The following is a 72,089-nucleotide window of genomic DNA, read 5'->3' on the forward strand; positions in this document are numbered from 1 at the left end:
CTAATATAATGACCACTAAAGATACCGAAAATAACAATTCAACCTGGGGGAATATTGGCCAGTCAGATTAACATGCAAGGGCAAGGAAATTAATCCCAAATCCTCCCTAGAGAGACCCAAAAATAATACATGCAAACCAATGCCACCAAGGCCAATGAAGCAGGCAAGATCACTCTGATGGCCTCAATGGGACCTCATGATTGGCCCTTGTGTGGGAAGGGATTCCCAATAAATGCACCACTCCAAGTCAAATTTCTCTCCCTAACTCAGGATACTAGGATTTTTTTCATGGTCTTGGAGAGTTCACTCCCTTAATCCAAGACCCTAACCTAAGATGTTGTGGGTTTGCTACCAAAAAAGTAAAAATATCGAATCTATTTTAATTAGGAATTAATTGTATTGCTTTTTTATTATGTCAAGAGTGTATTGATGAAACAAATATGGTGTTTTAGATTAGTCTTTCAGATAAAACCATGCAAAGAAGTGTGCATGTAAATATTGGTCTTTGATGAAACCAATGTAGAGAATGGTATGATATTTTATGTTTTAAATGCAATGATGAAAACCTACCTCACACGCTCTGATTAAACTCTTATATAAAAAAGTAAGAACAAAATCATTACTACTAATTAATATCAAAATAAACCAAAGGAAAAAATTCAAAAATACCCCCTCAAAATCAAAACCCTAGCCTACGAGCAAGTATGCACTAGTAGGAAATATCCAACAAGAAAACACACTCACAAGCAAGAAAGTAACATACTTGTCCAATCCAAAAGAGTAAAGCTTATTCAATAAAACTTTCTTGTTAAATATAGTTGTTGTTCCTCTAAGAAAACAATATAGATAGAACCCATACTTGTCCATCCAAAAGAGTAAATAAATCAGTTAGGTCCATATGAACAGAGGTTGAATCAATATGTTAGGTCCATATGAAGAGAGGTTGCACTCATATTTGTTAACATGAGGATGATTAATAAGAACATTTTAAGACATGTGATGAAGAAATAATTATGGACCAAGTCACATTTGTTTGAATGAATGTTGGGGACAAGTGATGATCACACTAACTCAAGCAACAAAACATAATAGGAGTAATTTTTAGTAAATGATGCAATAACATTAGATTAATCGTATGTCATTAATTTGTACTAAATGATCCAATTACATTAATTTAATCCTAATTCATCCTTAAGTGGATGAAGAATCATTGTTAAGGAAATTTATCATTGATATAATGGTAAATGCAAAGGGAAAGAATGTTTGTCTAACCTTAATCAAATTGTAGTTTGAGGTCATTGGAAGACTCAACCACAAAGTCAACAATTACATTTATGGTTGGGCCAATCAACGAGCCAAATCTACAATCAGGTTAGGCTTAGGTAAAAAGTTTCGACTCTATGCTTCAAACTCTATAATATGAAAAAAAAATTCTACAAATATGACTGAGCTCTTCCACCTTTAAAATTGATTGAATGATGAAATTAAGGTGTGCCAAATACTTAAAATTAAGACTCATGAGCATGAGTGTTATGCCACTCATTGATTATCATTTATATGGGATTAAGTTTTTTCTAGGACAAACTTAGATCTCAATGAAAATGGAGTGTTTGAGCTTCATTAAAATAAAATAAAATAAAAACAATTGGTATGTGTATAGAGGCATGTTGTGGGCTTAACACTTTTATATTTATATTTAATCTAAACATGCTAATTAATTTTGAATAGAGTTCTTTTATTTATAAAAAATAATAATGGATTGGATTCCATGTCACTTGTTAATGATGAATCAATATTTAACTGTTGAAATTTAAATGGTAATGATCATGTTACTCCTTTGAATATAAAACTACCCCTTTTAATTAAATTGATATTTATGTTTACTATGACTAGCTAATTACCTACATTATTTATTTGTACCTAGTTTTTAGATTTAAATCCACATTCATTTTATATTTAAGTACTTAAGACATTGTTTACTATTAATTTTAATGTAAGTTATTAATAGATAGTTAATATTGTGAGATTTTTCTATATTCACACATATACGGACACATAAACTTTCACAAAAAGTTTAGTTGTTGTTTCTTTAAGTGGTAAAACTTATTATAATTTTTTTTGTATTAGGAAATGAAGATAAAATAATCATAATTAAATTGTATTATTAATGTGAATTATCACTTCACCCTTATTCAATAAACCTATGCCACTTAATAACATGTTGGTATTCCATAAGGGGGAAACATTTCACTTTCACAAAATACCTTTAGGTCTTAGGTGATTAGCTTACTTCCTTACATTCAAGGAAATTGAGCTCTTAGCCACTCATAAACACCTTTAGGTGTTACTACAAGATCAAAAGGCAATTTCATCCTACTTAATATTACTTGAGTTATTTCTGGAGATAAATTATGTGCATGGGTGTGAAATGTCCAATGTTTGTAGTGGAGATTTCACTCATCTTTAAGGACAAAAGAAGATTTAGAAAGATATCAAATGAGAGTGTTGGAGTTTTAATTTATAGAAACTTAATTTGATATATGTTTGAAAAAACAATATTTTTAAACTTTGATAATTAGGCATTGACTTAAAAAAAATGGCAGTGTGTGGGGGTGTTATGAAAATATTATAAAAAAAAAAAATTTAAAATCATTGTAAATAAAGAGTGTAAAAGGAGAATAACGATAATAAAAAGATATAAATTACTTCAAAGGAAACAGAGACAAACTATAGAGGATAATCATATGGACGAATGAAAAGATGAGAGGGAAAAAAAATTGAGCAATGGTTAAAGAAGAAGAAATTGCAAGCTAAAATGAAAAAAAAGAATAAAAAATGAGAGAACTCCTAAGCATAACAAATAAGGGAGGACTTATATTGACTAAGTCGATGAATTATAGGATTTGAACATTGGGTAAGTTTATATGAATCATATAAAATAGAATCGTTAGGATGCCTTTTAATTTCAACCACTTCCAAAACGATATTAGTAGAGTAATAAGGTTTGATTTGGTCAAAGTAGATAAGTTGTCTAGAGTTATAATCATGTTCAATGCTCGCTAATTTAGAAATATGATTATGACCAATATCATCAATATATTCTTTAATATGGTTTTGAAAAATATTCTAATTTGTCCAATATAAAATTTGTCACATAAACCAGAAATCTCACAAACATCTTGCCCTAGCAAATGAAAACTATAAATGACTAAAAAAAATTGAGTGAGTAAAGTTACTTACTGTTCTTAAAAAAATCCAATATCCCTTATGATCCTTAAGAATAGTGCATACTTTCTAATAACATTTAATTTAAAATATAAAACAAAATACTATATCAATTATAATTATACCCACTACTTTATTTAAATATAAATTTTTAACATTTTCTATTTTTAAAAAGTATAAAAAAAAAAAAATTAAAACATTATAATGTATATGGCGTCCCTTTTCATGGACCTAACTTATCAACTTTAAGATCATACATAAGTGGATTCACCACTTATCAAAGGTTTCTTCTTCGGAATGACTTTTTACAGACAAGGGTCCCACCATTATTTGATTGCGTTAATATTCATATCACCTCATGATGATGTTTTCTTATATGATGTTTTCTTGCATCATACTCAAAAGAGGGTTGAGAGCTGAACCATACCAAACTCAAAAATAATATTTAATAATAATATAATGTATTTTCAACCCCTTAACATTAGGGAAGTTCTTAAATCAGTAAGTTTATAAAGATCACTTTTCTGTATGTAGATGTTGAGAATAAAGTATCAAAATCATTATAGTATAATTCCATAAATAAATAAGTTTTGAAAATGGTTAAATTATAAAATTAGATAAATTTATGTTTTATTTTAGTGAAGGGCAATATATTTTTTAAAAGTAAAATATATTACAAAGGGTTTGTACCTCAAAGTTTAATTATTTTAATCCAATTATTTAGCTGGTTATTAGTATTTAATTCAATTATTTAGCTGGTTATTAATATCGATAATATGTTATTAATATTGATAATATATATGTTAATGTTATTTTATTTTTTAATATTATATATTCGAAAAATATTTATGGAAAATTTTAAAGACGGAAATTTATCTTCAAGTTTAGAAAATTTGGTGAATCTTACTCGTCTCTGATATGCAAATTATAAATTGCTTCGTGATATTCTCATAAAAGTATTGAATTTCCTAATGATTTCATATTATTTATGTAAAATGTTGGCATTTTTAATGTAAAATAATTTTATACTATTAACTTTGGGCAAACCTTTAAAAAAAAAAGAATTTGGTGAATTTTTTTTTTCAAAAAGTTTGGAAAATTAGCCCATCTATAAATATTAACTGTACCTAAATCCAAATCCTAAGCCAAAGTTTACCCTAGTGAGGATTCATGTTGCAATCTTTAAGAGTTGTTCATGGTGCTTGAACTTGAGAAGCTTCAATTAGGGCTTAACACTCCTTTCTGACCCTTTAACCATGTTTAAGCCCTAAGGCCCATTTCAAATATAAAAAGCTTATTCATGGTGCCTATAACTTATTGAAAGGCCTATAAATTTCCCCTGTAATGGATTCAAGTGTTGGTTTTAGGAATTTTCAATTCTCTTGAGCCTAAGAGGATTCAACAATATTTGAAGGCACTTGTTTCTTCTCTAATACCATGGATAAAGCCTTGAAACCCATCCTTGGTTTATAAAACCTTATAATTACATCCATACAAAATTATAGTACCAACTACCCCCTAAAGAGTGATTTTGTTATGGTTATAGATATTATTTATAGTGATTGGGCCTTGAAAGCTATCTTTAATGCCTAAGGACCAAGTGTTTTCCTTCCCTAGCCATGGTACTTAAGTGAAGAACCTAAGCTCCTCATTTGCTCCCTTGACCATGTTTAAGCCTAAAGACCCATTTCCACAACACAAAACTATTGAAAATGTAGCAAGGAATGGCTTCTTTGACTTGTGCCTTAGTCAAAGTTGCCAATTCGAACTCAATCTCATATTTGCTTGAGTTATCTTTTAGTTAACATGTGTTATGTGACCTATCACTGAGTTGTTGTCAGTTAATTCGATTTAGATGGCATATAGTGAGTTGTGGACTAGGTGATGGCTAAAATTAGTTATTTAGTGGAGTTAACTCTAGTGTCTGTCAGCAAATGATATCTAGTTCTAGAATAGATATATACTTGAGCTTAGTTGAGTAATTGACTTCATCTTAACTAAACTTACTCTCAATTTAGAACAAAAATTGTTATTTTTAGCCCTAGTAGGTCATGCAATTCAAATTACCTATCGAGATTAGATGAAGGAACCACTGTATTTATTTATTGGGCACAGGTTTTTGTGTGCAAGGCTTGAGGATCAAGCCTAATAATTTCTATTGGGAATTGTGCAAAGAAATAGGATAAATTCCTAATTTTTAGGGGAATATTTGCACTAGGATAAAGGAGCTCCTAACATGGCTTATTTACCTATATGTTGGGAAATTCTTGTGCAAAGTTGATCAATATTGCAAGGAGCTTCAGGATTGAAGCATATTCTCTATAATAGATCATATTTCTTAGTTGATTCAATACAAGCTATCAAAGGTTTTTCCGAGTTGGGTTCCCAAGAAATATTGTGTGTTCTATATGTGATTATGTTTCTATTCATTGTTTACTTTCCGCAAATCTTGGGTAGAGAAATCCAATGACTGTTTTTATCAGTTTGCCTCATTAGTAGTTGTAAGGTTTCAAGGATTTTCCACATGGTGTCAGAGCTAAATACAAGATAGATGTTGATTTCCTTGACCATATTCAAAGTGAGTTGGAGAGAATATGATTTAGTACAATAATTCTACAAGTGCATGAATCATGTCAGTATATGGTTTGAGGATAGAGCATGCCTAGAAGGGACTTCAAATTTACGTGCATGGAAGGAAAGAATGGAGGTTGTGTTAGATGATAATGGGGTTTTGGAATACGTCAATATTGATATTCCTAAACCTTCTACATCATATGCACAAGAACAGACTCAATGGATGAAGGACACTGCCAAAGCTAAGAGGATGATTTTAGAAGGAGTCAGAGACCATATTGTTCCAAATTTTCATAGGAATGAGACACCATTCCAGTTTTGGAAGGCCCTTGCTAATCTATTTGAAAGAAATAGTGATGCCAAAAAACATTCTTTGAAGTACAAATTGAGGAACATTCTAATGGGAAAGAATGAGCCCATTATTACATATCCATCCAGGTTTTCTTAACTGGGGGAATAAATTGGAGGTGTTGGATAAACAATTCCATCAATAGGGCTTGTGAGCCTTATTCTTCTTGGGTTTCACAAATCTTGGCATAGTTTCGAGGATGCATTATGGAAAATATAAGCCCCCTGATTGGGAGACACTGTGGTTGGATCTTGTGTTGGAGAAGATAAGGAGGAGCACAAGGGATGGAGTCTCATCTAGGAAAGAAGATGAGAGAACTTTGCTTCAGATGGAAAAGGGAAGAAATCCAAGGGAAAGGAGGCCCTATTCAATATCAAATCTACTCAGAATGGAGGCAACAAAAAGAAAGATCTTACAAAGATAAAGTGTTTTCATTGTCGTGATTTTGGACACTATGCTACAAAATGTCCAAACAAGAAATCAAACAAGCACAATGCAACAACAGTGGAAGGAGAAGCACTCTCTTCCCATTTCAAATTGTATTTCTCTTTGATATCTTGCATTGAAAGCTCAATTCAAGGCCGTGAGTGGTATATTAATTCAGGGGCTTCATTTCACATGACACAGAATAAATATTTCTTCAGTAGTTTGGAGGAGAAAGACATGGAATTCCATATCGATCTTGGATATGAGGACAGATATATGACCAAAATAATTGGTACAGTGAGCTTTAAGAGGGAGTCTAGTTCCCTTCTCCATCTCATGAATGTTATGTATCATCCAGGATTGAAGAAAAGCCTTGTCTCAGTAGCAGTCCTTGAAGGCAAATGGTATGGTGTTGTATTAAGCAAAGGGAAGGCCTACCTCAAGCATTATTCTTTAGGACAAGTCAAACAAATTGATGTCAAGATCAAGAACCTCTAAAAATTGGAGGTTGATTCATGTGCAACCTTGAGTAGCAAGGTAGAGAGTTCTCGAAGTAGATATGACATGGTTGAGAGAGAGCAAGATAGAAATATTAAGACGGAGTCTCATCCAGTATCTCAGTTTTTGTCTAATCTCATTGGTAGTTGGGATAACCAGCAGGATGATGATGAGGACCATAGCGCAAAGCTAGTGGAGACAAAAATCCAGTCAGAGGGAAAAGGAATTGTTTTGGGGAGTTCAGAAGAGAGTTGAATCTCCCAGCATCGAGAAGAAGACACCCAAGTACACGGGGTATATGTCACTTACGACTAAAGTGATGGACTCACAACGCATGGTGGGAAAGAACAGGTCTTCAAATCAAGTTCAACATAAGTAGATAATTCTTATATTTCAAAGGGAGTAGTTGGAGCAACAGAGAACTTGGTAGAGTTGAAGACTAATCCAGGTGGACAAGGTTCTTCCATGAATCCCTTCCTCGCTAAGAGGGAGCGTTGAAAATGTAGCAAGGAATGGCTTCTTTGAATTGTGCCTTAATAAAAGATGCAAATTCTAATTAAATCCCATAGTTTCTTGAGTTAGCTTACATTTAACATGTGTGATGTGGCCTATCATTGAGTTATTGTCAGTTTTTTTAAGTTATATGGCATACAATGATTTGTAGATTAGTTGATGGCTAAAATTAGCTATCTAGTGGAGTTAAATCTAGTGTTCTTAGGTTACCTAATCTCTAGTTATAGAATAGAGATAAACTTGATTTTAGTTTAGTAGTTCACTTTTTGTTAACTCAACGTACTCTCAATTAACAGCAACAACTTCTATTTTTAGCCCTAGTAGGTCATGCAATTCGAATTTCCTATTGAGATTGGACGGAGACACACTTGTATTTATTTCTTATACATAGGATCTTTTGTGCAAGGCTTGAGGATCAAGGAAGAGAATTTATCTTGGGAATTGCACAAGGAAATAGGATAAATTCCTATTTTTAGGGGTAAATTTGCGCTAGGAAATAGGAGCTCCTAACATGCCTTATTTGCTTAAGTGTTGGGCAAGTCTTGTGCAACGCTGATCAATATTGCATGGAGATTTAGGCTTGAAGCATATTTTATGTAATAGGTTATGTTTCCCAATTGATTCATATATACAAGAAAGAAGGGGTTTTTCCCAATTGATTTCCCAAAAAATATTGTGTGTTCTATGTGTGATTATGTTTCTATTCATTGTTTTCTTTCCACAATTTTTTGGTAGATAAATGTTGTGTATTCAGTGATTAATTTGCTCTCATCATTATTTGTAAGGTTTCAAGGAATTTATACAAAAATCTAATCAAGGCACCTATATCCAACTTAGATTCTAAATAACCTCAAGCGCGGTGTTGAGAACCATCCTGATTATGGGATATAAACAAATTCTTATTTAGGATATGTGTTTGGTTTAATCATGGCACTCATATCCCTCATGTAGGCCAATGATACCCTACAAGGGTCCCAAGTGGTGGTTTTAGGATGCATTCATAGTGTTATAACATAAGGTTCATGGGATTTGAGTGTTTGTTATGGAACTTGAGCTTGAGAGGCTTTGGTTAGGGAATAAGGTTCTTATTGTAATCCCTTGATTTTCATTAACCCTTGCATCCAATCCTTGGTTTAGAGCTAACCTATTTATGGTGCCCCATCCCAATTAGAGATGAATGATATGTAGAAAGGTCAGATGTGTTGGCTTGAATTATCTATCATGGTGAATGCATCCCACTTAGAGGCTTGTAAATATCCCCTACAAATGACTCTTATGTTGGTTCAAGGACTTGTTCAAATATCTTGTGCATTAGAGGACTCGAGGCAATTTTTTTCCTTTCTTACCCATGACTCATGCTTGATGCAAAAAACATCCTAATGACACCCATATCTAACTCTAATGAAAATTACCCCCAAGAGAGTGTCTATGTTTTAGTTTAAAGATTTTATTCATGGTAATTGAGAATGAAAATATATGTTTAGGGCCTAAGTTCCAACTTTACCCCTCCTCTAGTTTTGGTGTGTAAGCTTACGAAGTTCCAATTAATTTATAAGCCCCCTATTTCCCCCATCCACATTTAGGATTCAAGGCCCATTTCCACTGCACAAAACCCACTGATGTTGTTTGTATCCCACTTGGATGTTAATGAAACCATTAACCATGGCCCCAAGAATTGTTCTCATTATGGGCCCAAGGCACATTAATATTTAGCGCTTATGATATGGTTTATTAATACCACCGTTATTCCCTCAATAAGCCATAGATACCCAATAGGGTCCCATGTGGTTATTCAAGAATATGTTCATGAAAGTTTATTACTTAAAGGTTTTCAAGAAACTATAGGAGGTGTTAATGGAGCTTGGGCTCAAGAAGCTTTATTTACGGAAAATGGCTATTGCTGTCCTAACTCCTATCCTTAACTTAGTTGTACTTTGAGACCTATTATTGGTTTAAAACTAACCAACTAATGGTATATGTATCCCACTTGGAGGTGAATGATGCCCCAAATAAGTGTTGATATGTGGATTAGATCCTACATTAACTAAAGTTGATTACCTAATGGCAAGTTCCAATTAGAGTTTAGGTCATTTGATATGATAATTTCCAACTAATGTGTGGGCTATGTTTTCCAATTAAAATACATGAAAAAATAATTCCAATTCCTCCCTAGAGGAACCAATTGAATCCAAATTGTTATTTAAATAAGTATTCAAATATTCAAATAAATTAAATGAAAATGTAAAACTATCTAATTATATATCTATCCTAGCTAAGAGCATCAACTGAATTAACTGATCAACAGATTTAACCAAAAATTTAGTACCGAGGAAAAGAATAACAAATTCAAATTTTCCATCAATAATGGTTTAAACAAGTACAAATATCCACTAAGGGTGATGAATCACTTACAAAGTAAATTTGTCTGTACCTTCTACTAATACATTTATAAATTAATTCAAACTAATTTTATGGAAAGAAATTCTTCATAAACTATGGCAATAAAATAATATATATAACTTACAAAATTTTTAATTAATTGCAAATTGTATTTCAAAATTATAATGATATCTAACTCTTGGTACAAAATTTTCCAACACATAAGTTGGCTTGGTAAGTTCATTAAATAGAAAAATATTTCCAGAAAGAAGGGAAAGTTAAAGTTTCCACTTCTTACTGACTGGTATCTAAAAATACTATAAAAAAAATACAAGTGTATTAAGAATAAATATCCTCCATGGATGTGTAGGATTCTTGATTTATATTTTTTCCTTGTTGCTCAAGATAATATTTTCACCTTGCAACATTATCAAATAATTAAGTGATATGGGTTGGTCATGGAGCTTTCATGATGAGTTGACAGCTATATAATCAAATTAAATATTGAGATGATTTTTTTTTCATCTTAACTGTGTGAAGAAATAGAATTTGAACATTATTCTAGCTTACAAATTAAGCTCTAAACTAAATTATTGCACCAATAAGTGATTTCTTCAATTAAAGTATTTGATGTTTCTCAATTTTTTCTATATTGTTGGGCCTTATAATTGTTATAATTTCCTCACCTTATTTCTTATATTATTTTCTTATGCCTTAATTGCATTTAGGACATGATAATATATATAATATAGATTCTAGAAGAATTTAATGTATTTTTATTATTCTATTGCGTTTATGAACTGACTTATCACAAAAGCATTATTTACTCACGGTTGGATCTTTATTTTGAACAGAAATTTATCGATGAGCTGGCACTTGATGCTGTTCCTTGGATTGATTGTAGAAGATAAGATAGCTTGATGTTGTTGATCCTTATTTGGACCAAATCGGTTAAGGACAGGCTTCCAACTTGGTCATCCATAAATATTGGTCATCCATAAATATTAAGATTTCTTGTGACTTATAATGAGCATCTTGAGAATCTTTAGATTCTTAGGATTGCTTTTTATCAAAAATAGATTTACTACAATCACAATATAAAGACTAGGAATTGAGCCTGAAGAGAGGTTGTTCAGCTATAATATTTTTGAATTAAGTTGTGAACTTGAGAAGACATTGATTGTAATTGATCCTTTCTAATTCAATGAAAGATTTTATTATCTAGAGTTAATTTTTTGTGTTGATTCATTTTACAAGGTAATTTGATTCCAGTCATTTGAGCTTGATCCTGGAAGCAATGTTGTCTTCATTTGTATCAATAAATATGTGCTCTGTTCTTTCACTTCAGTTATTTATTTTCTTAATCATTTTCAATTTACAATTACATGTTAGTTAAGTAATTTTGAAATCACATGTTTTGTTTTAAATAGAAATTACAATTGGTTGTTGCAAAGTGGATTTTATGTAGCTAATTAATTTGGGATTATTGTTACTTTATTGTTTTTTCTTGTAAATTATCCTAGGATCATTATTTTTCATTGCTTAAATTCTTTTCTATAATATAATTCAGTAGTGTTTTTCTCTCATTTTATATTTGATTTTGCTTAGGTAACAGCTCAGTGTTTGATAGTTTTCCTTTGTTGTTTCATGCAGAAAGTATTTAGGATTTGATGCTTTGAGTGGTTTAGTTTAGTTATAATCAAAGTTCTTAATTATGTTATGGGTTGATTCCTTTGTCATTGCAGTTTTGCTTTCCATTAGGATAATAGTGATTAGTCATACCAGCATTTCTCTTGCATAAACTGTGTGAATAAGCTTAAAATAGAAAGACGAGACCTTGGGTTAACAATCTAATGTGCAGTAGTTATTTGGTCCTTTAGGAACAATTAATTGGCTCAACATTTTTGTGTCGTTTTCGGGGAGGTTGTCAAAGAGAGTGTTAGTTGTATCTCTGAGGATTGTATATTAAAGACGAAAGGTAAGAACCTGCATATGCACCCTAGTGAAAAATAAGGCTTGTGGTGGTGCCTACTCTCGACTGATACATTTACATTGTTTAGTTTGTATGACTAGAAAGAAACCTAGGACTAGGAATCAGGTAGAGATAGATCATAAATCTACCCCGAAAAATACCAAAAGCCAAGGTCAAGTTGGCCTTGGAAGAATGACCTTCATAGACAAAATAATTCAGAAGGAAGAGTCTCAAGTATCGGTAGGTCCCTAAACAATATCTGGGAAGGGCTCTACTATTATTTCTGCTCAAGCAGCAGAGTCATCTATTTTAGTTAACATTGAGATTCATGATAAAAAATTAGGATTTGAGAAGAGCTTCCAAGATACACCTAACATGAATCTCAATCCTTTTAGCAAGGGTGAGGGGCACTCTTGAAACCTAAGGGAAGGAAGAGGAAATACAAGTGAACCATATCCCCAAACTTCTGAGTAGGAATCTTCTGCGACACACATTGTGAGAAGAGAAATTGAAATTCCTAAATTGAGCAATGTTGTAAGACCTAGTCAAGGCCCATAACCTAGTCAATATACCAATATTTTTCAGTTATTACCTCTTGAATATGGGATTCCTAAATTTTATTCGCATATATTTGATAATATTACAAACCAGGTAATAAGGAAAAGAACCTCAACCATAGAATATCACATCATTGATCCAAAGGCTAATGCACCAATGAAGTTTATCCCACTTCAAAACCTCCCAAATTTTCATGTTATGGCCTCTGAAGGTCTTGATGCATTTTTGTTTGAAATTGATGTTTTCTGTCGAGGATATGATTAGACTAACAACCCCCAAAAATTAAATTTATTTCCCTCTAATTTAAAGGGACCAACATTATGATGGTTTATGGGATTGGGGCATAGTACTATCAATTCATGGGATCAAATTAAATAATATTTCTTTACTAAATACCTGGATTATTGTTAATCCCAATATTTAAGGGAGAAAATATTCAAGATGAAATCAAAAGAAGACAAAACCTTAGAAGAATATATTGAAATATTTCAATACAATTTACAAAGATTAGTATGTACCACTTTACCTAGGGATGCATTGAAAACTCCCTTAAGTAGAGGCATGAAAGGTGAATGGATAGAAACACTCAATTTAATGGGGCACGGTGATATTTCTAAAGAATAATATGATGATATTGTAAAATTGTGTATTAGATGTTCATGTGGGAGTACACGGATTAAGCTTGGAACTCACAATGCTCTCAACAAATCTAACAAAGTTGCAGGAGGAGTAGTTACACGAGCAGAAAATAGTAGTATTTTAGAAGATTTTAAAACTGATATCCTAAGTACACTAATGACATAGTTGGAAATTTTACAAGTAAAACAGAAGCAGTTTGAAGCAAAGTAGGAATTCGCCATTCTCTGTCCTCATTGTCAAAAAAGGCACAGTCGTAAAGAATTTCCACTAGACATAATCGAGATATGCGCTATCTGTACCAAAGATCACTCAACTGATCATTGTGTCTTACTTCTTGGATTTAAATTTGTATTAAAATAAGTTGAGGAAGAACCAAAACCAACATATTTCATTGAAAAAAGACAAAAATGGCATAATCGCCCACCAGGTACGATACAAGACCCTTCTACGCTTTTTTTCCTGGGCAATTTCCTCAACAATTGTTTCTGGATTAACTTGGCAGGGTCAAAAACATTATAGTATTGCCTGGTAGTCTCATCCATACACTTCATCACCCTAGAAAAACAATCATTTTCTGGTCCTTCTTGGCCAAATCAACAATATCTCGCACCCTCATGGTAGAATTTACCAAACAACCCATACTCTCCACAATGGGAAAAGAAACCAACCCAAGGGCCAATATGGTCTCAGAATTGGTAGTTCCCCACTAGACCAATCCATTAATTGATGGGAATGTTGCCTCAGTCACAACCACCACTACAACCCTCACTTCAACTACCTCCAAATTCTCCACCTCCATTATGTCCTCATCTACCTGCACAGCCAAATCCAAACCCAAACAAAATTCCTGTGAAATTTTTAGAAATCGTAGAAACCCAGAACTATTGTCCTCCCATTTTAAAATGTAATGAAACATCGAAGATCTAGGAGGACTATCTTTCTAGAATATTATCCAAAGAATCAAGAGAAACCAGAAAATGAAAATCCTACTAAGGAGCATCCTTTGACAGAACACTCTCCTCTTACTGTAATTATTACTGAAACAAAATCATCCAGTAAACCAATTAAAAAAAAAGAATATATTAATATTATAGACGTTGCTCCCATGTTCCCTAAGATATTAGCCATAGTAAAATTACCTATATATTCTGACTTTTATCTCATAGGGGAACTAAAAAAATTATGTATGAAAATCCTTCTCCTACAAGCTATCAGAGAAATACCCATCTATGCTAAAATGATTAAAGAGTTGTGTGTTAAGAATCCTAGAATGAAACTAAAATATTCCCCTGTGGTCCATGTTCTTGGGAAACTCTCTAATCTTATATTAGGAAAATAGATACCTATCAAATATGATGACCCCAAAAACCCTGTAGTCATTTTCCAGATTCAGGGGCATAACTTCCCAAAGACCATAGTGGAATTAGGAGCTATTATAGTTATTATAATACTAGAAACTTGTGGCCTCCTTGGAATAACCATATTTAAACTATATCCAACCATGATGGAACTAGCCAATAGATCTGTAGTGAAATAAAAAGGAACCTTAGATGATATCGTTGTTTTTGTAGTCTCCTGGGAATACCAAGTGGATTTTTTGGTCCTCAATCCTAAAAATAAGTTGGAGGGACACCAACTAATATTAGGCAGACCATGTCTTGCCACCACAAATGCATACATTGGGTGTCAAATTGGAACCATGACCATCGCCAAGGGACCTATTATCAAGGATCTCATTCTATATCCACCCGTTAGACCTGGCATGCCAGCTAACAATTCTAGATGGTTCCCTCCCGAATATAAAGAATTAAATTTATGTTATCCCCTCACTATTGATAAAGCTCTTATATTTAAAATACAATTTGAGGACGATGTAATTAATGGATTTATTAACCAACTTTCCACCGTAGGAAACTCAATGTGTCAGGTGCTAAAAGTTGTGCTTGACAATGAACCCCAAGGAGATCCACAACAGGATTTAAACAATGAGCATATACCGACGACTGTAGTTCATAATAACATCCCTGTAAAAATTGAACTTGGCAAGACCTTGAATATTAACGCCAATCTTGATGACCTTCATCGTGAAAAACTGGCCCAATTTCTTCTGAAATATAAACAAGCCTTTGCTTGGGAATATTCTTAGATAAAGGGAATTTATCCATAGTTGTGCACACACCATATCTATATTGAGAAATATGCTCAATCCGTTTTCCAACCCTAATGAAGATTAAATCGACACCTTAGGGGCATAGTGAAAGAGGAGCTTCAAACACTTCTTGATGTTAATTTTATATACCCATTTTCTAACAGTCGGTAGGTTCACCACTGGTGGTAGTCCCTAGAAAGAATGGAAAATGGAGAATTTGTGTAAATTATAGAGAACTAAATAAAGACATGTAAAAGGATAATTTTCCTCTTCCATTTGTAGACCATGTCCTTGATACACTTGTTGGAAAGAAATATTTTTGTTTCCTGGATGCTTATAGTGGGTATAATCAAGTCCAGATTACTCCTAAAGACCAAGATAAAACTATGTTCACCTGTCCATGGTAAACATTTGTATTTAGAGTCCTACCATTTGTGTTGTGCAATGCACCAACCACTTTTCAAAGAGAAATTTTGAGCATTTTCTTTTGTTTAATTAATGAAGGGCTTGAACTATATATGGATGATTTCACCGAGATAGGTCTGACTTCCATTAGAGATAAAATTTGGTTGAGTAGGAAACTGATGGCAACTCTGAAGATGAACCCTAGACGTAATACCACTGCCTCCTCTCTTTCTGCCACCGTCTGGCCCCTGTTCGGCTCTGTTGATGTTGGAGATGCGCGACTCAATCAGGGAATGTACGCCCATTCTTTCATTTCTGTTCCGCACATTTTCAAAAATCTTCTGAGAACTCCCCTCCCTCTAATTTTTTCCGATCTAAACTTTGGGGCAACCAGTTCTTGGCCCTCTGATGCTGCATCTAGTTATAGTTGCCCCCATCAGATTGCAGATGCATTGGCTAAGGACGAACTTGTAGAATATGCTCTCATTTTTCCCCAGGCGGCAGCTCTTGGGAAGAAACTCCTTGCCCTGGAAGGTTGCTCATTCCTATTAATGCCTTCTCTATCCCCCCAGAATAGCCAATACTCTGTATTTGACCTTCAAAACTCTTTAAGCTTCCTGGATCAGCCTGGACAGAGCATCTGGAAGCTCTTTTCGGCGTAATGCAATGACAAACTCAATGTCCTTAGGACTCTCTCCTCATCTCCTCACAAACCCTTGCGGCAAGTTCAGGAAAAGAAGGCCCTTCAAAGTTCCTGCCCTCTCTTGTCTCAGAGGAAATCAGAACTCTGATCTCTCTACCTCGTTCCAGATCCTGATCAGGCTCATCTCTGGCAAAACTTTGCTACAATGGGTGAGCGCATCTCTGGAACTCAAGTTGGGGATTCCCTCTACAGCTCAACAACTTCTCCACGAAGGTAAACAACTTGAGGATCTTTACCCCCTGTCTTTTTACAACATTAATAGAAATGCCTCCATTGCTTTTACCCTTCGTTTGAGAGGGGGAGCAGTTGGACAGTCATCCTCAGCTAAGGCATTCTCATACGAGGATGCTGTCCATGCACAGTTTCCTAAGAGAACGGCTCCACCAGTTCAGGCTCGCCTTTTTTGGTGGATAAATTGGAGGAAACCCCCTTCATTGAAATAAAGCATCCAATGTTGGATGAGCAAACCCAAAAGTTTGCAGATCATGGCACTATTTGTAGGTTCAATGGGCTATGGCCATGCACAGCAGACCTCTACCAATGGATTCACTCTAACTGGACCAACAATTGCAAGGTTCTGTTATGCTCAAAGAGCTTCTTCATTGTAGTGTTTGTTCTCGGTGAGGACTATCAAAAAGCCTTAACTGAAGGCCCATGGTTCTAGGGTGCAACTGGTTTATTCCTCACCCCTTGGTTCCCATATTTCGATCCCTCTACAACAGTCATCACCAAACTCCCCATCTAGGTCAGACTTCCAAACCTCCCAGTGCATCTATGGCACTTTGCTGTATTCCAAGGGATTGGCAATTCTCTAGGTCACTTTTTAGACACAGACATCTCTAGAGGGGAAAAGGGCTTATACACCTTTTCTAGAATCTGTGCAGAAATAGACATGAGCAAAGGTCTCTAGGACCAGATCAATCTCAAAATTGGAGACTTCCATTGGACTCAAACCTTGGATTACGAGAACATAGCCTTTCGATGTTGAAACTGCCATCATACAGGACACCTTCAGAACTTTTTTCCCACGATTCCGGCCCAAAAGAAGAAAGCCAATCCTAAGAAAAAATACAAAAGCTAGAAGCCTCATGATCCTCCCGCCATGGACGATTTTGATTTCAGCTCGGATGAAGAGGAAGAGAATGAGGAAGGATTGGCAGCAGAGCCGGCACAGGATCCGCCCTCGACTAGTCCTGTGGATTCGTCTGTCCTACCAGTCTCACAAAAAAGGAATCATGAATCCTCCACCTCGGATTCAGACAAGGATACCTCTCCGTCAGCACAACTCAGTTTGGAAATCATGCCAGCTCAGCAAAGTCCTCTTGATTGGGTCAAAGTTGGTAAAAATAAAGGGAAAAAATGTCAAATAGTTGATTCTACACATGTTGGGTAGAATCCTCTGTTCTGTTCTTGCTCCTCTGTTCCTCTTGTTTCTTCTTTCTCAGCACTGCTCTCTTCTCATCTTCTCTTAGGGACCGAGGTGGATAGCCTATCCTTTCTGGCTGCCTGTGTTCTTGCTTCTCTTGGTTGTAATCTCTTATTTTACCATACGTTCTCTTAATAGAATTAGTTTTTACTGAGAAAAAAAAAATATGGATCATTTCACCCCTTGTGATAATGATTTTGATCAAGCTTTACATAATCTCAAAAATATTCTTGCAAGATGTATAGCTACCATGTTATGCCGTAGTAATGAAAAATGCCACATGATGATGATAGAAGGTGTAGTCCTGGGAAATTTTATCTATGTTATAAGTATTTAGGTAGACCCATCTAAGATCGAGGTAATTCTTAAACTCCATACTCCTTGTATGCCAGCATAGATACATATTTTCCTTGGTTATGTTGGTTATTATCATCGTCTCATAACACATTTTTCAAAAATTGCAGCATCATTGTATGCATTAACTGGACATGTGGAATTTGAGTAGACTGATAAATGTGATACTTCTTTTGAAGATCTAAAAAAGTTGGTTTCAACAACTCCCATGTTGTGGGGACCAAATTGTTTCCATACATCATGAGATGCATCAAATACAATGATAGGATAATTTCTCGGACAAGAAGAGGATAAGAATCCCTACACAATTTTTATATTAGCAAAAACCTCACACCTGGAGAGTTAAAATATATTGTGACAGAAAAAAGAGTTTTTGGCCGTCGTTTACACTATAAATAAATTTCGTTATTATATAATAGGATATCTAGTTTTTCTATATATTGATCATTCTACTATTCGGTATTTAGCTAACAAAATTTTTAGCATTGGTAGAGTAACTTGTTGGTTACTATTATTAAAGGATTTTGACATTACTATAAAGGACCAGCCAGGAAAAGAGAACCTTGTCAAAGATTTCTTGTCAAGGATCCCATCTATAGTTGACCCTCTACCAATGGAAGACCAATTCCCGGATGAACATATGTTTGTTGTGACTGCCAAAAAGTCGTGGTATACTGATGTTGCAAATTACCTAGTAGCTAGAAAAATTCCATTTCACTTGTCATCCCGGGAAAAGAAGCTTATTATCCAACGCACTGCATGATTTTCATGGATGGATGGTTGCCTCTTCCACATAGGGGTTGATCTTCAATTTCGTAGATGTGTTAGAGAAGATGAAATTTATGATATCCTCAGGGCTTGTCATGATGAACATTGTGGAGGCTATTTTGTTGATTGAAGGACTAGACATAAGTTATTATAGATAGGTTATTTTTGGCCCAAGATATTTAAATACAAAAATAAATATGTCTAGAGTTGTGATAGTTTTCAAAGAATGGGTCATCCCATTTAGGTTGATGAAATTCCCCTTCAGCCATAAATTGTATTGGAACCATTTGAAAGATGGGTAATGGACTTTCTAGGTCCCTTTAATCCACCTTCAAATCAGAAGACATATATTTTAGTCTGTATAGAATATGTAACCAAATGGGTGGAAGTGGTAGCACTTTCAAGGGCCACAGAAGAAGTAGTTATCAATTTTTTATTCAAACTATTTGTTCAATATGGGTTACCTCAAGAGCTTATAAGTGATGGGGGATCACAGTTCACTACTCATAAAATTAAAGCCACTCTACAAAAATACCATATTAAACATAGAGTTAGCTTTCCTTACCACCCACAAGAAAAAGTGCAGGTGGAAAACACAAACAAAGTCTTATAGGTGATTTTAACTAAGAGAGTATCTGCAAACCGCTGAGACTCGGCCTCAGATCTTCCTAAATCCTTATGGGCCTATCGGACAACTTGGTGCAACACTATTGGTTATTCACCTTATTAGCTCATTTTTGGTAAGGAACCTATCTTTCTAATCAAGTTTGAAGTCAAGTCTCTAATAACTACTACGGAAGTCAGACTGGATCTTACAGAGGCATAAAAATAGCACCTACAACAACTCAAAAGAATGGATGAAATGTGTCTTCTTGCCTTACAACGCACAACCATAGTCCAACAATAGAGAGCTAAAAGACACGATTAGTTGATTAAAAGAAAAGCCTTTCAGAAAGGCGATTTGGAGTTGTTATATGATTCCAAATTCCAAGAATTTCTAGGTAAACTCCAAATGAGATGGTTGGTTCCTTACAAAGTTACTGATGTTTATGATAAAAAAATGGTGTGCCTCACTATGATTGATAATCCTGGCATTTCTTTCCTTTCTAATGGGCACCAAATTTGTATGTATCACTAGCTACTTACACGAGAATCTTTTCTTCATGAAATTAATAATGATGTGAATTTGCAAGTTGTCGTTGATCGGGGAAATGTCCCCAAACTCACAAATAGGTTAAAAAAAAATGAAATCTCTTTCATTATGTACATAATGTAAATATTTTTTTGTCTTTTTTATGGTACGTACGCTTTTTTACTTTGAGAAAACATCGCTAATACTTTTATGAAAACACCGCTATTATAATATAGTAACAGTTGTTGTTTCCTTATTCGGAATTAGTGTTTCCTTAATTATAATTGTTGTTCCCTTAATCATAGTTACGGTTTCCTTAGTCACACTTGTTGTTTCCTTACTCTCAATTTTTATTTCCTTAATTAGAGTTGTTGTTCCCTTAATCACAGTTGTTGTTTCCTTAGTCACAATTGTTGTTTCCTGAGTCACAAAACTAGTCATCATAATTTTTGTTTCTTTAGTCACTGTTGTTGTTTCCTGAGTCACAACACCAGTCATCATACTTGTTGTTTCCTTAACCACAGTTGTTGTTTCCTTAGACATGATTACTATTTCCCTAGCTTGTTAATATTTCTATTTATTTAGGGTAAGGAATATTTTAAGCCCTCTTTTGATATGATGGTTGGACAACTAATTTTCCTAATGATTATCATAGGAGAATGTTTTATAAGAAATCATTATCAGGATTTTGAACTTCCATAATTTTTTAACTCCCCTAATCTTGTAATAAATATATAAAAGTAGTCATGATGCATTCCATCTATTACCACTTAAGGAGCTTTCTGTCACTCCAAGTTTTATTGATTCTACGATATTTTTGAGAAGTAAATTTTGGAGACAAAATTAGTGAGCTAAAAATTAATTATTATAATACTTTTCACACCATACCTAACTCTTAAGGAGTTGATATGCCACCCCATTCACTAAGTAATCTTTTATGATTAAAAAAAATCATAACAAAGAAAATTGAAAATCAAACAGAGGATAGGAGGTCTCATCACGAGCTGACCTACCATGATCATAGGATCTAGCGGAGTGACATTACCACATTCAGTCACCAATTTAGGGTAATGGCCTTTGGTTTTTGGGTCAAAGGACAATAAGTCTCATCACGAGTCGGCTTGTTCACCTCATTAGCTCCAATAATGGAATTGCTATTAAATGGTTGCCACAGCAAAACAATGGCCTTTTGTGATGGTTTATAAAAATAAAACACAAGTTATGAATATTCCCTAGTTAGTGGGATATTGGCATCTCAATGGGTTAAAAGGAAACCCCGTCGAGGCTATGGATTCCTGCTGGCAATAGGGGATATGCCTATGGTATTAAATTAAGTTCAAATATTACAATTTAAGTTGGCTATTTTGTCTCCTCAAAATTAATAACGGAAGATCGTTAGATTTATTATGGAATTTTATAAAACCCTCCTAGAAAGTGGTGATGCTAGTTATCATGAGAAACTAATTATAATTCTACATATCAGGGATATAATATTTTTGGAAATTCTGTATTCCAATCAATATTTTTTTCTCTAAAGAAACTCCTTTGGAAAATATTTTTTCCACCCATAAACCATTCCTAAAAATCTTGGCATGCCTTTACTTCACTCTTATACTCCACGTATTATAATAATCAACCTTATCATTACACCTCTGAATTAATAAATGACTTAATGATATCTCGCATGCCACAGATATCCCTCATCCTCCATTTTTTTTTACGGTTACCCTACCACACCTAATTAACACCACCTTATCTCTTAATAATGCTAAAATCTTCCAACCTATTAAAAGACAGACTGACAGCCATGGTCAGCCTTCAAATTTATTAGGAGTGAGGAGGTACTGATACATGATTTGTTACTCGAATTTCCAAAAATATCATTGCATATAATGGTTGTTGAGTCCCTATATTTTTTGTAGTATTAATATATTTTGAATTCTATTGTTTCTAGCCACAAAAGTGCTTCATGTTGAACAACCGATAGTGGGAGGCCATTCAATATGTTATGAACCCATTCAATTATAGGCCATGGAACAAGCATACAACATTTTAAACCAAGCAGGATGGCTAGAATACTTTGGACGATTACAGGAATTTGATCATGAAATGGCATTGGAATTCACAAAGAATTCAGATAATGGTGTATCAATGCTAAAAAAAATATAGGTACAAGTGAGTGAAGGCACAAGATTAGAAGTCACAGGTCTTCCGAAAGAGGGAGAAAAACGGTATGAAATACATACTTCACTCCAGAATGAAACTTTCTTGTTTCTAAATCCTATTGAAGAGTTGGTCAGGAAAGGAAAGGGGTATAACCCCAATTCATTACTATAGCCATGTGAAGAAGTAGTAGGTGTCATTCAACAATATATTACTTGTGATGGAAGGTACAATGTCGTGAGGGGGTGTCATCTTAAAGTAATGGAATCTCTAAGGCGAAAGGTAACTCTAAACCTTCCTTATTTTCTCAATTCATTGTTGCATGAAACTATTGTTAGGCTAAGAAGATCCAAAGACCAAGTCTCGGTTGTTAGTCATCATGGGCTTATCAAATTATTAGTTGTAAGAACTTTGATTCAACCACAACAGAGATAGGAAGGGTTCCTAGGAAACCATGATGCTGGCCAAAGCATTTATTTGGAAAATGAAACTTTGATGACAGAAGATACCCCACAGGAAACTGCACGAACTTCAAATCCTCAAAAACTTAGTAAAGAAGAGAAAATAATGGCATATTTTCTAGCCTCACTACCTAAGAAAAGGAGAAGGTCAACTAGGTTAATAAAATTACAACAAGGTCATATTTCTTTAGATCCCCTTCAGAATTTACCAGAAGAAAATTTGACTCAAGAATTCTCCAATGCAGAGGGGACACAACAGGAAACCCTTGGAGAAAAGTCAACTCAAGACTCACTAACCCCGGAACAGACAGAATAGGAAATGGAAGTATATCAAGTATTATAAGGGTTAGAGAACTTATTAGAAACTATGAACTTAGGAGAATCAATGACTATTCCAATAGAATAATATGTAGCTCATCCAGAAAACCCTTTTGACCAGAAGACTTCACCTAATTTTCTATTTGCAACCTCCCCCATCAATTCTTCAGTTACTCTCATTCTGGAATAATTTGGTGACCCTGAAGTTGTTTTCTACTAGAGAATTCTCAATACTTTGTCGCTATTGTATTGGATCCCTCCTCTATGGAAGAGATGACTACACAATTTCCCCTTGAATATATGATTGGTTAAGGTCAAGATGGAAATACTGATTTTCTAGTTGGACCTCAGATTGATCCTCCTGTCAAGGAGTTCTTGAAATTTGTAGCTAATACAATACCAATGGAAGTTGACAATTCATTTATTGACCCTTTGATGATTGAATCTATTTAGGAGGTTACTGCTAGAAAGCCCAAGGTGATAATTGGTAATTCCTCTCCTTTTCCCCCAACAACTTTGGCTAAAAAATTTGTTCAAAGGACTGGAAGCACCAGAGTTGTGAGAGATAGAGAAAAATGTAAACTCCTTAATGAAGTTGAGATGTTAAGAAAATAAAACAAGAGATTGTAAAGGAAAGTACGACAACTGAAAAAATGGCTACAGAGAAAATAAAGGAAAGCTTCTCCATTTATTCAGATGCCTTGGCATAAAGGTCCCCAACCCATAATTATTCCTTTTTTTTACTTGAGCAATACTTGTTCAAAATCAAAGTTGTATAGTCTACGAAACCATATGAGTTCAAATATGTCCTAGATTTTATCACTGCTTTCCATAAATAGGACAAGCACACAAATTACCTTTTGTGTGAACTATATATGCACAATTTATTTTTGGAGGAACATGTGAATGAGAATCTTGTTCCATTTATTGGAGACATTTAGTTCCAAGCCTTCATATCATTTTCCTGAAACCAGGTGAAATGGGGAAAATATTACCACACCTTCCAGAGGAGAGAGCATGGTCTTGATCTTTGGGTCAGAGAAGAGCCTCAAAACCCTTTTCGCACACTTATTTGTCATGGTCTCTTCATAGAAAAACATGGTGTTCTTTATACTGTTGCACAGATTCATAATGTTGTCTTACATTCAGGTTTCGAATACTTGGGAGATATCAGAGACGAGGCTCTTCATGGAGACAAAGTGAGATGGCAAGCATCATCTAATGAAATAAAAAATAGAGAACCCTTTGGCTTCCATAATTTTCAGTATGACATGACTAGAGTACAGGACTATGTTCACCTGGTATTGGAAAAAGGTATCAATTGGATATGGTGTAGGTAGATGTCCCATGCTCTGGTGCCCTTACTATTATTATAAATCTAACTATGATTTATTAGAGGAAGGTACGTATGTGGCCTTTTAAGAACAAAGAAATAGGAATGGATTCAGACATAGAGGAGAAGAGTCTTATGAAGCTTACTTTTTAACTACCTTTCATGTTAATCATTTGTTTGCGTGAGGTCATGCGAAAAGGTCAGTTGAGGGGTGATGTTGGGCTTCATAATTGTTATAATTTTTGTACCTCATTTCTTAGTTCTTATATTATTTTCCTAAGTCTTTCTTGGATTTGGGACATGATAATCTATGTACTATGGATTCTAAAATCATTTAATTTATTTATGTTATTTTATTTCCTCTATGAACTAAATCGATCACGAAAGTGTTATTTACTCACAGTTGGATCCTTATTTTGAACAGGAATCTACTGATGATCTTGCCTTTGATGTTGTTCCTTCGATTGATCATAGAAGAACAGATAGCTTGATATTGTTGATCCTTTTTTGGATAAAATTGGTTAAGGATAGCATTCTGACTTGGTCATATGGAAATATTAAGATTTCTTATGACTTAAAATGAGCATCTTGAGAATCTTCCAATTCTCAGGATTTTTCTTTATCAAAAATAAATTTACTACAGTCATAGTATAAAGACTAGGAATTGAGCCTTGAGAGAGGTTGTTTAGCTATAATATTTTTGACATAAGTTGTGAACTTGAGAAGACATTGATTGTAATTGATCCTCTATAATTCAATGAAAGATTTTATTATCCATAGTTAATTTTCTGTGTTGATTCCTTTTACAAGGTAGTTCGATTCTGGTGATTTGGGCCCGATCCTGGAAGCAACGCTGTCTTCATTTGTATCATTACATCTGCATTTTTTATTTCACTTTGGTTATTTATTTTCTTAATCATTTTCAATTTACAATTGCCTGTTAGTTAAATAATTGTCAAATTTCATGTTATGTTTTAAATATAAATTACAGTTGGTTGTTGCAAAGTGGATTTACTTTAACTAATTAATTCGGGATTGTTCTTACTTTATTGTTGTTCTTGTATATTATTATAGGATCATTATTTTTCATTGCTTAAATTCCTTTCGATAATATAATTCTCTAGTGTTGTTCTCTCATTTTATAGTTGTTGTTCCTTAGGTAACAACTCAATGTTTGATAGTTTTCCTTTGTTGTTTCCTATAGAAATTTTTTAGGATTTGATGCTTTGAGTGGTTTGGTTTAGTTAGAAGAAGAGTTCTTAATTGTGTTATGGGTTGATTCCTTTATCATTGTAGTTTATCTTTCCATTAGGATAATAGTGATTAGTCATATTAGCATTTCTCTTGCATAATCTGTGCGGATAATCTTGAAATAGAAAGACAAGACCTCGGGTTGACAATCTATTGTAAAGTATTTAGTTGATACTTTAGGAAAAATTAATTGTCTCAACATGCATTAGTTAGGCAGTTTATGACTAGAATTAATTCCCCAAGGAATCTTAAAGTTGGCACTTCTGTTAGAGACCTAATACTCGGGGATTGGCTAAATAACTTATAAATATGTAAATAAAGGGAAATATGAACAATTACAATAGGAACCTACCTTGGAAGGTTAATCCCAATGGTCACTCCTTTATGATATATAATTTTATTCCCATTAATGCAATAAAAATCTAACTTTGGGAGTTACCATCCTAGCCTGACATGGTATCAAAGCAAAATTTAGGCACTTCCTCTAGACTCAGTAACTCCTCCGCCATCCCTTTCATATGCTCTATTTTTCCATCTCTATAATGCACTAAATTTTCCATCTCTCATGTCTACAACCATTCTTGACATATGCTCTTCCCATTAGATTGAAATTTTCCTCTCCTTCTAGGATGGATTCACTTACATTGAAACGACCCTCTCTAGATAATATCCCATGAGATTCAAGTACTGTTGTTGGAATGCATCCTCTAGTGTGGCTCATTGGTATCCCCAAACCACTTTCATGTCACAAAAAGGATGTCCATGACCTGGAATTCAATGATATCTATGTCCACCCTCACAGGTAGACAAACCACCTGGTTCCCAATGTCTACTACCTTTGAACTCACGTGCTAGTAATCTACCTTTGATTTGAGAGGATTGAAACATTATGGAATTTTATGTGAGATGATTTGGTCAGTGTGGATGATTGAAGAGTTTGATGTGATTTGAGTGGAATGCAAGAGACAATGCTACAAACCATATCCACAAACATTTCCATGGGGTGTCTAAAAAATAATGATTCCATGACAAGGGTTACCAAGCCTATGGATTGTTTATTTGAAACCTTTCTCTACATAATGTGATTCCTTTACCTTTATTTTCTTTTTTAATAAAGGAACTAGTAACTAAATGATTCCACAAAACTCTGCATAATGAAGTTACTTTTAATGTTGAGCTCTTCCAACAGAAATTCATGGGTTCGTTGAGGATATTGGATCGAGTTCTATCGATGGTGTTCCACATTTTCAGAGATATTGGTACCAATATATGAGTTGTATGTTTCTTTTTTAAAGTATTTTGTAGTACTAATGTGATATACTATGAAATTAATCCATGAATGTTTACTATAGAGAATTAGGGTATATTATTATTATTTTTTGAAGGGAAATGGGACTATTTAAGATTGTTTTTATTCATTGTATTATCTGAGTTGAAGCATAAATTATGAATACTTTAGCTCAAGGATCTATTTAAATATTCAATCTTGCATCTCTATTGTCAGTATAGTTCTAACTAGAAAAGAGCACTATAAAGAATGGTTAAGAAAGATCAATCATACCCTCATTTTTAATGACTTATCAAAGGGAATCTTTGAGGGCAAGGATGATAATGCACCTACCAAGCCCACATTAAATAGAGATATAGCCATTCGGTGGAACAAGGGAAATTAATACTATCCCCTTATTGTTGCTTCTATAAGTGAAGAAGTGAGTCACCATATAGTTTCAATTATAAGTTCTAATGGTGCACTGAAAAAATTGAAATATATATATGACTTAGACTCAGAATTAGAAATTTTTCAATTGATGGTCAAAATATTCAACCTTAAGTTGAAATATGATAACACCCTAGCCCTAGCCTTAGATATTAGAGCCAAAAATACATTATGTATATCCCATTAGAGTTAATATGGGCATCCCTCCCATAGCCTTATTCAATTCCATCTACCCTACATTCTATCACTAGCTTGAATCCCTAAATGCTAGCGAGAAACTTGAGGCCATTACTTTTGAAACCCTAGTAGAAAATTTTGTTGACTGAAATAAATCTTTTGGGAAGAGGAAGACAAAAAACCCATTCCATGGAGAAGTAGTGTTCTTCTCTCAAAAAGAGAAGAATTATTCATGTGATTCTCCTAAAAGAAGTGGAAGAAAAAGAGGACATGGAAGAAAGAACTTCAGAGGTAGGGGGGTAAACACCACCAAAGAGAAAAATCAAGTCTTCACTACACTCAGTACAACAAAGATGGACATGATGCAAGAACATGTAGAATCCCCTAGGAGAAAATAAAAAATAGTTGAAAATAGAAAGGAGATAAAGATAAAACATCATATACATCTAAAGTTAGAGCGCCTAAATCTACTCCTTATATTGTTTCTTGTTGCAATATTGGAGTAACGACAGATTTGATTCATACTTCATTTTCTTCGAGAGAGATGCATGAATACTTAATACATGTGCAGCTTTCCATATGAACTTTTTGAAAGACTTCTTTAAAGACCTTAGTGACAATGTAGATGGATCAGTGTAAGTTGAAAACAAGTCAAGTATCAACCCATCCGAACTTAGCACCATCGGGCTTAAACTATTGATACTTGCTAATTTCATTTTGCATGATGTACTCTACCTTCTAGAACTATAAAGAAACCTATTTTCCCTTATTCAAATTCATGAACAAGGTCATTATATTCAAATGTTTGGTGGGAATTTATATATAAGGAAAGCATATGATAACACATTATTTTCATGACTTGAGTAGAGGAGGAAATATTATTGAAGTTGCAAGGACCATCGTAAAGCATCTTAATTATGATACTCCTTGTTTACTGAAAAATAATCACAAGGGTCACACTTTTATGTTATACAAATCTATTCCTATTAATTCAATAGCAATACAAGTTCAAGAGTTACCATCCTAGCCTCACAATTTTAAATTCTTCAATATTTTCCATTTCTTCATCACAAACATTTTAGCATTTCCTATTGGTTTAAGTTATAATTTCCTGCATAAAATGGCATTTTCAAAACTAAGCATCCAAATAAAACTACAAATAAAGATGCACTTCTTCTGTTAACCTAGAAAGTTGTTTAAGAGTATCAATGAACTTTTCATGCCATAAATTTAAATTGTCCAAATACACCTATGCACCTTTTTATTTGATGCTATGAGCTTTAACTATGTAAGATTATTCAGTAATATTATCATGAAACGAATCAATCTCATTTAATGTTTTATAAAATTTATTTTTAAACTGAAAAATTTCCCGTTGATTAATGGTTCTTCTATCTTTAAAAATATAATACTTCCTTGTTTATTTTTCAATTCTTCAAGTTGGACTTCAAGAAAAAAACGTGTTTCTAACACTTGAGATTTATATGAATTGGTTGCCTGGTATATACCTCAACTCAATGACATGTTGAGAGTGTTGTTCTCTTAAATAATGTACTTATTTCTCATGACATTCCTTCATTATATAAAAATCATTATTGAATTTATCAGTTAATTAACCAATTTGTTTTTTGTAATTTTCTTCACTTTCCTTTTTATTCTTAATCTGTTGTTGTGACAACATAGCTTATTATTTTTATTCTTTCAATTGTGACCTCAATTTATTGATATATCATTTGTTTGCATAAACAAATGCTCTCAAAACATTTAGTATCTCTTCTACAAACTCATTATCATCTAGATGAAATGCATTCCATATCGAAATTGATTCTTGTTATACACTTTCAAGATACTCCATTTTTCTATTCTTCCCTTTTTCCTTAACAATAATTTTCTTTTAATTTTGTAAGGCATTGATACTTAAGGTGATAATTGTGTCTTACATAGGTGCAAATATATCTAAATCCATCAATGTTGAAAAAAATATGTCAAGAATTGAACTAGTGGGCATACCACCTAAAGTTATAGACATTTTAGAAGGATTTTGTGGTTCAATATCCTTCTCAGCTCCAATTTTAGTAATTTTTATTTACTCTACTTCCTTCTAGCTCTAGTCTTCCTCTCTTGGCATCTATTGCCTAGATTCTTTCTAATTTAGTTCTTCCTCTTTCTGCATTTGCTTCTTCGCCTCTTTCTATTTTTCTTTTTTCATTCCTTCTTATTTTTACAATAGCTCATCCTTTTAAAATTGCTCTTTTCTTGCTAATTCTCCTTATTTTCATTTCATCTCTTCATCTATTTTCATGTATTTTTAATTATTTTTACTTCTTATTATTTCCTTACCTACTCTACTTTCACAAATTTTTCTCTTTCCTTATCTTTTGTACTTCATTTCCATGTTCCCCTATTTCTTCATATTCTAAATCCTTAATGTTGATAATTATTGTCTAGTTACATTATGAAATAGTATCCTTGGTTGATTTTGAGTCTATTTGACTAGTGGTAGAACTTATAACCATTTCAAGTAATTTTTCTTTCTCTCTCAAATATGCATCTCTTCTTGTTTTCCCAAAGCAAATCAATTTAATCATTGTTTCATGTTATGATCCTTGAACCTTAACAATGATAAGAAAGCAATAACTAAACTCCACTTCAAGGGGGGAATCTCCTTGGAAAATAAGTACATTGAACAAGATTATGTTTGATGATCCTAAGACCAGGTATCCTAAGTATATATGTGGGAGACAAAAGATAAATTATAATAAAATGGGACCATGACAGGTTCTAGCCTACATAAAAATATAACAGTAGAAATCTAATCATTTAATATATAGGAATTAATAAAGGGGTTTTTTTATAAGGATTATATAGGGCATAACATGCCCCTCCCATTCAAAGAAGTGTTTTGCTCAACACTTAACTATCTATGGGTGTTTCTTCATGAAAAACGCATCTTCCCCTGTCACTTCTTCCACTACTAGGTTCTTCCATTTGATGAGGTACTCAGTAATTGCTTGATTTCTCAGTTGCTTAATCCTTTTTTCCAAAAATTTCTTTGGTTCTAGTATTATTTTCCCTTCTTAATTAATCTCTACTCTACAACAAAATAGGCAATTTGCGCTAGATTTAGCACCAAATTTTAGTGCATTTTTTTCCTATTAAGGTGAGAAGCTTGTTGCTAAACCTGGCTCTATTGTAAACATTTTAAAGTGTCCTTTTTTGTGCTAGATTTTTCATCCTTTTTTACACCATATTTTGCATCTTTTTTTACATCATATTTTTCATCTCATTCTATGACAGGTTTTCCTTCTAGTTTTGTAGTATTTTTTGAATTTTCTTTTTCATCATTTTTTTCTTCTTATTTTGTGCCATTCTTTGCTTCCAGTTTTATGCCATCATTTACATCAATTTTAAACCATCTTTTGCATGCAATTTAATGCATTTTTTTGCATCTAGTTTGTGCCATTTTTTGCATCTAGTCTTATGTCGATGTTTGCTTCTACTTTTGTATTTATTTTTGCATCTAGTTTTGCTCCAATTTTTGTGCCTATTTTTGCACCATTTTTGGCATCCAAATTTGCATCCTATTAGGTGTCTATTTTTTCAAACTTTTCAACATCCAAATTTTCATATTTTTTTCTTCCTCATTTTGTGTCCACATTTTCATATCATTTTGTGCCTAGATTTGAGTCTAAATTTGCATCTAGTTATGCATCATTTTTGGCATCCAATATGGTGTCTTTGGTTTCACCCTTTTTTAGCCCAATTCTGCATCCCAATTTTACATCAAGGCTTTGGATCCTCATTTGGCATCTAAATTTGCATCCCTTTTTATTTGTTTTTAGCACCCAACTTGGCATCCCCTTTTTCATTCAATTTTATGTCTAGTTCTTTTTCCATTTTTGCATCTACTTTCACTGTATCCTTGTTTCTACCCGATCTAGTATCCTTTTTTATGCCCTATTTTTTTCCCTTATGTGTCTAGTGTTGCACCTTTTTTTACTTTTAGTTTCAAACCATTTTTTTCCTTATTTTCATCTTTTCTTAATGCATAGTTTAACATCCAATTATTCTTACAATTTTGCATCCATGATTACATCCACATTTGCCTTCTTGTTTAGAGTGTAATTTTTTTCTCCATTTATGAACCCCTTTATGGGTTCATGTTACTGATTTCAATTACATAGTGAAATATATTACAGTTTCTAAATATCATTAAATAAGATATCACAATTCGAATTGATAACATAATGTTTGTAAATAAATTTAAAGTAAATTGAAAACATCCATCAAAGAAATAGCAATATCATATAATAATTCTCCATCAAAAAATCATTTACAATTGTCAATATACATATATTACTACCAAATCAACTCCTATCGCAAATATCATTATTCTAAGGTAAATTAACAACATCCATCCAAAAATAGTAATGTCATCATACATAATAATTTTATAAAAAAAGCATTGACAATTTTCAAAACATATATAAAGTAACAAGATGATACTAATAATATCATCATCATCTTTAATCAAATCAACTAAAATTCAAATGTGTGATTACCATATAAAAATATTTTAAGAATGACATTATTCTAAGGTAAATTCAAAACACCCATCCGAAGCTAATGATATCACCATACATAATAATTCTGCATCAAAATAATGTTGATAATTTTTAAAATATGCATAAGACATATAAAATTTAATATTATAATGCAGTGATATGTGGTGAATAGAGCACCATAATGAGTAGTGAGGTTGTGAGCCTTGATCACACTATTATTCAACAAATGAAAGCTTTGACATACAAGTGGTAGTATCATATTCATAAATTTTGTAACCAAATTTTGGTGTTATCATATACATCATTTTTATAACCAAACATTGTAGGTATAATATACATACGTTTAGCAACCTCTTAAAATATGGAGAAAAATCCAAAGGTTTCCATATGCTTTAGATGATATCATATGCATAAGGTTAGAGGTATTTTAAAATAGCTATGATATGGATAAGGGTTCAAAGGTTTCCATCTGCTTTAGATGGTCTATACCTGATGCCTGACCTTTCAAAAGTAGAAATTGTCGACAAAAAGTGGTTGCAGGTGCTACGAATGTTTCTTCTATTTTTGGTGGTGATGAGGCCTCAAGTGTAGGATCTGAGGTTGCTTTTGCTATTGCTGGTGGTGTTGAAGCCTCAGGCACAGGATCCAAGGTTGTTTCTACTATTTTCATTGGTATTGAAGCCTCAAATACAAGAGCCAGAGGAGAACCAATGGAGGACCATAAACAAATGGTGTAGATGCGACACATGGCATATACTGTGGGAATGGATGCGGCATATACTAGAGATATGGAGGGGATGAGATCTGGAAAGCCCTCCACATGCACATATACTTGCATAGAAGAAGAGGCCACTCACAAATTCTAACGATGCAACCTTGAACAACAGAAATTTGCAAAAGCATAACATTAAAATTATGCATGCCTTTCTCCTATACTGTGAATTCATTTTTCTCATGTGTGAAACCATTGGATGGACTTGCATTATTAAATAACTTGTATTAGATGTTAGGCCAGATGATATGGATTACCATGTACTATGTTGACAGTTATAATAATATATATCTAACCATTCAATATAGTTGTGATGCTTCCATATTATCTAGTGAATGGGTTAAGCAGATTCATTAAAAGTAAAAAAACGACAATTTCAATATTAATTGAAATATCTCATGGTTGAAAAGGTTAATATTAAATCAAAATTCAATATAAATTAATAATTAATAAAAAATATGGATTACCATATACTATGCTGATAGTTAAAGTAACAAATCGCTAACCATTAAATATGGCTTCCATGATTCCATAATATCTAGTGAATGGGTTAACCAGATTCACTATAAATCAAAAACAATAAATTGAATATAAATCTAAATATCTTTTGATTGAAAATTCCATCAAGTGAATAAAATGGCCAAGGTAAATACCCCGCCATTCTCGTGAAGGAAGAATTTGGCGGAAAGGAGGCTATATGTTTAGAACATGGAAAAAACATCGATTAATTATTCAATGTGGCTACAACTCCACATATGCAAACCTTTTTTTTATTAAAACACTTGTATTAGGGAACTATAGCTACTATCAATGTATAAATTTAATAACAATAGAAATACTCTATTCTCTAAAGTAACTGAACTAAGTCGAGAAAAATTGGTGCTCAAACCTTAATGCTTCTTTAGCTTTTGAGTTATGGAGCTCTTATCATTGTTAGACCTGCATTATCAAAACCGATGCATCAGAGCAGTAGATCTAGCTATGGATATATGAATGTCGTGACAATAAAATATTTTTATCAAAACCCATGTATTATTGTTGGAAGGGAAATATATCTAACTATGGATATATGCATTCTAGAACAATAAAAATCTTTTATCTAAATTCCATGTATTAGCTATGGATATATGCATTCCAGAATAATAAAAATCCAATAAAAACCCTCTATCTAGAGCCCCTATATCAACGAACTAGAGATAGAAATCACTTGTATCAGTGAATTAGATCTAGCAAACCCCTGTATCAATAAACTGGATCTAGAAAACCCCTTGTATCAACAGACAAGATCTAGCAAACTCTTCTAGCAAAAACTTGTATATGTGAACTAGATCTAACAAACCCTTCTTACAAAATGTTTGTATTAGCAAATCAAATCTATCAAACCATGTATTAGAAAACTAAATGTAGCAATAAATATATGCATTCCACAATAATAAAACCTCTAATCTTAAAAGTATATTGAATGTGTAACATATTGGAAGCTTATATGCTTCTTGTTCTTCTTAGTTATGCAATTGTTATAAGGAAAAATAGATAGATATATTGACATAGTATATAGATAGATAAGGAGTGAAAAAAGAGAGTAGGAAGGAAATTTACCAATAAAAAATGAGGAAAAAACTATAATCTAAGGAAATTCAAAAATAAATAAATAAAATAGGGAAAAAAGGAGAAGCTAAAAAAAATTTATTAATTATTTAATTAAAAAAAAATATATTTCTTTCTATTTTTAATACATAATATCTAATTTAAAACCATTTTATTTCCAATTTAGTTATATTTTAGCTTTACGATTTAGCCTTATTTATAAGACTATTCATAACCTTATTTTCATTCAATTTAAAAAATGTTTTTTATTTTTAATAATGGTTTCTAATAGTATATCATATTTATATTAATAAAAAACATTATATTTATTCTTTTTATTTATTTAAATAATTTATTGTTTTATTAGTTTTTTTGACTAATTAAAGTTTTCTTTTACTTATTTATACATGATATCTAATTTAATACTATTAGCCCCACAATTTAGCCTTTTTTATAGGAATTTTCATAACAAATTAAAAAATGTTCTTGTTTCTTAAAATAACTTCTAATAATATATTTTTAATATATTCATATTTTTAAATACTTATATTTTTAAATACTTATATTTTTCTTATGTTGTATTTTATTATTTTTATGTTTTTATATATTTAAATACACTTTTTATTTTATTAGTTTTAGACTAATTAATGTTGATTTTCTTTTTTCTTTGATTTTTCTAAACATCTCCCCATTATTTATTTCTTGTTAGATTAGGTCCTCCATCTATGTCATGAGGATGAGTTCTAAATGTTGACCCTAAAATTATTGTTGTGATTAATCTGGAAGAAGTTAATCTCTTAAAAAATATTTGGATTATATTAATATTTAATTTTGATGTCCGCATGATGTTTCATGCATAAAGTTCATAAAAACTAAAATCTATATTAATTTAGGTTGAAGTTATATTTTATTTTTCTAAAATATAGGAGTAAGGTAAAATTAATATTAATTTAGGTTATTATAAATTTGTAAAATATAAAAGGAGATTGTATTGATTAAAATATTTATCTTTACTCTAAATCTACCAATCATAGAGGAGGATTGAATTTTTGGTTATGTAAACATTCTACTAATGTAAACCTCTTTTTGAGTGCAAAACGTAAGAAAATATTTGCACCTTTTTTTGAATGCAAAACGTAAGAAAATATTTGCACCTTGAGATATTTAATCCCTCTTGACACATCATAGATTTGTAATTAAGATAGATCTTTTTTGGCTTTATCAAATGCCGAGAGGGATCAAATCTCTCAAGATGCAAACTCATTTTGAGTGAAAAAATGTTAAAAGATGTAATCCCTCTTGACACTTAATAGATTCATAATTAAAATGTTTGTTCTTTATAATACTATTTATATTATCTATAAATTTCATATATCTCTCTATAAAAATTCTTATTATTAATTTTATTGTAATCCTCATAATACATATAACCACATACATGTAAAGGGAAATTTTTTAAACATGTGTTTTTATTATTATTTAATTTTTTAATGTAATATGCATAGAATAGAGTATATATAGAGAGGGAGTGTGCACATGCTTAGAAAAAGATTTTATTGTAAGTATTAGGTTATTATATATTTATTAACTAAATTTAAATATAAATTTTTGAAATCTCATACTTACAAATATCCCTAGATGGAATGACTAAGACATTCTAGGTGGGAGGGTGCATGGCCATCATCCCATCAAGCACTCACAGATGAGGATGTGGACATGCACCCTCTCCATTTTCATTAACAATCCATCATGAAGTTGCATGGAGGATCGTTTGACATCACTCCAATTTGGTGTCAAATCCCTCTGGAAATAGTATTGGTTTAATGGTTGCAACTGAGTTGAAATTAATAGTAGTTATGATATTGGGGTATGTATTTCTAGAGCCATAATTGGTTTCATTCTTAGCCTACATGCCTATGCGTAACACTCATAATTTGTAGGTGTGGCCATTTGCTCCAAGAATCAATCATAATTTGCATGAGGTAGATGTTAATTCAGGCTATGGGGCCTTGTAATGTGGTCAATTATTAGCATTCATGGGTTATTGTTCTTCAACTACAATAATTCCATAGGAGGTTTCCTCTAGGGATACTACTTTAACTCTATATAGTGGATAATTTTCTACCCTTTGTTGTTTCCTTTATTTCTAGTGTTATCTCCCAATGCATCCCCTGGGAATTGGTTACATTGTTTTCTCTTTTCTTTTTTGTCGTGTCAACTCTCAATCCCTCACTTAGACTGTTATAGTCAAGTTTAGCTGGGTTTATCCTTCATTCTGGATATATTTTTAAATTTAGGAACAATATTTCTCTTTTAAGTTCTTCTCTGAATCCATCCTTGAGAAAATCCCTCATCTCCCAGGTTCCTCTCCTTCTTAACTTCCAATACCGTTCACTTCCATATCTTGAGAAAATGTTCATATTTAGGAATTTTATTTTATCATTGATTCAAGCTTACAATTCATCATCGATGCACTCAAATCCGACAAGGAATGGCCCACTACATAAAACAAGGAGGCTTTTGAGCCCAATATAAATCTTAAGCTTTAGCACCTTTGTATTGCAACCACACCCACTGAATATTCATGAAAAAATAATGGAAGTGAAACATGAAATTGTAGGAAAGGACATATGTTTGATAGATATCAAAGTTGTTGGAGAGGTAGCATTTTGGGTGCTTAACACAACACACACTAGAGGAAGATACAACTAATACATGTATATTGTTGATATCTACCATCATTTGAAAATTCTATTGGGTATTCTATTGCTGGATCACAATGAGGCCAAGGAGGGAGTCGTCCTTGTGTTGGATGAGTTACAAATTTCCATGAAGAACCTAGAGAAACACTTGAATCGAATTGAACATCGTTTGGGCCTTCCTCCATATCCAAGATATGTGTAGGGTAGTATCAAGGAGTTAATTGTAGTGAAAGCGCCAAACTCTTCTAAGTTTGAATAATGGGTTATATTCAATTGGCTAAGAGGATAAATGATCTAAAAATGGGGCACTTAGGCTTCTTGTCTAGCTTACAAGAACCTCTCCCACTTCCAAAGCTTGAATATTCCCAAGTCTTAATGATTAACTAGTGCAGAATTAAAAATGCTTGACAATATTGGGTATGCTTATGATTGTTTAAACTGATTATATGCTTTACAATCTGTTGTTTTAGCTAATATGTGAATGTGCTTAAACATATATATAATTGCATATAATAGTGAACAAGGCAGCAACAAACAATCACACAGAAATAGTGATTTAATTTGAAGTTCACCCATAACCCTTGGGCTACATCTCCATGAGCTCTAGTTAATTCAACTAGGCTCTCTAGGATTATGGTATTAGTCTTTTTTTTTAACTAGCTCTTGGCCCAACTCCTACTGTTTTACACAAAAACAGTGGGTTCAGACACCATTTAATCCCCTGGCTCTTGAAGCTCTGGATCTTGGCTCTGGCTCTTGGTTGTGGCTCTTGGCTTTGACTTTGACTCTTTGGCTCTTGGTTCTGGCTCTTAACTTTGACTCTGGCTCTTTGGCCCTGGCCCTCTGGCTCTTTTCTCTGGCTTCTTTCTTCCTTTTGCAACCTTCATCTCTTTAGCTTTTCACTTGAACTTCAAGTGACCCCAAAGGCTCCCTCAGTTGCTCTATATAGTAGCTCTCCAGATCTCTCTCTCTCTACTCTCTCAGTGCTCTGCTACTACTACTTTCATCATTCAGCAACAAACAACAACTTAGCCACCGTCAACAACTCAACATCCCTTGTTATCTGTCATTCTATGGCTTTTAAGCCAAATCAACGCTATTTGTTCATTGTCCCTCTTGGGCTCTTTGTCTTCATGTTTTGGTCCACTCGAATCGATTCTTTGAGCATTAGCAATCATTTCTAAATGCCCTAGGGGATGAATTCCACCTATTCCATAACGGAAGGAACCACCGGTGCTTAAAATTCCCCAGAAACAGGCATCTGTGTTAACACAAGAAAATGCTGCAATACACAGAAAAATCCACAGGAAACATTGTTCCCGGACTTCAAATTTTCATAAATGTGCTTTATTTCCCTATCAGGTCCGCCTGTGAATCGCTATCGCATGTCGCAATACCTGCTCCATAGGTTTCGCCTTTGTATTTTTAAAATACATTAAAACATGGAAAATAACGCAAATATGGCTTTGGGCAGATTTGAAATGTTATATATTTTCATTCTGGAACCCTTTCAGGTCCGGTTTACATCGCATCGATGCTCCCCTTTGTATTTCGCTTAATAAACGAAATACACGAAAATATGTTAAAAATTCCATCGAACAGACTTCAAAATATATTAAATCTGGCTTATCGCCCCATCGGGTCCAGCCATCGCATCGCATATATAACATATAACATATCAGCCCCGCTCCATGTATAGCTCTGATTGCAATCCGTTGATTTCAGCGATCGCATCGCATCACCCGGGGCCCCACCTCTACCTTGTGGTATCGTCGATTACAATCCGCCGATATCGGCGATCTTGGTATCACATCGTCCCAGTCCCATTCGCATGTTATGCTTCCGACTGCCTGCTGACTTCCACTGCCGATTGCAATTGCCAATTGGATCTGGACCGTTGATCGGCCAGATCCAACGGTTCTTGTTCACTGCCTCTTTGACCTCCGACAGGCTCATTTTTTTTTGTTTTCTCATGTTTTTAGCCTCTTTCCCAGAGAGCAAAAGGGGAAACTTATGTTTATGATAACTCCTTCATCTGAAGTCTGTTTTCGCCAATTCAAGTTGCGTTGGATTCAGAATGAGGAGATCTCTACAATGAGACTATTTCCCAGAGCAACTTGTGACTTTCATTTTCCTCTGATTTACAAAGGATTTGTGCCATTTGGCACCTTTTACCTCTTATATGAAGTCTTTTAGACTTAGAGGTTTATCCAAGGTCCATTTTTGGATCACACCTTCCCACTAAGAGAACTTTTGGTCTCCAAAAGACTGATATACTGATCTGAACAATAAATGAGAGTGACTCACCCTCTTCTTCTAGCCTCCCTACACTTGCCTTTGCATAGTGCCTCTGAACGAAGGTTTCTGACCACTTCCCTGCTTGGATGGGTTGGTCTTCCTCAGAATAACTATCTTCCTCCTTGCCTTCCTACAGAACATCTGCTGAAATTGTCATAGAAGGTAGTTTGAGCTTCCTTGCCTTGATCATTGATCCAAGGTGGCTCAAACAAATGTGAAGTACATTTGCTCCACAAAACTTTCATTTGTACCTATTTGACAAGCTGCCAACAACAACTATTAACAACAATAGGCATACAGACAACAACTGGATGGACTAACTTGTGCTTCAACATAAGAAGCAGATTTCACATCTTGTGAACACCTCCATGTCTCACATCTACATACAAATGATGGACTAGATAACAAGCCCACAAAACATGAATTTAAACAAATGACCCTTCAAGTCCAGCATGTAGAAAAATACCATTAGGACTCTTTTTCAAAATATGAAACACTTCACCATTATCTCCATTTGGAGACCAAGTTAACTTCTCCCAAGTCAACATGACATCACATGAATGTCAAAGCAATCAACCCTGCAAGTTAATTACACATACATGTTTAAAAACAAGGAAATCATCAACATCCGTGTATCCATGCATCTCATGCTCATGCATGCATTTCATCCTTCAACTTTCACTTAAGTACACTGTACTTTCGAAGCTGTAATGAAATATAATGTAGATGCATCAATAGACATGCAGTCTTAATTGAATAAGAACTCTAACCATTTCTTACCAATCCCTTTCAAAGGTACTACCTTTGTCTGCACATCAGCATCATCATGTGAATCGCTTTGAGACACATCATTCATGGAATATTCCTTTCCATTTCTTCCATCTTCCCTTTTCACTTTCTTCAACTTTAGTGGAAGCATTATTGGATTCAGTGTCCAACATTTTGTAGCAAGATGTCCTTGCTTAATGGAGTAAGTGCACTGCATGTGCATCCTCTTGACAGCATGATTTTCCTTGTCCAATGGACCTTTGGCTTCTTACTTCTTTTCCTTTTTCTGCTCCCTATATGTGGCCATTCTCTTCCAACATCTAGAAGCATCATGGTTATCCAAACCACAAAAGGAACATGTAACTCTTTTCCCATCCTTATGTGGAAATTTATCATGCTTTACAAAATCAAAAGGAATGTGTTTAGAACCAGATTTATACCTACCTCTTTCACCTTTATTGCCTTCATGAGGAGGTGAAGAAAATGAAGAAGTGGCTCCCTTTGGAACACCATCAATCTCTTCAAGGCTGTTAGAGTCTCCCCAACTCTCTGGTTCAAGTGTGTGATTCTAAACACCTGCATCCTGCAATTGATGTTTCAAGCTATTGTATTCCTCTTGAATACAACCTTCACACTTCTGAGGTAGAGGACATGAAATGAAACTCCTTCTTGGGATTGTTTCAATGTCATTCATGAAAGCTTTGGAACTATCTCCATAAGACTGTCCATAGCCAAGACCCAAATACTTAGGCCTTTCCTCAACTATTATTGGTTCTAAAATATCTTGTGCATGCTTTCCCAAGCCCTTTCCTTCATAGCCCATCTTGGACAATATCTTGGAACCTATGCCTTTAGTATGTTTTTCAAAAGAACCAATACAAGCAGTCTCAGAAGAATTTGAAGACAAACTGGAATGGATTACCTCTTCTTCAAGCTGGTACTTGACTAAGGCTTCTTGGGCAACAAAGGGATGTGACTCCAACTCATGTATCCTTTTCATGTTCATATTTGCAATATGAAGTTGCCTCTCCATTTCCCGCAATTTGTCAGAAATCATCTGCTTCTCTTCCTCCACGGAATTCAATTGCTTTCTAAGCATGATGCTCTTCCTTCCATCCTCATACATTTCTCTCACCATATTCATCATGATGAACAAGCCTTGCTTCATGTCTTCATCAAAGACTTTAATGAAGAAAGGAGAATTTGAGGACTCACTTGAAGAAGTTGTCATTATGCTAATGAACAAAGAACTTCAAACGAGATTAACAAAGAGCTTTATTCAAGCAACATTTTGCAACAAACCTCTTGTGCTCCAAGGACTAATTTGATGTCCTTTGGGATAGAATAATGCCTTCAGCCCTCCTTCCTTCTTATCCTTCCTGGACTGACCTACCAATATCTTTCCCTTCACCTCTGCAAACTCAGCAAATAGTCAGTCTGCAAACAAGCATATAATCAATAAGAAATTCCATCCTTGACTGCCCAAACACCTTTTAGACAAGCAATCTTTGCTCTGTCACCCAAGCATTCTAATATGACCTTCCTTAAAGGTGTGGTTAACCAAACTTGGCTCTGATACCACCTGATCTGAAAATGGGGCACTTAGGCTTCTTGTCTAGCTTACAAGAACCTTTCCCACTTCCAAAGCTTGAATATTCCCAAGTCTTAATGATTAACCAGTGCAGAATTAAAAATCCTTGACAATATAGGGCATGCTTATGCTTGTTTAAATTGATTATATGCTTTAGAAACTATTGTTTTAGCTGATATGTGAATGTGCTTAAACATATATATAAGTTCATATAACGGTGAATAAGGCAGCAACAAACAATCACACAAAAACAATGAATTAATTTGGAGTTCACCCACAACCCTTGGGCTACATCTCCATGAGCTCTAGTTAATTCAACTAGGCTCTCTGGGATTATGGTATTAGTATTTTTCTTTTACAAGCTCTTGCCCCAACTCCTGATGTTTTACACAAAAACAGTGGGTTCAGACACCATTTAATCCCCTGGCTCTTGAAGCTCTATCTCTTGGCTCTGGCTCTTGCTCTTGGCTCTTGGTTGTGGCTCTCGGCTTTGACTCTAGCTCTTTGGCTCTTGGTTCTGGCTCTTGGCTCTAACTCTGGTTCTTTGGCTCTGGCTCTCTGGCTCTTCGCTCTGGCTTCTTTCTGCTTTCTGCAACCTTCAACTTTCTGGCTTTTCACTTGAACTTCAAGTGACCCCAAAGGCTCCCTCAGCTGCTCTGCGTAGTAGCTCTCTACTTCTCTCTCTCTCTGCTCACTCAATGCTCTATTACTACTACTTTCAGCATTCAGCAACAAACAACAACTCGGCCACTGTCAACAACTCAGTAGCCATTGTTATCTGTTGTTTTGTGGCTTTTAAGCCAAATCAGTGCTATATGTTCATTGTCCCTCTCGTGCTCTTTGTCTTCCTATTTTTTCCGCTAAGTGTTAGAAATCATCGCTAAACGCGCTCGAGGATGAACACCACCTATTCCATAACGGAAGCAACCACTGGTGCTTAAAATTCCCTAGAAACATTCGTTCTGTGTTAACATAGGAAAATGTTGCAATACACGGAAAAATCCACAGGAAACACTATTCCTGGACTTCAAATTTTCATAAATGTACTTTATTTTCCTATCGGGTTCAACAGTGAGTCGCTATCGCATGTCGCAATGCCTGCTCCATAGGTTTCCCCTTTGTATTTTTAAAATACGTTAAAACATGGAAAATAATGCAAATATGGCCTTGGGCGGATTTGAAATGTTATATATTTTCATTTTGTAACCCTTTTGGGTCCGGTTTACATTGCATTGGTGCTCCTCTTTGTATTTCGCTTAATAAACAAAATACACGAAAATAAATTAAAAATAATGAACGGACTTCAAAATATATTAACTCTGGCTTATCACCCCATCAATTCCAACCATTGCATCGCTTATATAACATATAACATATCGGCCCTGCTCCATGTATAGCTTCGATTGTGATCCGCTAATTTCGGCGATCACACCATCGCATTGCCCGGGGTCCCACCTCTGCCTTTTGGTATCGCCGATATCGACGATCACGATATCACATCGACCTAGTCGCATTCGCATGTTATGCTTCCGACTGCCCGCTGACTGCCACCGCCAATTGCGATTGCCGATCGGATCTGGACCGTTGATCGGTCATATCCGACGGTTCTTGTTCACTGCCTCTTTGACCTCCGATAGGCTCATTTTTTGCTGTTTTCTCATGTTTTTAGCCTCTTTCCCAAAGAACAAAAGTGGAAACTTCTGTTTATGCTAACTCCTTCATCTGAAGTCTGTTTTTGCCCATTCAATTTGCATTGGATTCAGAATGAGAAGATCTCTACAATGAGACTATTTCTGAGAGTAGGCTACAACTTTCATTTTCCTTTGATTTACAAAGGATTTGTGCCGTTTGGCACCTTTTACCTCTTATATGAAGTCTTTTAGACTTAGAGGTTTATCCAGGATCCATTTTTGGATCATTAAACTAGCTATTTATTTCTCATATTCTTGCGTCGACTGCACTTAGAGCCAATACAACTAAAAATTATACCCAAACTACCACCATTATCTTGGTTTAGTCCACATTATTAGGTATACAATAAAAATTGGCTGGTAAAAAGAAGAAGAATAAGAAAACTAATTTGAATTAGTAGAAAGAACTACAAGCTCCAATTGCAAATGCTAGGGGAAATAAAGAGCGAAATATAAAGTTTCCATGCAATATTTGTGGTAGGGTCCATATGAAACATCATTGTCCACATTTGGATGAGGTCAATGAGAATGGTACTTAGTGAAATCCCACCACACAACCTGTTATGTTGAACAATTCTTTCCCACCTCAGCAATAATGCCAAATCATGATTGTTGCAAATATTTCACCTCCACAAGGGGGCAATGTAGGCGATCCTCCTAATGGGGATTCACTTGCAACCATTATGTTATGTGAAGAAATGGTAAACTTTACCATTAGATGAAATATAGATGCAATAGTCAATGTAAACTTGGATGTAAATACAGATTCAAAAGTGGAAGCAAACATAGGTGCAACAATAGGTGCAAAACTTTGCACAAATAGTGGTGAAACAAAGGATGAAACAATGAACACAAACTTGGAAGAAAAAAGGATGCAAACTTGGATGCATTATAATCATATGTAAAAATGAATGTAAATGTGGACTCAAACATGGGTGAAATAGTGGACACAAAATTAGATGTAAAAGTGAATGAAACAAAAGTAGATGCAAAAGTAGGTGCAAGATGAGATGCCAAACCTGACGTAAAAGTGGATGCAAAAGGGAATGCAAAAGGGAATGCAAAAACATACACAATATTTGAAGAAAAATTTGACACAAAAGAGGATTCAAATGGGGATGTAAAAGTGGAAGCAAATGTGTATGCAATGGTAGATGAAAAACATGGCACAAATTGTGTCTTAACAAATGTGGATGAAAAATTGGATACAACAAAATAAAATGAAAACTTGGATGCAAAACAAGATGCAAAAAAGGATGCAAAAGTAGCCACAAATGTGGGGGCAACAGTGGACACAAAATTGGATGCAACATAAGTAGATGTAAAAGTGGATTCAAAACAAGATATAAAACCCAATGCATAAACCCGACACAAAAGTGGATGAAAAAAGAGATGCAATATTTAATGCAAATTTGGATGCAAAAGAGGATATAAATGTGGATTAAAAAGTGGAAACAAACATGGGTTCAACAGTGGGTACAAAACATGGTACAAATTTTCGCGCAACAAAAGTGGGTGCAATGATAGATGCAAAAAAATAAACAAACTTTGATGAAAAATAAAATGAAAAAAGGGATACAAAATTAGATGTAAACATGGGTGAAATAGTGGATGAAACAAAAGTTGTTGCAAAAGTAGATGAAAATTGAGACTTGAAACCTTATGAAAAACTTGACACAAAAATGGATTAAAAAAGGGATGCAAAAGTAGATGCAAAATTTGATGCAAACATGGAGGCAAAATTAGAAGAAAAAGTGGGTGCAAAGGTAGGTTCCAAACTAGGCGCAAATTGTGGCACAACAAAAGTGGATGTAAAAGTGGACACAATAATGGATGCAAAAGAGGATGCAAATGTGGGTGAAAAATAAGATTCAAGATTGGATGCAACAAAAGTAGATTCAAAACTAGGCACATGCCTTGATGCAAAACTTGGTGCAAAAGGTGATGCAAAAAGGGATGCAAAAATGGATGAAAAAAATGTTGCAAAATGGTATGAAAAAAATGATGGAAAAGTTGATGCACTTTTAGGTGAAAAAAAAGTGAATGAAATAGGGCATGCAAAATTAGGTGAAAGAAAAATTAGGTTCCAAAATTGATGCAAAACCTGGCACAAAACCTAGTGAAAAGGGTAGTGCAAGACTTGGCGCAAAAGTTGGTGGAAAACCTCATGCAAAACTTGGTGCAACACCTAGTGCTAAACTTGGTGCAAAACCCGGTGCAAATTTTACATCAAATTTTGCACCATATTTGATAAATGGATTCAAATAGCACCAAAAATGGGCTCTAGATGCAAAAAAGGAAGCAAAAATGGATGTTAATCACACAGTTTTGTTGTAGTGCTAGTAGAATAGATTGTACACCAATCTTATCATCGATGAACTTATTTAAGCAAGAAACATGAAAAACTGGATGTACACATGAAGATGGAGGTAGCTCCAATTTTTAGGGCATACTTCCAATCCTCTGCAACACCTTATAGAGGCCATAATACCTTGGAGCTAATATTTTTTCCTTCTTTTGTTACTTGAGGTACATTTGTTTATATGGTTGTAGCCTCACAAAAATGCAATCCCCCACTTCAAATTCCCTTTCAATGTGATGTTTATTTGCTTATTGTTTCATCCTATTTTGTGCCATAACCAAGTTTCCCTTCAATAGTTTGAGAAACTCTTGTTGGTGCTTGAGAAACATGTAGTTTTTGGACTATTTCCATGACTTCTTTTTCCATGGTACTTTCTTTAAGAGGATGAGAAAGAGAACAAAATTGGGCATACTTTTAAACTCTTTCTTTTAAATTTGCATAAACAAATAATAAAATCCACTAAAAATTATTCCTAATGATGGCTTGTTATGGCTAATGGTTGAGGGATCCCTAGGGTCTTAATAGTCTCTCATTTATTTTGTTGGCACACCCCACATTCCACCACAAATTTTTGCACATTTTCTTTAAGACCATCCCAAAAAAAATATTTCTTGATCCTATGGTATGTCTTCAAGAACCCTAAATTTCCTCCTATAGGAGAAGTGTGTAATTACAATAGGACCTTCTATTTGAATTGAGAATTATTACATAAATATAATAAATCTCCATACCATAACATATCACTTTTCTAGGTAATTTTTTTTGTTTCATCGGGTTCCTTCTATAACTATTGAATGATCTTTCATATCTTCTCATCTTACTAGCATTCTATCCTTTCTTTTTCCACCCAGTTAGAATGTGGAATGGAAATCGCACATAGTAAACCATTTGTGTCTTCATCTTTCCTTGAGAGTGTATCTTCCATAATATTTTGTTTTCCCTTTTTTTAGATAATTTCAAAATCATAACCCAACATCTTTGTGATTCATTTTTGTTGCTCTTCTAAAAATATACTTTTCTCCAAGAAGTACTTCATAATATCATGATCTACTTTTAGTTTGAAGTTTCTTCCAATTAGGTATGAATGTCATTTCTTAACTACATGTAGTATGGCTAGCATTTCTTTTCCATAGTTGGGTTTGAGTAAGTTCTTTCCTTTAAGTTCACTACTTTCAAAGGCAAGGGGTCTTCCTTCCTTCATCAAAATGGCACAGACACCATGGCTTGAGGCATCACAGTCCACAATAAATATTTTTTGAAGTCAGACATTGCTAATATGGGAGTCGTACTCATAGCCTCTTTAAGTTATTTAAATGCTTTAGTTGCTTCTTCAATCAAAGAAAATGCTTCCTTCTTCAGTAGTTTTCTTAGAAGTTTTGCTATTTGACCATAATTATTGAGAAATATGTAGTAATATCCTATCAATCGTAAGAATCCCCTAATTTTCTTCATGGTATTTGAGATTGGTGATTCCCTCGTAGCTTTTATTTTCTTAGGATCCACCTTGACACCATTGTGTGATCCAATGTGACCCAAATATTCCACTTCTTGAAACATAGAGGAAAACTTGAAAGGATTTGCACATAATTTTGTTCTTCCAATATTTTCAAGACCTTGTCAACATGTCATATATGTTCTTCCCAAGATTTGTTGTAAATTATTATGTCATCAAAAAATACTAGCACAAATTTTCTAAGGAATGGTTTGAAAATAAAATTCAACAAACTTTGAAATGATGAAGGTGTGTTTACAAGTGAAAATGGCATTACCAAAAACTCAAAATGACCTTAATGTGTTCTAAAGGTTGTTTTGAGAATGTCTTCTTGCCTCATTCTAATTTAATGATATCCAGAACAAAGATCCAACCTAGTAAAGAAAGTTACTCCATGAAATTCATCTAACAATTCATTAATGAAAAGAATAGGAAACTTAACTTTGATTGTCATTCTTTTTAGTTTTCTATAGTTTTGACACATACACCATGAACCATCCTTTTTCATAACCATCACCACTGGTTAAGATAAAAAACTATGTTTAAGTTGAATGATATATTATTTAACTTTTCTTGAACCATATGCTCAATATCACTCTTGTGTGCATGTGGATATTTGTAAGGCTGAATGTTAGATGGCACACTTCTTGTTTGCAAATGAATAGCATGTTCATGTTCTTGGATAACTGGAAGACCCTTAGGAATTTCTTCATGTACCTTAACATGATTGTTGATAACTTTTTGAAGATTTGCTAGCGTAGAGGATAGAGATGTTTTAATATCTAATGAACATAATTGTGCAACTACACCTTGGTTTCCCCATCTTAGAAAATTTTTCATGCCATTAGAGCTAATAAATTTACTAGGTTTCCCTTGGAAACCTCTAACCTCAATTTCATTTCCTTCTATGAAAAATCTTATGAAAAGGTCTTGGAAATTAAGGGCCACTGGTCCCAATGATTGTAACCATTAGACCCCTAATACAACATTAGAAATGCTCTTTTGGATTGCAATCATAGGACTAACCAATAAATACTCCCCCTTATTCAGCTTAATCTTATGACACTTCATTGAATAATTTATGGTACCTCCATCTACAATCATCACTTGAAATTCTGGTGCTAGATATACAAAGCAATTAAGAGTTTTGGCCAATTTTTAATTGATGAAGTTATGAGTACTACCTAAATCAATCACTATTGTTACCCTTTGATTTTTAATATATCCTTCTATCTTGAGGGATTTTGGAGTATTGATGCCGTCTAATGCATGATAAGACATTGTCAGAGTAGTTTCTTCTAGATTTATATCTTGTGAAGTTTCCACTTCTTGATCTTCTTGATCTTCACCTCCTATTTAGAATAATTTCTTCTCACTGCATTTATGCCCTTTACTATACTTGTTTCCATAGTTGAAACATATTCCCTTTGCTCTTGATCTTTCATCTATTTATTGAGGATTCAACCTTATTGGTTTAGGAAATGCATCATGATTTTCACTATAATTATTAGTGAACAATTTTCTAGTGGTCATATTTTTACTTTCATCTTTCCTTTCAATATTGGAAGCATGCTCTAGATATTTAGGTTCAAAGATATGCACTCATGTTGGATTCTTTCCTTTAAGGTACCCATAAATAGGTTTAACAAGTTATCCTATGAAATGTTCTTTACTCTAAGACTCAACTTTTGGAACTATTGAATGTGCTCTGTAAAAAGACATTTATGTCAAATATTTACAAATTGACTAAATAATGTGTTTCTCTTAATATCCCCATAATGTGTTATCAATTCCTCTATAAAAATGGACCAAGATATAACAGAATCATTTTTTCTTTCACAAATCCATTGATACCATACATGTTGGTCTTGTTCTAAAAACATGGATGCAATATTTACCTTTTGTAAGGATGCCACTTATTGTAGATCAAAGTATTTCTCCATCTAAAATATCCATGTTATAGGATTATTACCATAAAATTTCCTCGTATTAATCTTCAAAATGTAGTAGTTCCTTGGTGTTGCCTTGAAGCCCTATTGATGCGGATCTTGGATTGAAATTTCATCATTATGGTTATGTGATTTATAATTTGTTCTTTCTAATTGTGTTTTGATGGTGCTAGACCCACCAACATTCAAGGGATTTCTCCGATAAGAAGTCCCGACTAGACCTCAAACCATTTGGAGTAGGAGTCCTAGTAGTGGGTGGTAGTGTAATGCCTTGATTGCGATAGCGTGCAGAGGTAAGTAAGATAACTTTGGGTGAGAGCAAGTGTGTGACCCTGCGAGAGTCAAGTGTGATGCATGGGGGTTATAACACATAGGGGAAAAGGAAGTGTGCCCCTTAGAATCCTGTAATAGTATGCATCTTGAAAGGAACAAGCAAGCAGAATGACATCACAAGCTAAAATGCGGAATAGTCCACAAATTAAAGTGATGGGTTAATCCAACAACACACATTCAACAAGGTTCGTACAATTGCATACAAAGTAGTTCATAAGAAAATGCATAAGTTAGACAACATACATTGCTAAAGCAACCAGAATAGTCCAACTATAATAACAACATATGCATGAAAGCATGTTGGCTCTGATGTTATTATTATAAGTGAAATTTCCATCCATATATACACCATTGAGGACCACTAGCCCCAATAGTGGAACATTACAGTCAAGAACACTTGATCCTCAAAATAAATATACTCACTCTACGTTGTGGAGAAGCCAAGGCTCGTCACAATACTCCCAAGCCTTTTCTAAGACTAAGCCTAGCCAAAAGCTTAGCTCCCAAAAGCCAGTACTATGAGTTATGAGGTTATATTTATAAAAAAGGGTGGGGTGACCCTTGACATTCCCCTTTCTGACTCTTTGAATACCCTCATGACCCTTCAACTTCTTTACAAATAACTCATTACATCACATGATGAATTTTGACATTCCACTAATGACACTTGGAACTTCACTTACAACATATTTACAAATAATATTACAATTTCCACATGTACCCATTTAAGGAAAAATAAGCTAGAGATAGCCTAACAAGACAAAACATTATGACTTTGAAGTTTCGGGAAATACCAACTCAGAAACCTCCACTTGATGCTTCTTGGTCACATACTGATGCCAAGCTTGGTACTGCAAGATGATGTCCTCAAACTACTTGATGGCATCTTTCTAGTAGAAAACTCTTTCCTCCATAACATCCGGGTATATGGTCTTGGAACCTTTGTCCAACTCATTCTGAAGCATGAGCAGTGTGTTAACCTTAACCAAACCACCGATGTAGTTATGCATGTTGTGTGCGTTCAGCTCCAAGTATTCCCTCGTTGCCTCTCATCTTAGCTTCTCCACGTACTCATCGATCTCTAGCTAGACTTGGTTCTTGTGTTTATCATTGGCGAGGGAAGCTACATCTGCTCACTCTCTTCCTCAGTTGTTGGATTTTCTAGCTCATCAACCTGTATTGGAGTTGTTTTCTCTGTCATTATGCCTTGCCTTTGTTCTTCTTCCTGCTTTTTATTCTCTTCCTATTCTTTCCTCCTCAACTCCCTTCCTTCCCTCAGTTCTTGTTCTTCTTGCTGCGATCCTAATTATTCTACCTACAAGCTCTTCTTTTCTCTCTTCCTCTGCTCAGTTGTTTGTGTCCTCTGCTTCCTTTTGCTTCTACTCCCAAAGCTTCCTGCATGAAGATTGAATCCATTTTCACTTTTTAGCTTTGTTCTCCCTTTATTATGTTAACAACTTCCTCTTTCCATGATCTTGTACTAGATTTTTGCCTTCTGTTACTGTTGTTGGACTTTCTACCATGTTAGTGTTGACTCCTTTTCTATGAATAGTTGAGTGTCCACATATATTGGTGAGTAAATTGGTGCTTTCTCAATGGCATCCCCAATGTTGTCTTCAGTGGTTTCTCTTGAAGCAGCTCTCTTTGGTGCCATGGTACAATTACTGTTGGAGATAAGTGCTTCACAAGTGTGGTACATGTGGGATAGAAAGGAAACTCATGGAAAGCAAACATGAGCTCTTACAAATCTAACTTCACAACATGATCAAGTAGTAATCATGGCATTCGATGAGAGGGATTGTGCAATTTTTACTGACAGGGGTGATTAACTGTTTGTGGGAACAACGTACTACATAGTCCCAGTAGTCAATGTGGAATCTTGAAGAATGGAACTACGCAATGTTGCAGTTCAGTCTGGTCCATGGCCTAGGAGAGACTGCTCATTGCACAGTCTCAATGGCCAACCTAGGAGACTAGATACTGAAACTACGTAGTTGTGGCTAGGTTGGGTCAAGGCTCTATGAAATTCTAGAAGCCAAGGTAGAAGCCTTGATCTCCCAGATTGCACAGTGCATGTAGTGAGGTGTGAGATCCCAGCAAGGGTAGCCCAAATTTTCCCATAGTAAGTGTGAAAAAAATAAAATATGAAGGATGATGTGAGGTTGAGTGCAGATATGACTAATTTTAGATTCATGCATGTGAAACAAGTTCAAAAATTGATTAAACTGAAGGAAAATGAAGCATGTGAAGAGAGTCACCACAACGGCGACCGTTGGTGCAAAAACAGGAAAACTCATGCAACACTTAAGAAAGGAAATCTATAACTTGAAACAACACTTGTACAAGCTAAAAAAAAGTTTAAAATCTAGCATTCATTCAAATAAACAAGTGAAACAACACTCTCACAAGCTAAACAAACAAAAAAAATAGAAAAAGTGGCAAAATGTGATAAAAACAAAACTCACCTAGAAAAGTGACGACAATGCTCTGAAGTCTCCTTGATCTCCTCGGGAATGCTAGAGCTTAATGATAAAATGTATGAATGAGCTCTAGAGGCATCCATTATATAGAATTTAGCAAATTGGAATTTATGATGTGCATGCCTGAGATCAAGGACAAAAGCAACACTTGGCAGAAACTTCTAAAGATAACAATGTGCCACCTTTGGGAAACTAATAATATATCCCTACTTCATAGGAATGATGTTTTCCCTTTACTTTCCTTTTTTTGGGGGGGAGGGAACCTTCCATGCATTTCTCGGAAAGATTGCACAGTTCTGGGAAGGACTAGGAAACTCTTTAGCTCGTGCACTGGGCAATTTCTGAGCACCGTGAGGTCTGCACAATTTTTGGGCTTAGTGACTCTAGGCTGCCTCTCATGCTCTGCACAATTTCCTAACTCAATGTTGGCTATTATCTAATGTTGTGCAATTTTTGAGCTCAAATCTCACTATCAACTTGGACTAAGCAATTCCGGAGAGCAAGGTTGATTTCCCTCAAGGAATGTGCAGTTCTCTAAGGAAAGCCCGGAACTAGATGAAAACCAAGTCAAGAGATCATCTTGTGGGTTATATGGTAAACCAAGTAATCAAACACAAGACAAGATCTAAATAATGAGGCTCAATCAAAGCATAAGTACCTCGATTAGTGCAAGATGAGCTGTTATCGTTTAGAAGGGAGGCTCCAAAAGCAAGCATAGGAAAAATTTTGGAGGGTGGTTGTAGCCACTACAACATTGTGTTAGCATACTCCCCATATGAGATTGATTCTCAACAACATGCTTCTCCTTATGTTCACTATTCCTTGGATCTCCACAACCCTTTTAGGAAGCCTCTCCAACAGAATATTTTCTATGGAAATCATAGATTTTTTAATTTCTTCCTTATTTTCATTCTTCTTCCCTTCTATTCCTTCCTTATTTTCATTCATCTTCAATTATATTCTATCTATATTATTTTTTATTCCTTTCTTAGTTCCATTCATTTTATTTTACATTTTTCTTTTAAACTTTTCTTGAGAACCTGAGAAATCCACCCTTTTCAACATACTACCATCCATTTTAATAAATCTCTTCTCTATTTAACATAACCTAAATTCAAAGGCTTCACTTTATTCATGAGTTAAGGATGAGCCTTCAGTAGATTTAATTGGTTTAGTATATTTCTTTGGAGGCATGTTGGAAAATAATAATAGGGCCTCCTCTTTATTACAACCAAAAAACAAGATGGGATATTCTAATGAAAAATTATGTCAATAGTAAATTGCATACCTTAATTTTGAGAATATCATAAATGTTGAAGATTTATTGATATATCTCTGATATTCAGACCTTCCAGATCTTTTTTTGCGATACTCTCGTATGTATTTTCTACAATTCCAGAAGTGTGAACTGAATCTGATGTTCCAACTAAAGGTTATAGTAACTTTCCCAAAACTCGTTGATTTTTTTACCTCTTTCCACATGAAAATTTGCATGGTGTCCACATGTCCAATTATTGAAATATAATTTTGGAACCTATACTTGAGGTACTTCTATATGTCTCCCAAAATTCTTGAATATTTCTCACTCTAAAAATTTCTAGACAAGAAGATATAGCTAAAATACCAAGCTAACATGTTTAAAATTCATTTCATGATTGTTCACAAACCCTAACCTCCATAACATATAACTCCCAAAGTATTGTTGGAATAAGTAATTACTGAGCTGCGGGGGTGAATCATTGATTAATGTTAATTTAATTTTTTAATATCATCTAAGCATTCACCATTAATTACATAAATAGTATATTAAGATGTTCATATGAACACACATCATGAGCAACACATACACATGGACACAAGTATTTAACGTGAAAACCCAAATGGGAAGACCACCACTCTACTTTTTATTGTTGTTTGTGAGAACCCACTCAAAGGAGGCCCCAACCCCCTCCAAATAACCAGCAAGCCACAACTTACCCAGAGGCACCAAACTCATATTATAAATGCAGGCCACAAACTACTTTAGCCAACTATTCTACATTTCATACAATTTCAAACTGAGTACAATGGCATACTTCTAATACATAAAAATATAAAGAAATTGTTTCATTGTCACAAAAAGCTCCTTCCTCTCTGGTCTACAATACCCTCTTTACACTACACACTTCACTACTTCATCAACTCTACTCTCGGCCCTCCATTAGTTTGTAAAATTATCAACTTTCAACCACCATTATAGTTATGCATACACATAGCCTCTATGACTATTCACACTCTCACACTTAACATACAATAATGCTTCCCCTACTTGACTCAGTGTTTCTTGAGTTTTTTGTTCAGCAAGATCATAGAGAATGATGCAATATGTCACTCATCACCTACCACATTCCACATACAGTATGACACAATGGTCTTCAATTAAAATTGTGCATATAAGTTCAATTTACTCAGCCAAATAACATTGTTATGGCCTCCTTTTGTAGCTTCGTAAAGCTCTACAAGTCAGATTGCACGCTATCAAAGATTTAATTACTCAACAATTGTGGCTATGATATATTTGAGAGTGGACTCTGGTGGTTTTTCCATTGTTATGCAACCATCTCACAAAATAGAATAAGGGATAGATCAACGACTTCAAAATTAGCCTCTTCGAGGGAGAAACCTCCTTTACATTATACAAATGAAAAATTATTGTATGATACAAATGAAAAGCCTCATTTCTATATATAGGAGTATAAGGGGTCACAATATAATCAGATCCAACATAACAATAATAATGTAAGGGCACAAAACTAACAATAGTGGGCTTCTATGGGGCACAATAATAACAATATGGGGACAACAAGGGCATAACAATAACAATAAGGGGATACAATGAAAATAATAATGGGGGAATACACTAGTATAATAGGGACCTAACATGCCCCTCTCCTTCAAAAAAGTGTTGTCCTCGATGCTTGAGTAGTTATGGATGCTTCTGTATAAAATTCTCATCCTCCCATGTGGAATATTCAGCGGGTAAGTTCTTCCAATTGAAGAGATACTCTAAAATTGATCGATTTTGTAGTTGTCAAGTTCTTGTTTTTGTGACTGCTTTAGGTTCCAATAAGATTTTTCCTTCCTCGTCAAGTTCTGGCAATATTGTTTGAATTGTGAGCTTGTCATCTATAACCTTCTTTAAGTATGAAACATGGAAAATTGGGTGCACTCAAGAAAATGTAGGAAGCTCCAATTTGTATGCCATAGTACCAATCTTTTGTAATGCCTTGTATGGACCATAACACTTTGGTGATAACTTATTATCCTTCTTAGCTTTCTTAGGGACAATTACTTGTAAGGTTGTAGTCCTAGAAATACCAAGTCACCTACATCAAAACTTCTTTCATTGTGATGTTGATATGCCTATTGTTTCATTCTATTATGCGTGAAAGTGAGGTTATCCTTTAAGAGTTGGAGAACTTGTTGTTGATGCTCGATGTGATCTTCCACTGCTTGAACCTTAGAATTTCCTCTTAAAGATGATGTGACGAATGGTGGATGAAATCCATAAAGAGCCATAAATGGGGTCATTTTTGCTGCAGTATGGAAGGAAGTGTTATACCACCATTCAGCCAGAGTCAACCACTTGACCCATTGTGTATGTTTATCATATACAAAGAAACAAAGATATCCTTCTAAACATTTGTTCACTATCTCAGTTTTCCCACCTGATTGAGGATGATAAGATGAGTTATGAGCTAACTGAGTACCCAGACAAGAAAATAATTCGGTCCAAAAATTTCCAGTGAAATTGGGATCTTTGTCACTTACAATAATCTTTGGGTTTTGATGTAGCTCTTGAATTATTTCCATAAATGCAGTAGAAACTGTACAGGCTTTAAATGACTGAGATAATGCACAAAAGTGTGCAGACTTGGTAATTCTACCAACTACCACCATGATGAAACTCTTTCCTTCGGGCTTTGGTAAACCTATGATAAAATTCATTGAAACATCCTCCCAACATTGACCTAGAATGGATAAAGGTTGTAACAGACCTAGGATCTTAATTGTCTTAACTTTATTTTGTTGGAAAACCAAACATTCCTCCACAAACTTTTGAATATCAGATTTAATGCCATCCCAAAAAAAATACTTCTTAACCCTATGGTAAGTTTTTAAAAATCCCAAGTGCCCTCCTAAGGGAGAGGTGTGCAATTCCAGAAGAATCTTTTGTTTGTGTTGGGAATTCTTACAGATGTACAAGTGATCATTGTACCATAACGAATCATTTTTCCAACTAAATGTATCAGATGTATTGTGATCTTGCTGCAACTTTTGAATCAGTGCCCACACTTCTTTGTCATTCTTCCATTCATCCATTTATTCATTTATCCAATCTGGTTGGATGATAGAAATGGCACAAAGCAATGATTTCACATCCTCATCCTTTCTTGAGAGTTCATATGCAACAACATTTGCTTCCCTTTTTGTAGATAATTTCAAAATCATAACCCAACATCTTTGTGACACACTTTTGATACTCTTCTCAAGATAATCTTTGTTCTAAAAAGTATTTAATACTATCATTATCCATTTTTACATTGAACTGTATTCCCATTAGGTAAGCTTGTCATTTCTTAAGTGCATGTAGTATTGCTAACATTTCCTTCTCATAAATAGTTTTGTGTAAATACTTTGCTTTGATTAGACGGATTTCAAAAGCAATGAGTCTTCCTTCTCACATAAAAATGGTGTCAATTCCATTTCCTGAGGCATCACATTCCACAATAAAGGTTTTTGTGAAGTCTGGCACAGCTAAGACTAGTGCTTGGAACGTTGCCTCTTTAATATGTTCAAAGGCCTTTGTTGCTTTTGGAGTCCAAGAAAATCCATCTTTCTTGAGTAAAGTTGTTAGAGGTGCTGCTATTTTCCCATAATTCTTAATAAACTTGCGATAATACCCTGTCAACTCGAGAAATCGTCACAGATGCTTTATGGATGTGGGGATTTTCCATTCCTTGATGGCTTTAATTTTGCTAGGGTCTACCTTAACACCTTCATGAGATACAATATGTCCCATATATTCTTTGTCCTGTACTCCAAAGAAACATTTGGAGTTTTTTGCATATAATTGTTTCTCCTCCAATAATTTGAGCACCCTGTCAACATGTTGAACATGATCCTTCCCAGACTTGTTGTAGATTACTATATCATCAAAAAATACTAACACAAATTTTCTAAGGAAGGGTTTGAAAATGGAATTCATCAAACCTTGAAATGTATAAGGTGCATTGGTAAGGCCAAAAGGCATGACCAAAAATTCATAATGACCCTCATGAGTTATAAATGTTGTTTTTGAAATGTCTTCAATATTCATTCTGATTTGACGATATCGTGAACGGAGATCCAACTTGGTGAAGTAAATTTCTCCATGTAATTCATCCAATAATTCATCAATGACGGGAATGGGAAATTTATCTTTAATAGTGAGCTTGTTTAGCTCCCTATAATCTAGATGCATGTGCCATGATCCATCCTTCTTGTGCACCAATACTACAGGAGCAAAGAAATAACTTTAACTAGGTTGAATTATACCAACCTCTAGCACTTTTGCAACCATATGTTCAATTTCACTCTTTTGAGCATAGGGATATTTGTACAGCCTAATGTTTGGAGGAAACCTTCCTGGAATCAAATGAATAGCATGATCATGATCACAAATAGGTGGGAGGCCTTTGGGAGTCTTAAATACCTTGGAATGTTGTCCAAGACTTTTTGGATATTTGGAGAAATAGATAATTTCAATGTGGGAACCTCTAGTGAACATAATTTTGCAATTACAACTGGTTGTTATTTCCTTGGAAGCTTTGTCATGTCATTAGAGCTGATTACCTTTCCTGGTTTCCCTATGATACCCCTTAATTCAACTTCCTTTCCTTCTCAAGAAAATTTCAATAAAATTTCTTGAAAATTATAAGTTATCGTATCCAAAGATTGTAGCCATTGGACTCCTACTACAACATCAGCACCACCCATTGGAATAGATAGCATTGGGCTATTCAATAAATATTCTTGCATGGATAGCTTGATATTATGGTTGTTTCCAGAGAAATTTATGATTCCTCCATTTGCAACCATTACTTGATACTCTAATGTTGGATATAGGAAGAAATTCAATTCCTTAGCTATATTACAATGAATAAAATTATGGGTGTTACCTGAATTAGTCAACACTATTACATTTTTCTTCTTGATATGTCCTTCTATATTGAGAGTTTGAGGAAAGGTAATTCCTACAAATGCATTACAAGATATGGTCGGATTCATTTCTTATTTCTCTAGGGTTGGTTCCTGGTGTATATCCTCTTCTTTGACGTTTCTTGTTACTTTTCTTCCTCCTCTTTACAATCTATGTAAAATAATTTATTCTCAGTAGACTTATGACCTTTAGTGTATTTTCTATCACAACTGTAACAAATCCATTTTTCTCTTTTTTCTTCCAATTGTTGTGGTGTCAACCTTGTAGGTTGTGGAAGGCTAGGGGCAACAACACTTCCTTCTTTATAGTTGTGAGTGGTAGGCTTACTTGTTTCCATAATTTTGCTTTCATTTTCTCTTGCAAACCTGAATGCCTTCGCCAATGAATCAGGTTCCCAAAGGTGAAACTCAAGTTGGATGTTATCCTTTAAAGTCCTTATGAACACATCAATCCTATGCTCCTGTGGAATATCATTTAACCTTATATTCAATTTTTGGAATTCCTCAATGTGCTCCACCATTGAACCCTTTTGTTTGAGATTTATCAATTGGCTAATCAAGGTGTTTCACTTTGTATCATCATAATGTGATACTCTGTAAAAATTGACCAAGTGACAATTTTTTTACGAAAGAAAAGTCATCGATAACATACAAACTAATTGGCTTCCAAATAGAAAGTTGCAATGCATACCTTTTGTGTGTCTTTCACATTATGGAGATCAAAATATTTCTCCATCTATAGTATCCATGTTACGAGATCATTTCCATCAAACTTCCTCATATCGATCTTTGGAACGTGGTGGGTCTTCAATCCAACATTAGAGTCTATGAAATCATGATTAACATTTCTTTTGTTCTCATCATGAGTTTCCTCTACTACCTTTTCACCATTAGGAAGCCTTTATTGTAGCAACTTTTTCAAACCTTCCTTAAAACTTGTTGCATATTTCTTCAAATATTCATTGTTTTATTTCTTCAAATCATGATTAACATTTCTTTTTTTGTCATCATGATTTTCCTCTACTACATTTTCACCATTAGGAAGCCTTTCTTGTAGCAATTTTGTCAAACCTTCCTTCCAACCTTCCATGTCTTTCTTCAAATCTTCAATGTTTCCTTTCAGTTTTTCTTCTATACCATTGATTTCATTCTTCAAACCATCCATCTTAGCTTCTGTTACTTTTTGTGAGATCGGCATTTGTTGCACTTGGTCTCATAATTTTCATATATCATGTTGCATTTCTTCCTCTTCTTCATGTGTCATATTAGAGATTTTGGGTTGCTTACTAGGTGTTTCCATTTTCTTCATTCGAGTCATCAATTAATGATAATTATGCTTCACAATTCCATTTGAATCACTTCAAACTACTTTCTCAAACAAAACTTATGCAAATTCAAAAAAACTACACACATTTTTCTTTTTCTTTGTAGGCACTCGATATTAAATCTGATGTATCACTGTAATTTCAGATCTTCAAGGTCCAAAATTTCTTCCTATGGTAGCCCTCTAAGTCCTCTTTCCAAACCAAAAATTCTAATCGAGATTGGATTCTCCAAGAAAGAGTTATTCCCAATCTCCCACGATGACCTGATTATAGACTGGTTCAGTAGAGCAAAATTGTACAAAGTGCCACATGTCACTATTTCGATCTTCGGCCCTGAAAACTATACCCAACAAACTATATTCTGACATATTTCTATTACTTCTTATGAAATTGTAATATGATTCTCAGAGAGAAATTTATGACAATTTTCACAATGTCACTTGTTTGCAATCGAATTCTGGAGCCTGCAAAAACCCTAAATTCCTCACATCATATCTCCAAAAATGTAGTGAGACAAGATCAGAAATCCATACATGGAGTTCACCAACATTTTGTCTCAAATGGATTTTAATTTCAGCTCCTGAAGTTTCGTAGAAAAATAGTTATAAGTAAAATCCCATGATAGCATGTTTTAAGTGGCAAAACCCTAGAATCCAAAGTTCTGATACCAAATGTTATGGAACTAGCCCACAAAGTAGAATAATAGATAGATCAACGACTTCAAAATTAGCCTCTTCGAGGGAGAAACCTCCTTCACGTTACACAAATTCTTGGATGTTGAAAATGACAAAGCCTCCTTTCTATATATAGGAGTCTAAGGGGTCATAGTGTAATCAGCGCTGACATAACAATAATAATGTAAGGGCACAACAATAACAATAGTGGGCTTCTATGGGGCACAATAATAACAATATGGGGACAACAGGGGCACAACAATAACAATAAAGGGCTGCAATTAAAATAATAATGGGGGAATATACTAGTATAATAGGGACCTAACATCCATGCTTGGAATTCATTCTCACTCCTCTTGGACAATCAGAGTGCTCCGCCATTCAATTTTTATTTTTTAAATCACATTACTCTCCAACACTCAAGATGTACTTTGTGATGCAATACATAGATGTTGTTTTGATCTCCATTAATAAATTTAACATGTCCATTCACATCATGCAAATCACACAGTTGATGACTCGTTCATTACCTGCACAAACCAACTACAAAGAGCTCCATATATGGCATAGATTCCTATTATAGTGAGTAGGCTAAAATAGTTTTTGACATATTCATTGTTTTCACAAACCAACTACAGAGAGCTCTAGACATGGTGTAGATGCATATTACAGTGCTTAGGCTAAAATATTTGTTGACCCATTCAATATTGGATAAACCATATACGACGAATAACCAATTTTGGCATGACTACCAAATATAGAGGGACCCTTAACAAAGCATCTGACTTATCCATGTTCACAAGCATTAAGCCCCTTTATAAACTCCCCATGACATTTTTTGTTATAATAAACTCAATGACCCTCGATCACAAAACATACAAAATAATCACATAACTGAGAACTTGGCCGCGCCTTTCGATGATTGAAAAAACCATCAAATGTCAACAACATTTCCATCCCTCGAATCCATTTCCTTGACCCTTTTCATAATATTCCTCTTCGAGATTCATCCAGGAACAATTCTTTGGGATGATGTGTCATGTTGGACTGTTAGCTATGCACATGGACCAATTATGAGACAACTAGGATGGTGTGCAACATATGGACCCACTGTAAAACCTCTATGATCTTATATGATTGGGTCGTCATCTATACCACATTAGGTTGGTGCCAAGTCATTCTGGAGCTGCCTCCCATGCCCCTTTTATTTTATTTTTGTGAGGCTCCTCTTGGATGATGTGTCCCAGTGGGACTTTTGTCACGCATTTCAATATCCACTTAACAATGCATTTTTTTTCTACATTCCATCTCTGCCATGTCCTCTCAGGCATATATCACCCCGACTCTTCTGTCTACACACAAATTTGGTTCTTCTGGGAAAGGCCTCCTGCAATAAGTTGTAATTGGGGTCCCATGGCTTCTTTTTCACCACTCTAATTGGTTTATTTTTCTATTTTTCCTCCAACACATCCTGGATCCCCATCATCAAAACTCTTTTCTTTTGTGTCATCCTTTGAAGCATCTAGGTTCAATCTCCCAAGATTACGTGTCCCAGGAGGGACCTTGCATTGTACCTTTTGAGATACAATACAGCGAATGCCACTCTGCCACTTGTTCCTCTTGTGCCATTATATGCTAACTAGATTGGGGTCCATGGCCAGGTCACTAAGTTTGACTTTTGGCATTCATAACTTGGACTGCGCATAACTTTCTATCCTGGACGCATTTTTTTTGGACTTCAACATATCATTGGAAAGATCTTTCTGAGAATTTTCCAACTAAGATATTCATAGGAGCATATGACTTGATCTCCTAAGGTATAAATTCATTCAAATCATAGGACCCCAACCACCATAGTTATAATATTCTAGCTTCTCTAATCAACCTGTTACTATGATGGTTCTGTACTAAAGTGTTGCAACAACCATAGGATTCCCTCTAAACTTGACACACCATGCCTCTTCCTTCCTTTCCAAATTTAAAACAATACAAATTTTATGCTCAACAATCTCCCCCTTTGGAATTCATGGAAACATACCAAAATCCCCCTAAAACCAAGAAGGTTTCTCTCCATCTCTACACTTCCCTTGGCATCAATAAGCATTCCAATCAAGAGCATTTTTCTCTCTTTGAACCCAATGGAAAAGGATTCACCCAATGAAAGAAACTCCCCTTAAAACTTTGCAACCTACTCTCTAAATGATCCAACAAACTGAGTAGCTACCATGACATATTGAAATCGAGTCATTTGGTTGGAGGAGACACAACTCCTATTCACTACCTAAGATATTCTAAGGGTTATCATGGTAGTGTCTTAGTGAATATATCTACAAGTTTCTCATTATTGTCCACATACTCAAGTTGAAAAACATTAGCAACAAATTGTTCTCCTAATAAATGGAACTTAATTGTAATGTTCTTGGCCTTTGAATGCATGACGAGAATTTTAAAGATGTTGATAACACTAGTATTGTCACACGTGATTGGAATTGAATCAGTTAACTCTATCTTGATATCCTTTAAGGTCTACTTCATCTATATAATTTGTGTTCAACGGGTGTCTATAACAATGTACTCTACTCTATCCATTGGTAATGAGATTGAGCCTTGGTTTTTATTGACCCAAGGCACTATACAATCTCCCAAAAACAATGTTTCTCCAAGGGTTCTTTTCTTCTAATCAAGGTTTCCTACCCAATCAACATTAGTATAAGATTTTAGCTTAAAATATCTACTTCTGGCATACCACAACCCATATTCTGTTGTGCCTTGCAAATATTTGAAAATCATTTTTACAACAATGACATGGCTTTCTCGTAGGTAGGCTTGAAATCTAGCCACTAGACCCACTACTTGCATAATGTCTGGTCTTGAGGTTGTGAGGTATAACAAGCTTCCAATCATTGATCTATAGACTATTTGATTTACCAAAGGTGTTTCATCCTCTTTACATAGCTTACAACCAGTAACCATGGGGGTACTAACTGGCTTGCATTCCTCCATCCCAAATTTCTTCAATGTTTCTCTTAAATACTTGGATTGGGAGATGAAGATGTGATATTTGAATTGATAAATTTGCAGTCCAAGAAAGAATGATAGTTATCCTGTCATAGACATCTCAAATTATTTCTACATAGACTCAGCAAATTGGTGTCCCAATTTTTCTAAGTCACTTCCAAAGATTATATCATCTACATAAACCAAAACTATCAATAAGTGATCATCCTCAGGTTTTATATATAGATTGTTATCTACAGTCCCTGGCTTGAAACCTTGTTACTGAATATATTTGTCCAACCTAACTTACCAAGCTCTGGAGGCTTATTTGAGCCCATACAATTCCTTCTTCAATATTTAAACATAATATTTATTTTCTGAGAGCATGAAGCCTTATGGTTTCTCTATATATACTTCTTCCAAGTCACCATCGAGAAATGCCAATTTCATGTCTATCTGATATAACTTAATGTTTTTGTGACTAGAAAAGAAAGTAACATTATGATGGCTTCTAATCTTGCTACAGGTGCAAAGGTTTCTTCAAAATATATCCCTTCTATCTAAGCATATCGTTTTCATACTAGTCATGCTTTATTCCTTATGGCTTGGCCTTACTCATTTAGATTATTTTAAAGACCCATTTGGTTCCTATAACATTTTTCTCTTTGGGTCTAGGGACAAGCTCCCAATTATCATTTTTCTCAATTTCATCCAATTATTCAGTTATTTCTTTCACCCAGAACTTGTATTCATTTGCCTAATTGATATTTTTGGGTTAGATTTGTGACAACAAGGCAATATTATCACATCTTGGACTACCAAGGAATTTCTTTCTAGTTTGAACATTGAGCCTATGATCACCAATAATTTGAAATTATAGATGTTGTTTTTGCTCATTCTTGGAAGGCGTTTTGGGCCTCTGCATTATTGTACTTGTTTCTTCAACCTTGTCCTCTACTTTTTCTTCTTCTTGGTTTGAGAATTCGAAGACTAAACTTTCTACTTCATTCTAGTTCTCAACGTCTCGTGATGGCTCTAATTGTGGAAATATTTCATCCACAACAATATCAATGTCGTATTCAACCCTTTTAGTCCTCTTGTTGAAACACTTGTAGCCTTTACTCTTGACATAATACCAAAGAAATATACCCTCATCATCTCGAGGATCAAATTTTCCAAGATTAATCATTTATTTTGATATATAATTTTCCCTCAAACACTTTGAAATGTTTCACTAATGCAGGTCTCCCTTTCCATAACTCATAGGGAGTCTTATCACTGTTAGACCTCATTTGTGTTTTGTTTGCTAGATAGATAGTTGCTTATGTTGCTTCTCCCCAGAAGGTGTGTGGTACCTCGACTTCATCCGTTATAGCTCTAACCATCTACTAAATTTTTTTGTTTCTTTTTCTCTACTACATTTTGTTGTGGAGTTTTGGCCACTAAGTACTACCTCCTTATGGCATGTTCTTCACAATACTCTTAAAACCCTCTTGAATTGAATTCTCCACCACTATCTGATATTAAACATTTAATCTTTATAATTTTCTCATTTTCAACCTATGCCTTAAATATCTTGAAATTATTCAGAGCTTTTGATTTTTCTTTAAACAACATTATCCATGTCACTTTGGTAAAATCATCAATAGACAAAATAAAGTACCTTTCCCCTCTTCGGATTTTTTCCTTGTTGGGCCATAGATATCAGTGTGAATCAGCTCCAGGGGTTTAAAGGTTGAGAATTATTTTTTCTTGATCTGATTTCCTGTCTTCTTGTCAAATTGGAAGGACTTGTAGATTGAGTTATCGAGATTTGGCAATTTTGGCAATCCTCTTACAACTTCTATCTTGCTGATTTTTAATAGGTTGTCAAAATTTATATGAAAAATTATTCTATGCAACAACCAACTTTCAATTGTTTTACCTAGGTGGAAGCTCACTCTGGAGTCATCAAATGTGTATACATTATTTTGAGTCCTAACTTCCTTTCCCACTAGCTTTCCATTTTCTTCTTTCCATATATCACAATATTTGGATCAAAAATTGACATTGTAGCCATTACCACACATTTTACTCACATTGATAAAATTGTGCTTGAGACCTTCTACATATAGCACATATTGATCCTTGGTCCTCTATCAAGACTAACTATGCCATTCTCAATAATCCTTGTTGGAGAATTATTACAAAAGGTGGCATTTTCCTCTTTATCCATTTCTTTAAGAGACAAGAATTTACTCTAATCCCTAGTCATGTGCTTAGAACAACCACTATCTATATACCATCTATTTTCTTGGTCATATGCAAACAAGGAAAGCCCACACTCCATGGTTTTCTTAGTCTTATGTTTCCAACTCTTCTTGTCCTTCAGGAAATCTGGCTACCAAGTATATTATGATTTAGATGAGCACTCAAACCTTCTTTTGCACTCACTTTCCTTATGACAAAAATTATTTCATTTGAAACATTCAACTTCATTCATTAGAGGAGAGAAGTGATTCTAATTCTTAGGGAAACTGTTTTGAGTTATATAGTTCTGATAATTTCTATATTTGAAATTCTCATCTCTTTCAACTTTGACACTTCTGCAAAAAATAACTTTATGTCCAAAGATATGACATTTATAGCAATGACCATAAAATAATTTTGGGTACCAAAAATTTGAGAATTGACTAAATTGAGTTGGTCGTAGGTACCTTTGTCATCTTGCTAATCGGTTCACTTCTCTATGGTCTGATTTGCTTGAGAATTTAGCATTCTTGTTCCAATGCTGAGTGCCTCTATGGATCGATTTTTGTTTATCTTCATTGATTCTACTTTAAAGAACCATTGAACAACTTGAGGGGTATTTGAATCCTATGAACTTGAAACTCATCTTTCCATAGTAGAATTTTGCGATTTAGAGTATCGTAGACATTTATTGTTCTTTGGAAGCCTTTGACTGCTCATAATGTGATTTAACTTCTCTGTCCCTTCAAAAAATATTTTGCCTAGATCCTTCTCAATCTTTGACCTTTCAAGATTTGTTATCAAGGAGTCAATTTTTACTTCGACACTGTGACAATTTTCTTCCCATTCAAGAATCAAGTCATTTAGAACCTATTCCTTCCATTTTGCTTCCTCTAACTTGAATTTCAAGGACATATCTCTCCTTTACATGTTTCTAAAATCATATCCTCCTTTTTCTTGGTCAACTCTTTCTTCAAGAGTATATTCTCCTCCTCTAGTTTTTCACGTGTTTTTTGTTTTTCGTCTAATAAGAGTGCTAAGATGTCTTTACTTTTAATGGATTCTTCAAGTTTTTCTCTTTGATAAACAAAATCCACATTATCAACATATACATACCTTCTTCAGCTTGCAACAATTGTTCGTTTAGTTTCTTTTTCTTCGTCATGGCCTTCTTCAATTCATCAAGAGAACTAATGAGCTCTCCTTCTAGATCCACTACTCCTACCTCTTCTTCTTCCTCAACATTTGAGAAATTATTGTTTTGGAGTCAGATTGAAGTGCCATAAGCAAAAAATTATTGGAATCACCTTCTGAAGAACCTTCACTATTATATTCTGATGTGGATTTGTCCTCTTTTGAGTAGAGTGTTGAAATGAAACAAGAAAATCCTAATCTAATTTTGTCCTTGAATTAAATTAGGAATATAATTGTAATTCCACATCACAAGTAAACTTTCACGAGTTAAATAAGTTAAATTTACTTGTTTGATTCAGTAAATTCAATTTTTGGGTCTAACTAGACTCATGTAGAGTGTCTCCTACATTATCGGAGCCCTGGGTAAGTTTATTTTGAGTTGTAATTAATTAATTCAGTTTAACTGAGTTAAAGTCAATTAAACTAATTCCAACTAATGGAGGAACTAGTAAGAGGTCCGATAGTGGGGTGTTTCTTCATGTCTTCAACTAGTTAACAGATGATTCACTCATAAATAACTCATGCATGTCAGATCTCAGAGTTACCCAGTTGAGATTGGAGTTCAGGGATAATGTACTCTCAGTTGTATAATCATCTGAATTGTACTAGTGGTGCATGCAGTCAGAGGAAGGCCTATGAGGTTTGAAAAATTCATATTTATGGATTTCCCTAATTAATAGGGGGGCTAATTCCCAAGGAAACAACACATGGATATAGGGACTTGGGCAAGTGATGAGCCCCAATTTTGTACAATTTGGGCTCATATTGGCCTACTTACCTTGCTCAACCATTCACATTTTACCACTTATGCATTCATCTCTTAGTATATTTGTGTTGTTTGTAGGAAGAAGGGCAGGCATTATATCTATGTGACTAATACATGATGATTTCAGGTTCTTGGCATTAAAGAGAGCAAAAGACCACGCAAAAGGAGACAAGGAGACAGCAAAGGTGGCATTGCATGTTTATAGGGAGGTTGTCTACAGCTTTAAATGACTTCCCTCGTGCTTTTCACCTTAACTCCGAGCTCTAATACCTCTCCCCACCGAGCTCAAAGGCAGCCAACACGTTCTACAAGATCAGCAGTTTGACTCTCAGTTGGACAGCCAAGCTCCACGAATGGAGGCAGCCAGCTTGATCCTCATTTTGTATAAATATGGAGGCCGTAGCCTTTGTTAGAAGCTTTTTGAACTTTTGGAATTACTATTGTAATCTCTGAGCACGAGTTACAGCTCGGTTTTTGTAAGCCAGTTTTGGCATGACATTAGACTTTTGATTATGAATAAAGGCAAGCAGATTTGGATCTAATTCTGAGTTTTTAAGGGAGCTATAGCTCTCAGGTTAGGGCCCAACCTGAGAGCAATAGACCTCCTCTGTTTTGTAGTGTTATTTGCCTTTCGTTCCAGCACTTTGTTTCTTTACTTTGACATGCAATTCGAATTTACAGTCTGTTGATTTAGTTTTTGTGTGATTGAGTAGGATTAGCTTAAGGTTACTTTGCTTTCAGTTGTTTAGATTCGGATAGGAGGTTTGTAATACACAGGAGCTCCAAGAAAAGGTTGTTAGAGATCACTGCCATCTCTGTTTAGGGATTGGGGTGCAGTCCATACCAACCACCAAAAAGAAACGCAGTCTTTTACTTCCATGCAAGCTGCAACATAGTCATTGAAGATCCATCCATGCACTTTTGATATTGAACCATACTTCTACATTTTTCATTCCATGCACGGCTTCTTTTCTCGGTTTTACATTGTTGTTCATAGGTTTAATGGCACAGGTATCATAGGTTAATGAATTCTCGTTTTTGGTGCAAGACATAAGTCATTTGTTTCATTTACACTGCTCCATATCATTCCACTTCCTTCTTCTTCTTCTTGACCTCTCCTCAAGCCACCTACTCGGCCTCTGTTCAGCTCGTTCACCTTCCAACTCTTTCATTGCCCACGTAGCTTCGTCCTTTTGACCTTTTGTTGATCCCATCCTTCTATCCACCAACCAACTCCGTGCACTCTCTCTCCATCTTGTTCCTCTGCCCCTGAGCCATCACAAGTTCCATCTCCACCTCACCTATCCACCCAAACCATTCCATCCCTTCACCATCACCCAAAACTTCCACTTACAGCACATCCTGTAGAAGTTAGCAGACTTCCTGTAGAATCCCTGAGTTTCATGTAGGATCCCCTGCAGACATCCTGTAGGAGCCTGCAAACTTGGTTGCCGAGCCTCCAAACGTTGTAGACTTTTGTAGACTGATGCTAAGGATCCCCTGGGACCTCTCCTAGCCCCCTGACCTTTCCCAAGCTTTCCTTCCTTTCGCACCACCTCTGCACAACCAAACCCTAATAAGAAACAAAATCATCATCACTCCAACCAATTAAGCAAAAATCCAAAAACATGTTCTTTTCAATCAAAGTAGTTTAAGTTCATGCATTTCACATCATTAGAAGTAATGGCATCATTTCCAGACACTTGCACTCCACCCATTGCATCCTAGAGGTTAAGCTAGTCAGATTAGGGTTTACTAGGGTTTCCATGTTTTGGTTGGCTTTCAGTTCATTTTTGCAAAATAGATTAATTTCCTTTAAGATAGCCTTCGTCCATCATTTAGAAAGCTTCTTCTGAGAGCATATAGAAGTTGGCTTGAGCCCTAGCGGACTTGTGCCAGCTGACCAAGTGACAGCTGCGACAAGAGTTAGTACTTGTGCATACAACACCGTCGCTTCCAAGTTTGTACGAACTACCGGGTTGATAAAATTAGAGATAGGAAGCTCCAGGAGTTGTAGCATTATTGCTACAATACTGGAGCCCACCAGCAAGCAGAAAATTGGTTAAGTATTGGCCAAGGCTTGTCTAGGAATAAGTGAGGCAGATAGAGATAGTTTAGAGGTTGCTCGGGCTTGAGTAAAGCATTGTAATGTTCTCATATTTTCTGACTAATGCAATATACAGATAGTAGGGGTTTAGCTGTGGACTTCCCTAGGAAATAATTGTGTAATGTATTGATTGAATTCTTTCTCTTGTATGCTTCCTGATTTCGCGATTGTTTAATTATTTTGACTGATAAGTAGAGTAGATTCAAGTATATTGTTTTAGTAAATTACAATTAGTAGTTTGAATCTACATGGATTTTATACATGGTATCAGAGAAAAAATCAATCTAGAAGAGGAGAATATGAGTTTGTCTTTTGCAGGTGAAATTGAATTTGCAATATCATTCTTCGTAGCCAGCATGATGTCGTTCTATGGATTGAGACTCGAATAGGCCCTTGAGGGTAGTTTGAACTATATTTCTTGGAAGGATAGGATGGAGGCAATGTTGGAAGACAATGGGCTAAAGGAATTCATAGACAAAGATATTCCTAAGCCTCCAACAACTGATGCTCAAGATATAGCAAACTGGAGGAAATGCTTTGCAAAGGTAAGAAGGATCATACTAGAAAGAGTTCGAGATCATATTGTCTCGAACCTCCACGATAAGGAGACTCCATATGCCATGTGAAAGGCTTTGACATACCTTTTTCAGAACAACAGTGACCACAGGAAGTTGGCAATGAAGGAGAAGCTCAAGAAAATCAAGATGGAGAAGGGCAACAAAATACCAAAGTACTTGACCAAGTTCACCCAATGTCAGGATGAGCTTGGAATTCTAGGTGTTACAGTTGTTGAAGATGATCTGGTTAGCCTAACACTTCTAGGCCTTCCCAAGAGCTAGAACAAATACTAGGATTCGGTAAATGGGAAGGAGAAGCTACCAGAGTGGGAGAATTTGTGGTTCGACTTGGTGTAAGAAGAGATTTGGTAGAACACCAGAGATGGATACTCATCCGATAATGACGGTGAGGAGGAATGTACCTTGGATGGAAAGGAAAATAAAGGGAAAGGGAATTCATCACATTCCAAATCAGATTCTAGTCAAGCAAGGAAGGAGAAGGACTTTTCGAAGATTAAACATTTTCACTATCATGAGATTGGACATTATGCCACGAAGTGTCCACACAAGAAAGCCAACAAGAAGCCCTTAGGAGGAGCAGCAGGTGAAGCTCTTGCTTCACAATTTGATTTGGATTTCACCCTCATTTATTGCATGTTGACATCGGTGATGGGTAGTGTGTAGTATCTAGATAATGGAGCCTCATTCCATATGAACAGCAACAAATAATTCTTTAGTGACTTGGAGGAGAAGGACCTCCATATGCACATTGAAATGGGAGATGATGCAAGGTATAACACGACCGAAATTGATGTTGTTACTTTTCAGAGGGAGTCTAGTTCTCCTCTCACATTAAATGATGTCATGTATGTTCTGGGTCCGAAGAATAATTTGGTTTCAGTTGATACATTGGAGGACCATGGCTACAATGTTATATTTAGCAAAGGAAAATATATCCTTCATCACATAGCCTCAGGACAAGTGAAGCAGATTTGGGTTTGGGTGAAGAACCTCTACAAATTGGATGTAGAATATTATGCTTCCTTGAGCACAAAAGCATACAAGATGTAGAGCTGAGACATCGGTGAATTATGGCATAGAAGATTGGGTCACTTACACCATGAAGCTTTGAAGATCATGCAATAGATTTCTATAGTACTTCATAAGGGTGCACTAGAGAAGAGAGATACATTAAAAGGGTGTATATTTTAGAAGTACATCAAAGCCTCATTTCATGACAAGGACAGTCAAGCCCAAGCGATTCTTGAAAGAGTTCACCTAGATGTGTGTGGACCGTTCTTGATAGCCTCCACGGCTAAGAACAAGTATTATATAATATTTGTAGATGATTTCTCACATATGTGATGGATTTTATTCATGCAGAAGAAATATCATACGTTCTCTAAATTTTGTGAATTTAAATCACTTGTTAAGAAAGACACTGGCAGGAAAGTGAAGGCTCCTAGGAGCCATAATGGTGGATAATATGTGTCGAATGAATTCAATAACTTTTGCACATTAGAAGGCATTTAATGCGAGTTAATAGCACCCCATAACCCTCAAAAAAATGGGGTGGTTGAAAGGAAGAGAAAAGGTATTGTGGGAGCTACACAGGAAATGTTATATGATCAGGGCCTACCATTGCACTTGTGGGTTGAAGCATGATACACAATTATATATGTGTAGAACATGAGTCCTCATCAGATTCTCAGGATAAGTACACCAAAAGAACATATTTTAGGTAAGAAAATAGATGTGGAAAACTTCAATATCTTTGGTTCATAATTTTGTTGTCATGTTACCGAAGATGCAAGGGAAAATCTAGAGCCAACAACTGAGTTGGGCATATTTGCGGGTTACACTAATACACCTCAAAACTATCAGGTGTACCTGTTATCTCATAGGATGACAATGGTTCGT

Source organism: Pinus tabuliformis, chromosome J (assembly GCF_031772625.1).
Source record: "Pinus tabuliformis cultivar Carrire ecotype Pingquan chromosome J, CPIR1, whole genome shotgun sequence".
Lineage (NCBI taxonomy): Eukaryota > Viridiplantae > Streptophyta > Pinopsida > Pinales > Pinaceae > Pinus > Pinus tabuliformis.